The sequence below is a fragment of the Gossypium hirsutum genome, chromosome D03 (genome assembly GCF_007990345.1).
Source record: "Gossypium hirsutum isolate 1008001.06 chromosome D03, Gossypium_hirsutum_v2.1, whole genome shotgun sequence".
NCBI classification, from domain to species: domain Eukaryota; kingdom Viridiplantae; phylum Streptophyta; class Magnoliopsida; order Malvales; family Malvaceae; genus Gossypium; species Gossypium hirsutum.
Window position 1 is genome coordinate 3,056,802 of NC_053439.1, and position 72,089 is coordinate 3,128,890.

Consider the following 72,089-nt stretch of genomic DNA (forward strand, 5'->3'; position numbering starts at 1 on the left):
ATGTATATTTTTTGAAAGTATATATATATGTATATATAATAAAGGCGTATGAAAGCATATTTTTATATGTAAGTATATATATTTATATATGTAAGTATATAATAAAGGCGTATGAAAGCATATTTATGTACATGTATTTTAAAAAATGTATATAGATATATATAGATGTGCAAAAATATGAGTATTTATGTAGATGTTAAATAAGCTATAAAAATATATGTACGTTTGTATATATATAAAAATAAATTATTATAAGATATGGACATACTTAATGTATATATATATATATAGAATAAAAATGAAGAAATAAATATAAAGCTAATTAATATGTTAATATAATAGTAACAAATAAATAAAAGGTAAAAAAGGGAAAATAATAATAATAATAATAATAATAATAATAAGCTAAATAATGAAATTGCTAAAACATGGACTAAATCAAAATAAAAACGAAAGTATTGGGCGAAATCGAAATAAAAAAGCAAAAAAGGATTAAATTGAAACTCGCGCCAAACAGAGAGGGACCAAAACAGAAAATAAACCGAAGCCCCCAAAACACAGCGCAGCAGTGGACTAACTTGAAACAAACATGAAACTTTGTGGCCAAATTAAAAATAAAAGAAAATAGCGAAAAGGGGCCAAATTGCGACACGCTTCAAAGTCAGAGGGACTGCGAGCGGAAATAACCCATTCTAAGAAAACACGCGGATCCTTCTCCGGGTCGAGTCACCGCGCGGGTCAGAGGGCCTAAAACGACGTCGTTTCAATCTGGGTATTTAAACCCCATTTTTCTAAAAAAAAACACTCAGCCCCCATTTTTTCTAAAATTTTTTCAAAAAACTCACTCTTTTCTCTCTAAGGCTCCGGCCTTTTGGAGTTCTCAACTCCCAGTCGCACCGATCATCGCCTTGCCGTGCCGGCGCTGCGCCGGCCACCTTCAAAAGGTAATATTTTTCTTTTTTTTTTACAAATAAACTGCCTTTTTTAATATATATATATATGTATATATGTATGTGAAAAATTAAAAATAAACAAATATGGAAAACAGAAGATGCGAAAACAAAGATAAAAAAAATCTCCTTTTCGATTTTTTTGTTTATATTTCCGGGTAAGTATTACAAAATAGATGAAAAGAGAAAAAGAAAAGAAAAAAAAAAGCCCCCTTTCAAAATACACTTTCTTTGGCTTTTATAGCCGAATCTACTGCTTGTTGTTGTTGCCACTGTTTCTTGCTTGTTTCTCTTTTTGTTTTTGCAGGTGGAGGCGCAAGTGGGGTGGTGATGGACGTTGGCGGCGACGACGTGACCGTGGCGGCGTCAGAAGGTCAAGGGTCAGAAGGCTAGAGGCGGCGTCTAGGTGCGGCGCTAGGGTTTATTTTCTGAAACCCTAGCTTGATTTTTTTAGGGGGAAATTGGGCTGATTGGGTTTTAGTGTATTGGGCTCTGGGGGTGTTTAATTTTGGGTCTGCTGGTATGGGGTTTGATGAATTTGTTGGGTTGTATTTGTAAATGGGTTAATTGGGTTTAGTTTGTTGGGGCTGGGTAGGTTTGGGTGGGCAAAATTGGGTTGTACAGGAAGGATAGTTTAACATGTTTGTTTCCCTTTGTCAAATTTTTTTATTTAAATTTAGTTTTTAAGATTAATATTTTTAATTTTAGATTTTCGAAATATCAAGCCAATTTTTGAACTTCGTTAGACAAATCTATTCACTTGCTATAACCAAGCTTAATATTGTAACTTTGTTTAGACAATAGTAAATTTTGATTGTAAGCAAAGAATATTGGATGAGTGTTTGTAATATTTAGGGTTCATTATTGGGTTGCGATTATCCAATATTATAAGGGTGGATTGGGCTTTAGCCAATAGATAATCTGAATCAATATTTGAATTTTGTTAACAAGACTCGGTAGAGTAAGATTGTTCTTTGAATTTTGTTAACAAATATTGTGCATTGATTTATCTCTTAGCCTTAGTCTCTTTTTGAATTTGTTAGCTACACTCTCTTGTTCTAAGTTGTATTGTAACATTGGTTAGGACAACAAATTGAAATAACTAGTAAACTGGTTCCTTTTCAAATCTTCGATTATAAATAATATCAACTGGATCACAAATGAAGTGACAAAATACTTATATTTAACTCTTGAATTAACATCAATCTTAAGTTTAATCATCGAACAACTCCTATTTAAAACTATCAACAAACATAAATAAAATCATAAAATTTGAGATTTGTGAACAACCTTAAACTACCTAGCATTTAATACCCTAGGTTGTAAAATAATTCAAAATGTACAATCTAATTATAGATTCTGATCATATCTTATTTGCTCTTTTTGACACAATACCTAAAACAACCCATAACCCCTCCACAACTCATAAATTTAGAGGATAATGCACTTTAATGCACTTAAACTCACTCCCATATTGACAACAATACTCATACCAATCGAGTTAAGACTCAATCGACCAAAATGTACTAGATCATAATTTAGAAATCCAATCCACAAAAGCATTCTTCCAAAGCTATTGGGATATTATTAAGATCCCCAAAATAGTAAAAGGTGGTCCACCACAAAAACTTTAAAATTCCCAATTTTTTTTAACAATCCCACCAATTATTTTGACATTTTAATCCTTCATTCTCTATTCTAACACCTCCACCACTCCCCCCAACAAAACAAACCTTCGCTATTTTCGCATCGCCACAATGAACCAGATTTCTTTTTAAATCTCACTAAATGAAGTCTCATTCTTTAATTTTTCATTAACACAATTTCTTTAACATTTTCTTTCTTGGAACCTGACTTTTGCTCCCTGTTTCAGACATTATCGGTTAGGTTTTTCTCCTACTTTCTTTGTCTTTTTTTCTTTCTTTCTTTTTTTGTTGCATATAAATATTTAATTATTAGTATCATCCAAAAACTAACTTTGGGGTGTATATGAATGTGTGTATATATATATATTCTACTGTGTTAATAGAGTCCTTCGCCTGAGAGTTTTGTAATATAAAAAAGAAGGATCCCCATCTGGGTCTCCATTCTCTGCTGGTGATTCTTCAATTTCCTTCATTATTATTATTTTTCTTTTCCAGGTGCCACTTTCTCTCTACATTTCATATTGGGTCTTTTTTTTTGTTCTGTTTTGGTATAATTATAAATTTAGCTTTTAATATTTATATTTTTTTGTCAAATTGGCTTTATTCATTTTTTTAGTTAAATTTCACACTCAACTTAAAAAAAAAAAGTCTAATTTAGTCATCATCCTTTTAAAAAAAGAGTTGAATTGTTTTGTTCAAGGAAATATGTATTAAACCGTTAAATTTTTAAACATAACAGCCTACATGATAATTTACTTGTTTAATACTAATATTTCTTGAACTTTTAATACATTTTTTGATTTTTTTAAAATTTCTTTTAAAATTTTAACTTATTTATTAGTATTACATATAAGATAAATAGTATAATATTAAAATGAAGTTCGACTATAGGTAAGGGTGTAACTAGAAGGGGCAAGCAGTAGCCTTGCCCCTTTAACTAAGTGATATATTATTAATTTTAGTCATTTATATTTATAAAGCATTTATATTAGCTTTTTTTAAACAAATTTTTTTTTACCTTTGGCTCAATGGAGAAATTAGAAATTCTTTAGAGGGGGCCGAAATTAAATTGTAATTTTTACGATAGTAAAAATGTAATTTCAACATTTAAATAGGTTATATCTTTATAATTTTTAAATGATTAAATCAAATTCTTATATTTTTAGGAGAGGGCAAAGTGCAATTTAACATTTACTAATTTAAATGTTTAAAAATTTTAAAAGGTCTAAATAAATTTTTTTCCATTTTAAGGGGGTTGGGGGCCTAGCCAGCTCCCATAGTTTCGCCCCTACTTTTGCCCTCTAACACTAAATTCCTGGCTTTGCCTTTGTTGCCACACCATCACTAAAAAATTAATATTTAAGTAAGCATTTCTATTAAAAACGATTTGATTATTTTTGAAAGGTTAATGGTTAAATTTAACTTAAAAAGAATAATGGCCAAATTGAAAAAAATGTAAATGTTGAGGACTCAATTTGATATTATATCTTTTGTTTTTATTGTTGTTAAAACTTTTTTTTTTTTAAGCAGAGAGTGATGTGCAATGCGTGAAAATGTTAGTGAAGACAGGTGAAAAAACAATGGAGAATTCAAAGGGAGGAAAAGGGAAGAGATTGTGGAAGAAGGTGAAGTATCAACTGGTTGAATACCATTCATTACCTGGTTATTTGAGGGACAATGAGTATATTGTTGGGCATTATAGATCTGAATGGCCAATGAAACTGCTTTTGCTTAGCATCTTCTCCATCCACAATGAGACTCTCAATGTTTGGACGTAAGTTTTCATTTACCCCTTTTAGTTTTTTTGGACAGTTAAAAGATAAAAATATCATGGAGGCCAAAGCATCATGGAGCCCCCTGTATTAGTAGTTAGAATGGATTTTGCTCCATTTACTCAATAAATGGGAAAATTGGTCATTGTATGTTAAATCCAAGAATAAATTGGTCCTTTCAATTAAAGTTTTCATCCGTTTTTACTGTTAAAAACTGGTATGGCTGACGGATAACAAAACAGTTACATGTGGTGTGCCACATGTAACTCATTTCGACATGTACCTCATGCTAATGTGCATGGACTAGTTTTTAATAGTAGAAGTAGATGAAATTTTTAACTAAAGAACTACTTTGCTATTTGATTTAACATATAAAGACTAATTTACTCATTTTTAGCACAGAAGGGACAAAATGCAATCTAATTCCTAGTACAAAGGCCTCTATAATACTTTTCCCTACAATGAAGCATGGCCAAAGCTGGGAATTTTGTGATTAAAGTTTAAAAAAAAATATTGAACATTTTTTGTCACTTTAGTCTTAATATTGGTTATTTGGATTAGTCTGACTCTCAAGTTTCAAATTTTAGTCAAACTATTGCTTTTTGGACAGAAAGTTTGATTAAGTTGTTAAATTTTAATAATAGTAATATGGTAATCAATGTATATTTCATTGTTAATATTAAAACTTTTTTTATGATTTTTTTTGAAAATATTTGAATCTTCTATGGCATACATGTGGATTGTTATATTAATTGCCACATCATTGTTGTTAAAATTTTAATAATCCAATTAATTTTTTCATCCAAAAAAAAAGACTAAATTTGATGGTTGAGATTCAAAATGATTAAAAACATTAGGGTTCAAGAACTAAATATGTTATTATGCAAAATTTTTATTAAAATAATTTAAATTAAATACGTTAACTTTAAAAGGGACTCAAAATGAAATTTTATTTTATTTAACGAAAGGAGAAAATTGAATTATTAAAATATGAGTAGTACTAAAGTTGAATTTCATTTTTTAACCAAGGGACCAAGACCATTATTTGCGCATGACTACACCCATTGTGGCTTATTTGTACTATGATAAATAGAGGAAGAATTGTATGAAATTGTGATGGTATGAAACTGTGAATCCACGTTATCCTTATCACTTTTTAATAGGAGAATAACAAATCAGATTTTTTCTCTTTGAATCATAGTTTCATACAATCCATTCTTGTGATAATTAATGTTAGAATATAGTGCACGACCATTTTGAAGTTTTTTATATAAGTAATACAAAAACAATAAAAAAATTACAAAAATAGCATAGTTACAAATTAATTATCAAACTCACATGTTTTTTACGATGTATTTTCGTAATATTTGTTTCACAATTATTAATTTTGATAGGCATTTGATTGGGTTCTTCCTTTTCCTTGCCCTCACCATATACACTGCAATGAAAGTTCCAAAGGTTGTTGATCTTAACTCTTTGAGTCATATTCATGATATATTGAGAAAAGCTGATCTCCACAAATTACATTCCGAGCTCGTAACATGTTTGCCGTCGTTACCCAACATATCCGATCTACACAAATTTCGAGATGAGTTAAAGACGTCGATCTCCGGTTGGCATGTCCGTGAACTTCTATATAATTGTTTACCTGAGAGTTTCTCCTCTAGGAATCAATCCAATGTATGTGTTTATAGTAATGTTGCATGTTGCGTTTTATTGTTCAATAACATCTCATGCCATGTTTTTGAGTAAAAGTATCATAGAGACTTGAATTGCATTTTGGCTATTATACTCAAAAAAGGATAAATTAGTTTATGTTCATTAGATAAAAGAGCAAATTGGTCTTTTTATTAAAAAAATTCATCAATTTTACTGTTAAAAACTAGTCTCTGTACGTCAATAGGTGGTACACATAACATCTAATGTGTCATTGTTTGGTTATTCTGTCAACCACATTAATTTTTAACAGTACAAAAGGATGGAGTTTTTAAAAGAAAGGATCAAATTGTTTTTTGATCTAACATACAACAATTAATTTTTCCATTTTTTGAGTAGAGAGGTAAAATGCAATCTAATTCCTAATACATGAGTTTCTATGATACTTTTACCAAGTTTTTGGTCATGTTTTGTTGTTAATTTTAGGTTAAGAATGTAGTTACATTTTATTTATTTGTTATTTGCAGAGGAGCATGAAGGAGGATGTGACAAACATAATAGCACCATTGATGGTGAGACCGATAACGCGGTGGCCATTTTTCACCTTCTTGGGCGGTGCGATGTTTTGCCTGCTAGCTAGCAGTGCATGCCACCTCCTATCGTGCCATTCTGAGCGCATATCGTACATCGTACGCCGGCTAGACTATGCTGGCATCGCTGCTCTTATATCCACTTCCTTTTATCCACCGGTGTACTATTCTTTCATATGTGATCCATTCTTTTGTAGGCTCTACTTGGGATTCATAACCATCTTAGGAGTTGCAGCCATCTTGTTTTCATTCTTAGCGGGGTTTCATCGACCCGAATTTCGAACCCTTCGTGTATCCCTTTTCTTCGGCATGGGGATGTCCAGCATAGCACCGATCATTCACAAACTCATCTTGTTTTGGCACCAACCTGAGGCACTTCATACTACCTTTTACGAAGTTTTGATGGGGATTTTATATGGTATTGGGGCATTTGTGTACGCGGCGAGGATACCAGAACGGTGGATGCCAGGAAAATTCGACATTGCGGGACATAGTCACCAACTTTTTCACATCTTGGTTGTTGCTGGGGCATACACACATTATCGTGCCGGATTGGTTTACCTCGAATGGAGGGATCAACATGGATGTTGAAACAAATTCAAATGTCAGGAAAAATAATTTTTGATTAGTGGAAAGGTTATTCAAGTGTATATATCTTTTAGTATAACAAAAATAGGAGTGGACTGACGAAGTTGTGATATGTTCAATTAACCTATTATAGCTTACGTATAATTTCTTCGAAAATCAATCTCGAAGGATCCAGTTTCAACTTCTTGTATTATGAAAATGGAAATAATACAGTAAGTTTTCTTAATAGAGCTTTTCCCCCATGTTTTTGAGGTTCTAAATTTTATTTTCAAGGAGAAAAAGAAAAATAATATGTGCTTTCGTTGAGAGTCGAACTCAAGACCTCCCGCTTACTAAACAGGTGCTCTAACCAACTGAGCTACGAAAGCATGGTGCTTAATGGCAGAAATTTTTGTTTCTCATTAGTTAATATGCAGTTGTCTACGGATAGCAATTACAGTTTAAGAATAATATTACTTCAATTTGGATTCCCACTACAATGTGACTGAATAATATTAACTATCATACAATAAAATATACAAAATAATTCTTTTATATCCACGTGTTTTTTCATTTATTTTACGATTTGAGATTAATTTTATTCTAACTACTTCTTTCTTCTAGATTGACACCTCCATTACTGTTAGTCCAATTGTTAAATCTATTTTAAAAAGCTTCACTCATTAACTATGTTCGTTTTTTTCAAGTTAGTACCTAAACTTGTTTTATCACAAGTGATACATAAATTTATTCTTCTGTTATTTTACACAAAAAATGTTTTACTCGTAAAACAAATTCCAACCAATAATAAATCACCATGTCATATAGCCTTTAAAAATATATTTTTTAATTTTTAATTATTTTTTTACATTATTTCTCTTTATTTTTTTCTTTTTATTATTTCCTTATAATGTTTGGCAATGTTAGTAATGCTCAAAATTTAGCCTCTTGAGGTTGAGATACTAATGATTAATTTTGTGTTTGTATTTCACCCCATGCTTACTCGACTCAGAATTGAAAAAGTTCTTTCATGAATCAAAACTAGTGTTTTTAGAACTAGATCGAGCCAAAAACCAATCGAGGTACTAGTGTCACGAGCCATGGATCAAAGCCCGTGATGAATGCATACAAACTATCCCATGGAGGTCTACTAATTAAATGGGTTTCAGTTGACCTACTTGAACTGGCCCGATTCGTGGAACACATGGAGAAGTCCATCTACTTGAAACTTTGGTGGCCTAGTGGAACACTCTTGTAACACTCGAAATCTCGACCTAATTGTGGAGTCCGAGTTACGAAGTGCCACATTTGTTGCCAAAGTAATTGCGTTCACAAACTATCAGAATAATACAATAAGCAGCTAAATTCAAGCATGACACGTATTTAATAGTTATTGATTCTTATACGATCTTACAGAAGCTTAAAAAATAAAGTAAAAACGAATAAGGATCAAAACGTAAATATTTCAACTTTTAAGGCTGACGTTGTGACGTGAGGTTGTCCCTCGTCGTAGTGTGACAAACTATTTTGGTCTTGTCATGACGTCGGGGTCCCTCGTCACGACGTGACTTGGAATTCGTCTCGTCCCGATGACAACTATCTAACGTTATGACATGGAATCCTCGTCGTGATGTCGTACGAATGACGTTGCGACATCACCTACTGTCAACAGTCAATCCAAAACTTGCAATTTTACTAATCTACCAAGGTATGAATACACACATACTTCTCAATTTGACCAAGAGAATGGTTTTTATGCAAATATAACATGTCTAAAACATACCTATGACACATTCAAACATGTCAATCTAGATCATATTACATTTCAATTTAAACCAATCCAAATGTCACATACAACTCAATCTTTTATCAAGTTTCACGATAAGATTTCCAAACTTTTCCATTTGACTATGCTTAGTATATCATGAAACACTCTAAACTAATCCAACCACAACTACACATACATGCTCATGACTTAAGTCAACTAATACACCAATTTCATACCTATATATTATACATAGAGTCTAACTACCTTATATACCAATCCACCCACCTAGCAAACTTACACATAAGATTACTACCAATAAATACCAAACATAACTTATCAAATATTGCAAACATTAGCTTCCCGTATGTATATGTACATTAAGGTTCACACACCAACAATCAAATTTAACTTCATTGACAATAAAATACCAAAACAACTTTACTAGCTACATGCTAATTTGACCAACAAAGAGAATTTACAAACTTTATAGAGTTTGCGGTCTCGACTAGATGCTGAAGTCGATACTCGAAACTTTACTTTAAGCCTAACCTATACATGAGAAATAAACCGTATGATGAGTATGTTACTCAGCAGTATTCCTATGAAATCGAACAATATAAGGAGGTGGTATACATCACCACACATAGAATCGTTATCTAAACTCTTGTTCCTTATAACTCAAGCATGAAAACATCATTCAATATACATTTCTAATACATAAAATCTCAAATCGGTTTATCCTTCAGACGATAATCCGAGCTCATGAGTTCATGTTCAACTTACTTCAATCTGTCATCCCAGGTTGCTTGACAACGATGACTAGCCACCCCGGATTGCCCGCAAATGATGGTCTAGCATTTTGGATTGCCCGACAACGATGGTTTATTGATATAGTACTGTCATCCTGGATTGCCTGGCCATGACCTGCTACCCTGGATTGCCCGACGACGATGGCTTACCACCCCGGATTACCCGACAACGATGGCCTACCACCAGGTTGTCCGGCAACTATGGTTTATCGATTCAATTTGCCACCCTAGTCTATTAGGGACTTCCTATTTCCCAATTATACAACCAATTTTACATTTTTTATAGTTTAGTCCCTAATGTACGAAACTATCAATTAACTTTATAGTTTAGTCCCTTTTCACCTCTAAGCTTAAATTCTATCAATTTAATACTTAAAACTTCAAGAAAACAACAATGATAACTTTCTAAAACTTTAACAATTTTACAAATTGACACATGGGCTAGCTAGATTAAGCTCCCATGATCTCAAAAACATAAAAATTTCAAAAAAAAAAAGAGACTAAATTAAACTAACCAAATTGAAGCCTAAAGATGATAGAACCCTAGCTGAAACTTCCTCCTCTTCAATTTCAATGTTCGGTGATGGAGAATGAGAAAGATGAAATTCTTTCTCTTTCTCTCCACTTTATGTTTTATTTCCTAATTTAGTTTAGCTTACATTTTATTTAATTTATATTTTTATAACATTTTTGCTATACGCTTTTAATAAGCTACCATCCATTCATTCTTAAGTGGTATAATTATCACTTTAATCCTTGATCCATTTCTAATTATTAAAAATTCATAGTAATTAAACTTTTACTACTTTTATAATTTAGTCCTTATACCTTAACTAATAACTAATTTGACAAAACTACCTATCCAAAATTTAATTCACTTATAATATAACTCCGTAAATATTTAATAAGAATATTTACGGGTTCGGTTGACGAAAACAGGGTCCCGAAATTGAGTTTTTTGCCACCATTGACTTTTAAGTCGTTACAACTCCAGTAAAACTAGAGTTACCATGGTTAATATTTGTAACCCTAATGAATAAGATTGTATAAAGTTTAAATCCTTTAGGATTCTCATCTTGTAGATGAGCTTTAATCTTGTCCGTCGATGTAATTTAAACTATATTGTTGGATCTGGGGGAGCTCAACTATAAATAAAGGCCTTCTCCCTCATTTGTAATCATTCCATTGTACTTCATTATTGAGCTAAATAATATTTTTGAGAGCATTTACTCAAACACTTGGTGTACTATTATTTTCTTATGGCTTTTATGTTTGATTCAAGTCCATTTGTCTATTCGAGTTGCTTCTGCTTTATTTTAGTGCCTTAGAGAATTTCCTTTGTTAATTCTTATTTTCGAGAATAAGGCTGACTTAGGTGGATTTAAAACAAAGGAATCACCTAAGGCCCGTGATACTAGAATGAATATAAGGGTTGAACCCCTTGATTTATGAATTGATACAGATCAAGCTAAAATAATCAATTGCACCAGTTGAGCTGGTTTTTTTTGTATTTTTTTACATATTTTTTTATGAATTTGTTAATAATTTATTTGATTGAATTGAATGAACCGATCAAAACAAAATTGGTGCCTGACCGATTCGACCATTGGTTCGATCTTGAAAACCTTGATCAAAACCATGAAGCTCAAGATGTTCACACCTACTGAAAAAGTCCAAGATAAGAGGAAGAAAAGAGAAAGAAGATATAAAATAATATATAAAGAGAAAATAATATTTTTTTATCTTCTTTTTTTTTGTCACATATCAATTTTTTATTTAAAAAAAAGGTTTACTAACGGTTGGACTAACAAAGCTATCAACTTGGGAGAAAAATGTAGTTTAGGTACCAAAGTAAGAAAAATAGTATAATTTAAGTACCAATTTGTAAGTTAAGCTTTTATTAAAAAGTAGACTTAGGACTAGTTTGGCATTGTTGTAGTAGTTCAGAAGTGCTTTTGAAAAGTTACACTTGAAAAAAGTGTGATGAAAAATTATAGTTTGTTAATTTCAAGTATTTGGCATGATTGTCTAAAATTGTAGTTAAAAGTTAAAATATTCATTTTAAACTTGGTAATGAAAAGTAAAAAAAGAGTGACAAGTTCTATTAGTTTAGTAATAACAATTACTATTAAATTAGCCCCATAACATGCATCTAACAAAGTTAACTATGCATAACTCGTCACATATCCATTCTTAAACATTTTGAAAAATATTAAGCTAGTTAATTTATGAAAAGCAAGACCCATCCTTATCGGCCTTTACTTTTTATAATTTTGTGAATTATAAGAGAAGAGTAAAACTCTAACAACAATGTAACTAACGCGACTCGAATACAAATCACATCTAGAACGGTAACTAAATTAAGCATAAGGTCAACACACGAATTTCTTAGCAATTTTTTTTAAAATAAATACTAAATGACATATTAAATGGGTTAGGGTCCAAATTCAAGGTCCAGCTCATATAATTAGATTCATTTAATGCAAATTTCTTTTTAAAAGATATGGAAAATAAAGGCGTCATCAAATCTCGCGCCTTCAGTCATTGGCGATTTTATTTTTTATTTTTTTATAATCCCCTACAGCTCAATTTTTTTTTAGACAAATAGAATTTTCACAAACTATTTATGAAATGTGACTTTTATAAATATATTCATTCAAATTCAATAAATTTTAAAATAATAAAAAAGTACTTAAAATTCTTTTTTATGAAAAACAACAATTTCATTTTGGATAATTATTTTTTTTGTTAGATAATAACATAATAATATATTACATTAAAGTGAACAAAAAAAACCCCAAAACTTTATCTTGTCCAAAAATGTTAATTAACTCTCTCGGCACATATTCAACTACTTGCATACCCTCCTTCTTAGCAGAAGACATTTTGGCTATAAGATCAGCAACTTTTTAGGCACATGCCTTATCACCCAATAATTTTTACTTTGTAGTGCTTGCTGAATTTGTCGAAACAAAGTTGAATTTGAGGATACAGAGTAACCTTCTTAGATAGCTTTAACCACATTAAAACAATTTGTTTGAATCAAAACCTTATCATATCCTGTTTTTTGTAACAAAAGTAAATCATCTTATATGCCCTTCAACTCAATATAAAAAATTGAACAATCTTCCAAATCATGGTTAAACCCATCAGTCTATTCCTTGGACTGGTCTTACACCACAACACCAGCAGAAGCTAACCATGCATTCACATTCCTCGTCCCATCAATATGCAGATAAAAAAAATTACCTGATAATGATTAATTTTGAGTATCAATATGCCTATAAGGTGGTCTATCCTTATGTGAGAACAAGTGAATTTAAAAATTTGATAAAAATATTTAATTAATATTTTAAAAATAAATATCAAATAAGAAATAAAAATATCAAAATAATAATCTTTTTATTTTGGTCTTTGAATTGCAATAATTAAGAAAAATTAAACAGACAATTTAAACGGAAATAACGGGAAGGTTAACGACCCAAATGAAAAACTCCAACGTAGATTCCATGTTTAGTCCAAAGCTGTCGGCAATAATTACACGTGTCAACCTCTCACGTCTTCTCCAACCGCAGTTCACGCTCCTCTTAACTCTTTAAATCTCCTTTTTTTTTCAAGCCAGCGTATTTTAGCATCCCGGCGCACCGAAAAAAGAGACGCCTATTTCACTTTTAAAACAAAGGTCTAATTCAAGTTCTAGTCCCCCTCCTATGATAAAACTAATAATTTAATCTCCTTATTTTAATTTGATATAATTTGACTCATTTACTTTTAGATTATTACTAGTGAGTCCAAAATGACAAAAATATGTATCTTTGTAGCAAAAGCGATGATGCTAAAATTTTATCATTACTTGAAAACCATCCAATCATATTAAATTGATAATAAATTTACATATTTATTAATAAAATATATATATTTTTTACAAAATCTCTTTGATAGTACCAAATATGGGTCTTACCATTTTTGATATATTAATAAATATTATAAATGTTTAATTACGAATTAGTTTCTTAATATGTTGATTAAATCTCAAATTTTAGTATAATATATAAAAAAAATAAAGAGTAAACTATACACAAGGCCATTAAACTATTAGTAAGTTTAAGTTTTGGTCATTTAACTTCAAAAAATTATAAAATTGTCATTGAATTATTTGAAAGTCTTCATTTAAGTCACTGAGCTATTCAAACATTTTTATTTAAGTTATTGGACTGTTAAGGTTTTTTTTTTCAAAATCTGGATAATAAGCTCTAAGAGACAATTTGATGGTGGATTAATACCCATCAACGAGTAGAAGAATATACCTTAAATTTAAGTAGATCTGATAGTCAATATCTCAAAGATCAGATAAGAAATTTTTTTAAATTTTAGTTCGTAAATTTGTAACATTCAAAGCTATTTAAAAAAAAGTTAAATTGTAGAAGAGAAGGGGAAGGAGAGTTTTTGACTCGTGTTGGTAATGTAAACAGAGAAAGTCTTACAATAACGATTTTAAAAGCTTAATGACTTAAATGAAAACTTTTAAATAATTTAGTGACTATTTTTTAATTTTTTGAATTTCTTACACGGAGTTTACCCAAAAACAGAACAGTGAGAACTGAGCCTAAAGCTAAAAACACTAAAAACGATGTCAGTCCACTCTTTCGTCTTCTTTAATCCCACAATCAAATTTGGACATCCCAAATTTTGTCTTTTTGTTTTTAATTTTCCATGTCTTTCTTCTCTGTTAAACAACCTTAGAAACTCATTTCCTTAATTACCAAACATTAAAAAAAAAACCTTATTTTTAAACAACAAAAGAAAATGGTGTCTCCTGAGTTTTCTCTTTCGCAGTTTTCTCCAATGGCGAAACCTCGAAACCGGTCGTTTTGGTGTCTGTCCGATAGTTTCCTTTACTGCGGCGGTGTCTTTTTAGCTATCTTATTAGTATGTTCATTTTGGTCGTTTTTCACACCGACCCTCAACTTCAGCTCCGCCATTACCGACCCGTCGTCTGCGGTCAGCTGTAAGGAAAGTGGGTTCGGAGTTAACTTAAAATCCGACCCGAAAGGCCTGACCTTTTACGACGACCCAGAGCTGAGTTACTCCATTGAAAAGCCGGTGAAAAACTGGGACGAAAAACGGAAACAATGGCTAAACCATCACCCATCGTTCGCCGCCGGCGCAAGTGAAAGAATCGTCGTCGTAACTGGGTCACAACCGAAACCATGTAAGAACCCCATCGGCGACCATTTACTATTACGTTCCTTTAAAAACAAAGTAGATTACTGTAGAATCCATGGATACGATATTTTTTACAACAACTTGTTATTACACCCGAAAATGGGGTCTTATTGGGCGAAATTACCAGTCGTTAAAGCAGCCATGTTGACTCACCCTGAAGCTGAGTGGATCTGGTGGGTTGACTCGGACGCGTTGTTTACAGACATGGAGTTTAAGTTACCTTTACAAAGGTATAAAAACCATAACTTGGTCGTCCATGGTTGGCCTGAGTTGATTTACGATAAAAAGAGTTGGACCAGTTTGAATGCTGGGGTTTTTTTGATAAGAAACTGTCAATGGTCAATGGATTTGATTGAAACATGGTCTAATATGGGACCAATTAGCAAAGATTACAAAAAATGGGGTGAAATTCAGCGATCAACGTTCAAAGACAAGCTTTTCCCTGAGTCAGATGATCAAACGGCTTTGATTTACTTGTTATATAAACACAAAGAGAAATATTATGATCATATATATCTAGAAGGTGAGTTTTATTTTGAAGGATATTGGGTTGAGATCTTTGGAAGGTACGAAAACACAACGGAGATGTACTTAGCGATCGAGAGAGGGACGGCGGAGTTAAGAAGGCGACATGCAGAGAAAGTTAGTGAACAATACGGCGCGTTTAGAGAAGAGTACTTGAAAAGTGCTGGAAATGGTAAAGGGAGTTGGAGGAGACCATTGATCACACATTTTACAGGGTGTCAACCTTGTAATGGTGATCATAATAAGATGTATGATGGTGAATCATGTTGGAATGGGATGGTTAAAGCTTTGAACTTTGCTGATAATCAGGTTTTGAGGAAGTATGGGTTCATACACCCTGATTTACTAGATTCCTCCATTGTTAGTGAAGTTCCTTTTGATTACCCTGCTGATGAAGGACCATGGTGAAAAAAAGCATAAAAGGTATGGGTTCTTATTGAAATTTAAGAAAGTTTTAACAATGCATGTGATTTAGTGTTTGCTTTTCATTATCTTGCTTTGAAAGTGTTTGAAGTAATGCATGATTGAAGGATTAATTATATTTGTTTTACTTTTATGATGGAGCAATGATGTTGGTGTTTTGGGGTAGGTCGGGGACTTTAGTGGGGGGTTTAGGGGGGATTAAAGGGTGTTTTTGAGTGGTACTTTTTGACTAAATTTATGGGGGCTTTTTTGCAAGCATGCAAGAAACTAACAAAATTCTCTTGTTCCCTTTGGCAAATGAATGGAATCATTTGTCAACTAGTTCTAAGGTTTGGTTTGGTAGGAACCTATTAAGAAATTCTTTTGAATTAGGTAGAATTTTTATGTTACCTATCTGGGGAGTTCATATATTGGTGGGTTTTATTATCGTGGTTAAAATATGATTTAGGTCCTTATACTTTTTTACATATTTCAAATTTAGTCCCTCTATATTCTGTTTGGTTTATATGCAAGTCCAACCGTTGATACAACTAAAATTATTTTGTTAAATTCAAGTTTATTATCTTCTTAAAATGGGAAATTCATGAAATTTTCATATTGATTAATGATTTTAGTTTGATGTTGGAAGTTTTGTGTTTTTGTATGCCCTTTCATACATTTTGCATGGAAGATGCCTTGTTTTTAACTTACTGAACAAGCAACCGTAGTGCCATATGTACTCGAGATGTTAGATACAAGTATGTATATACGTATATTGAAGATTATATTTATACCCGAATATGTGTCGAAATTGATGATATATTTTTTTTTGTTAAACAGTGAATCGTAGCCATGCCTCTGCTTATCTTTTCGAGTTTCTCTTACGAACAACTGCAATCGATTCGGACTCTGATACTTCACGAACTAGTGTTACAACAGTTATAGTTGAATTTGAGACACAACATCCGACATAAGTTAGTCCATTTGGCATCATAACTTTACGACTTTGTTTCATAATTTTGGATTTTGGGTGTAAATGTTGATATGGTGATGGGATTTATAGAAAAGTGGTACGGAAGTTTTAGGAATAATATCATATTTGGTATCTGTACTTTCATAAAATGTTTAATGTGATACATGTACTTTAGAAATGTCTAATGTGGTACCTGAACCATCAATGTGTTTTATTATGGCACTTGTATTTTCATAAAATGTCCAATAGATATGTGTTTTATTATGGTATTTCTCGTTGTTATAAACACCGTTAATGAATTGTTAAACCAACCAATGAAAACTTAACAAGTATGAATTTATTTTTCCAAATCATTAAGTCCACATGGATAATTTAACATAATGTGAAAACTAAATAAAACAGAGAAAAATCAAATTACATTAAAATAAATAAATAACTAAACATATGGTAAATATAAAAGTACATATTAAACTATCTGTACAATAGTATTAGACATTTTATAAAAATACATGTACCACATTAAATATTTTCAAAATATAAATACCACATTAAATATTTGTAAAAATATATGTACAAAATGTAACATTATTCCAAAGATTTATGGTTTTAGGGTGACAATATAAAGACAATGTTGATAGCATATGATGATTTGGCCTGGGTGTCGTTTTCTTGATTTCTTTTTTGTAGCTTGAAAACCTCCATTGATTTTGCCATGGTCACATGCATGAATGGTGTATTCCCTGGTTTTCGAGATTGTAAAATTGGAAATAAAACCCAATAATTGACATGATAACCTTCACAGCACATGGATCAAGTAAAGGGAATCAGAAACGGCCAATTGTACCTGCAAATGATGTACGATATTTGGAAACTCGATTCAATCAATTCGAATATAAATTTAATATTATATGATTTGATCATAAAAAAGTTATTAATTTTCTTAATTCGAAGTTGAATTGCTCAAATACAAAATAAGCTTAATTTTGGTTGACTTGAATTTGGAATAACTCAAATCATTTGAGATGAATCAAACTTGAAATTAGAATTCAAAATATTCAAAATCGTAATAATTTAATTTAAAAATTTAAATCTTAAATTTGAATGATTTGAATTTAAATCAATACGATCTCAAAATGATTTAAGCTTGAAACAACTCAAATCAGAATGTAATGAATTTTGTATTAATTGATTCAATCGAAATTAATCAATTAATCCTAAGGTAAATCATTGATTTAATCAAATTAAATCCAAATTGAATTCTTTAAAGAGTAAGAAATCGAGAAATATACTTAAATTTTGTTATTAGTTTGTAATTATTGATTTAATTCCTACAATTTAATTTGGTCATTTTGAATTTTTGTATTTTTTGAATTGGTCATTTTTATTCTGTATTTTTCAAATTTTAAACTTTAATCCAGACTCAAACGATAGTAATTTCTCAATCTTTATACATTTTAGAATTTTAAAATTTTAATATTGATGCAAATGACAACTGTTAAATATATTAGCTTAGCTTTTATTATTATCAAATAATAATATATAAAATAATAAGTTAATATGTTATTACACATATAATAATATAATTATTACATTAAACTCTGAAAATAGTAAAATTTAATAAATTCAATAATTACTATTTGACCATAACCGAAAATTTATGTTTCAAAAATTACATAAATTAAAAATAACCAAATTACATACATAAATTAACCTACAATTTACGCATAGTATAACTTGAAAACACTTTAAAAGATTATTAGAGTTGTTATAATCTTTTTATTGAAGCTCAATTTGAGCAACCTGATGATTTACCTTACTATTAAAAGAAAATTTTAAATTAATATTAACATTCTATAATTAAATTAATATTAATTATTTAATAATAATATGAATAAAGCAAACACAAATTCACAAAGTAATTGATGAAGGTTAGATTAATATAGAAGTGTTCATGAGCCACGTCGGGACTATGCAAGGTATTTAGATAAAATTTTCAAGTCTGGGTTTGGCCCGAAAAATGAGCTTACTTTTTTGCTCAAGTCTGGTCCAGTTTAAGAAAAGTAAACTTGGACCTAACCTGGCCTGCCCATATTTGATTTTTTAGATTATTTTTATTTAAAATTGATTTTAAAAAAAATACAATACACTAAATGCACTAAAAAAGGCTAAAATAAAAGTTTTCTAACACATTAAAAATATACTAAAAAATATTTATATTAAAAACACTACCATAAATATAATAAATGTTTTATTATATTAAAAAACCAAATAAATATTGTCGAAACCATCTTGCTTGAAAACAAAAATTAGTTGTCGACTTAAAAATGAAAATTGGAGTCGCCACCAATTTTTTATTGAAGTGTGATTGGATCACCTAAAAAACGATTTTGGTCTACGAGTTTTAGAAAAACAGGTTCGGGACTCAGTTACGTACGATGAAGGATTAGCACCCTCTTAACGCCGAAAATTGGTACCAAATTAATTATTTAATGTCTTAAGGTCGAATGAAAAAGATTAAAAAACGATTCTCCTTTTAAAATCTTTATTGAAATTTATTAATTTGAAAACTAAGAAAATTTGGTCGTCTTGCTCCAATGAAGAAATCGAAACCCCGTAAGTTAGGGTACGATCCTTTGAAGTTCCAATGACAACACACGAATTTGCTTTTATTTTATTTTTTAAAAAAAAATCTCATTTCGAGATAATGAAATGTCGGATCTAGTGAGTTAGGATATAACATTTCGAATTCTCGAAAGAGTTTTAGTTTGAAAATTTTTCATTTGTATTGAAAAAGAAATACTCGGTTACCTAAATGCAACGAAGAAAATTGAAGCCCAGTAAGTTTAGACACAATCTTCTTGAAAATTTTTGGATACCGAATAGTGCCTTTAATATTTTTGAATAAAATGATTTTAATATTTTAACTAAACGTGATGTTCCTTTTTTTTAAAAAACGATGGAATAATAATGTAACACAAAATGATAATTTATAAACCAAAATGTACGCTAATAAATGTTGAATAATCAATAAATACAAGCACTACACCAAAAGGGGGCTTCAGCAGCATTTCTTGCGGCGTTTTAAAACGCCGCTATAAATCAGGCATTAGCGGCGCTAACACTAAAACGCCGGTAAAAATTGGGAAATAGCGGCGTTTCCGGAAAAACACCGTAAATAGTCAGACACATAGTGGCGTTTTATACAAAAACGCCGCAAAAGAGCATCATTTGTGGCGTTTTTAAACAAAACGCTGTAATAAATCTGACAAAACGCATCGTTTAATATTTAGGAATATTGGCAGTAGCGGCGCATTATAGAAACGCCATTATAGAACACAATTAGCGGCGTTTGTTTCTAAGCGCCGCAAAAAATGTTAAACAAAACGCAGCGTACAATATTGAGGTATAGTAGAGTTGGTGGCGCTTCTGCAAAAAACGCCGCTGAAGCACATCAATAGCGGCACTAAAGCAAAAGCGCCGCAAAATATGTGGACCAAAACGCAGCGTTTCGTATTGAGGCATAGAGCCAATAGTGGCACTTGAGGAAAACGCCGCTATATCCGCATATTAGCGGCGCTTAACCGAGAAACGCCGGAAATGTGAAACCGAAACGCAACGTTTCGTCATAGGTATAGCGCCCAAATTGTAAACGACGTCGCTTTGATGATGTTTACCTTTAGTAGCGGCGATTTTACATAAACGCCGCAAATATTTCCCTAATACGTCGTCGTTTACTTTTATTATTTGGTTGAAAGTTAGACAAAACGACATCGTTTTTATACTGTTTATTGGTATTAGCGGCGTTTTTTTGTGAAAACGCCGCAAATTGAATAAATTATATTTTAGGGTTTCAGGATTAATATTTAAGTTTTGTCGTGTACGGTTTGGGGTTTTAGGGTTCATTACATAATGTTTGTTATTTTAGGTTTACAGTATTAAGTTCAGGGTTTTTAGTTTAGATTATGGCTTGGGGATTGAGGTTTAAGGTTTAGAGTTTCAGTTTACATGTTAGTGTTAATGTGAGGTCAGTGTTTACGGCTTATAAGATAATGATCAAATTTACTGTTTATGGTTTATGGTTTAGCGTTAATGATTTGAATGTTGCAATGCATGGTTTTTGCGTTTCGGATTCGCATGAAGAATACGAGTTAGGGTTTATAATTTAATTTTAAAATTTACGGGTTATAGGGATTAATAGCTTTGGGTTTTAGGGTTTAATTACTCATCTAAAACAAAAGCCAAAAAAAATGTAAATTCTTTGTGTTTTTTACTTCTTATTATATATGTCATTAGTAGGATTATAATTAAATATTATAATTAAGGTTATAGAAAAAGATATATATGCAACGATATATATTATATATTATGAAACATATATATATTAATATTGTGTTAGTTACATAACAATCATATTAATGTGTCAATTTATAATAATTTCATAACAATTATCAAAATAAAAAATCTATTAAAAATCATTAAACTTATAAATAAAGAGAAATAAAACATTTTTAAAAACTGAATAATTAGCGGCATTTTTTTTGTAACACGCCGCTATAGAGTTGAATTTGCGGCATTTATTGTATAAACGCCGCACAAAATTAAACCAAAACGACTTCGTTTTCATTGGGAGAAATAACTTTAGTGGCGCTTCTTAATAAACGCCGCAACGGTTCGGGGCTTTAGCGGCGGTTTTACATAAACGCCGCAAATGTTTCTGTAATACGACGTCGTTTACGTTTATTTTTTGGTTGTAAGTGTGACAATACGACATCGTTTTTATACTGTTTATTGGTATTAGCAGCGTTTTTAACAAAAACGCCGCAAAGGAAATAAATTATATTTTAGGTTTTTCTGATTAAAATTTAAAATTGGAAAATGCATTTTTTATAATTTCAATTATTTATAAATTTTAATGTTGCTAATATATACATTATTCATACTGTATAAAATTAATAAAATTTAATAAATTTTATCATTTAAAATAATGTATTAAATCAGAAATATATTACAAATTAAAATTATAAATAAAAAGAAATAAAAAATTATAAGAAGTGAATTATTAGTGGCGTTTCTGTGTAAAACGCCGCAAGGATCCAATTAAAATTTAAACAAAACGGCGCCGTTTCGTTGACGAATTTAATTTTTAGTGGCGTTTTTTATTAAGCGCCACAAATTAATTTAGTGAAACGGCGTCGTTTCATTGACCAGATCAGTTTTGGGGTATATCCCCGCTCTCACCCAGCCCCAGCCCCAATTTTTACTTCTGAAATCCCTAAGTGTTTCACCGAAATCCCTAAGTCACCGAAATCCCCAATTCTTCATCTGTTCCGTTTTTCATTGTTAAAAGTGTTTACATTTCTTGCAAAATATTAAAATCTCCGGTTCGTACATTCGGTCAACACACATAGTTGACGGAGAACGTCGCGAAGCATCGTCGGAATCGATCGTTGGGGGAATAAGTATTCAAGGTTCGCTTTCCCCATTATCAATCCGTATTCATTTGGGTTTTCTCTTGTTAATTTTATTCTTGGTTTGTATTTGTTTGTTGATCCTGAAATTAAAAAAATTGTATCCTCTGTTGTAAATTTTATTCGGTCTTCCTCTTCATTTTTTTTGGATCGTCCTGAAGGTAGTGTAATGGTTCGAAAGTGATTGGAATGGTTTCATTGCTTACAAACTGATGTTAATACTGCTTTTTTATAGGGTTTCAGTCCATTCAATTTCATTGCCTTCATTTCTGTTTGCTGCAAGGTTCTGAAGGTACAAATATATATTTACGAAAATTTGATGTGCAAATGTATATGTAGGAAAATTTCTGTTTTTTGCACAAAAATGCTGTCGGTGGAATCATCTGCTACTCTGCTTTTAGCAAAGGATTTGATGTGCAAATTTTTATGTAGGATATTTTGATGTGCAAATGTCTTACTGTTTTGACCTAGTTTGCCTGGAAATGCTGGAGAAAACTTAAGTGTGAAACCAAGCTGCCTTTAGCTTCTATTTTCTAGTCAAAACGCGAATTGCACTTTGACAGTGGCATTAGTATTGTCTTCATCTGTTTAATATTTCTTCATGTGATTCACCTTTTTTTTTAAATATTACAAAATACTCCTTTTTATGATGTATATAAATCTTCACAATTGCTTTACTTAAAACATGAATTCATAAGTTGTTATGCTCGTTTTTCAAAATGTCAAGTCACTTAAAATGTTATATGGAGAAATTCTTTAAACTGTTATTTTAATACTTTAAATAAGTCAAAGTAAAAATGGTGCATCAAATTTAAACATATATTGTTGTCAAATTAGTAACACATATACCTCTCCACGAATAATTCAGTGGAAGATTAGTTTAAAAGCATTCATTTACGTATGTAAGCTATATTTAAATTTTATTAATAATAAATTTATAACTTAAATAAGTATTACTATTTTTTTAATATTATACATATATTCATTTACGTATGTAAGCTATATTTAAATTTTATTAATAATAAATTTATAACTTAAATAAGTATTACTATTTTTTTAATATTATACATATATTCATTTACATAACACATAACTTACATAACCTACTTAATATATAACTTGCATAACTTAAATAAGTTACGTAATAATACATAATACACAACTTACATTCGTAAATAATACAGAGCTTACATAACTTACATACCCTACATAAATTAAATAAGTTACATAATAATACATACCCTACATAAATTAAATAAGTTACATAATAATACATACCCTACATAACTTACATAAGACATAATTTCATAATACACAACTTACGCAACTTACATAAGACATAACTTACATGTGTAAATAATACATATTTTACATAACTTACATAAGACATAACTTACATAAGTTTCATAATACACATCTTACGCAACTTACACAACTTACATAACTTACATAACTTACATAATGTATATCTTGTTGTCAAATCCTAAAACCGTGCAATTTATTGTCAACGTCAGACTTCAAGAATTAAGAAATGGACCGGTCTTGGATGAATTTGTCAAGGGTAAGCGACGGTTATCGAAATGGGGTGCAGAGTTTTCTAAATATTGCGTTTCAATATGCAAGCCAAGAGAACATGATTCTTTGCCCGTGTAAGAAGTGTGTCAACATAAACTGGCATTATCGTGAGGTTGTATACGAGCATCTAATTGTTGATGGGTTTGTTAAAGGTTATAAGCAATGGCTTTTTCATGGAGAATGCCCTAGAAGTACTTCCTCTTCAATGATGGATGTATCTTATCCTGGGACTGCTTACCATCAGTCTGATAGAGGGGATGACATGGAAGGTATGTTGCGGGATGCATTTAATATGCACAATCATGGTGTGCAATCGTTCCCAGGGGATTTTATGGCATATGATGATTGTAACGTCGGTGGAACTGCTTTTACCGAACCGGGAAGTAGTGTACCTCATGAAGAGCCAAATGGAGAAGCGGCAAAGTTCTATGCTCTACTTAATGACATGAACGAAGAACTGTATGAGGGATCAAAATTTTTAAAAATGGCATTCTGTGTTCGTCTTTTGCAGTTAAAATGTTTGGGAGGGTGGACCGGAAACTCGTTGACAATGCTACTAGAGTTTTTGAGAGAAATGTTTTCGTTTGCAAAAATCCCTCAGTCATGCAAAGATATGAAGAAAATGATAAAAGATTTAGGCCTTGGGTACAACAAAATCCATAGTTGCCCAAATGACTGCATGTTGTATTGGGGCGATCGGAAAAACCAACAGTGCTGTCATGTATGCGGCCAATCCCGTTGGATAAATAGAAACACAGAAGATGGGAACGACGGTGAAAATGATGCACAGTCAAGGAAAAAGCCAGTTAAGATTTTGCGGTATTTTCCGTTGATACCAAAGCTTCAAAGGCTTTTCATGTCGTCGAAGACAGCGGAGTCAATGACGTGGCACCATGATGGACGAACCGATAATGGATTACTAAGGCATCTGGCAGATTCTTTAGCTTGGAAAGCATTTGACAATAAATTTCCAATCTTTGCAAGCGATCCTAGGAGTGTGAGGCTTGGGCTAGCATCTGATGGATTTATTCCTTTCAAGATCATGAGCACTGCCTACAGTACTTGACCAGTAGTTCTTGTTCCTTACAATCTGCCTCCGTGGATTTGCATGAAGCAATCTTCCCTTATCTTATCTATGATTATCCCTGGAGAGAAAGGGCCCGGGAATGATATCGACATTTATTTACAGCCACTTATTGAAGAGTTAAAACAATTATAGGCTGGTGTCGAGACATACGATGTGCTGAGAAAGGAGAACTTTAATTTACGTGCAGCTTTGATGTGGACCATTAATGACTTTCCCGCTTATGCCAATTTATCCGGTTGGAGTACTAAGGGTCGTTATGCGTGTCCTTTTTGTACTGCACAAACATGCTCCCAATGGTTGTATAATGCAAGTAAGTTCTAGAAATTTGATAAATATTCATCATTCAAAAATTGTTTATAGTTTAACAAACTGAACATATTTTTAACATAGTGAGTACAAACAAATATTGAGATCTCGTTCGCGCTCTCGAAGAACACAACATCGAGATATCAATAAGTTGTTTACAGAATCTTTTCATGAATGGTTAAGCCAAACGGTATGTAATTAGAGCTTTAAGTTCTAGAAATAATAATATTTACTCAAAACATTTTTAATTACTCAGTTTACTTTCCATTCAATAGGTTTGGAGTGGCAAGAACGTCACCGACGAAGTTAAATGGCTTTCCCAAGGTCCAAATCGGGTGGTTAAAAGATATAGTGCGTTCCTCATAAACGGATTCAGATTTCATACAAAATATCGCGAGAGATTGAGGAGAACGCAAAATTGTGGAATAGTGGTTAATTCCTCAATTACAAGTTATGCTAGTGCTAGGGACAATAATCCCGTGGAGGGAAATGCGGAATATTTTGGACTTCTTACTGACATAATTGAGTTGGATTACTACGGCAAATGGAAAGTTGTCTTATTTCGAGGTGATTGGGCCGATGTTAATACTGCACGTGGAATCAAGCAAGATCAATTTGGTTTCACAATGGTAAACTTCGCTCGATTGATTCACACAGGACAACAATTGATTGATGAGCTGTATGTATTTTCTTCTCAAGTCAAACAAGTTTTTTACTCAAAAGACCCAACTGATGAGGGTTGGTACGTTGTACTCCGTAACATCCCTAGAGACTTTTTTGACATGGGCAGTGGAAGTAAAGATGACATTGACGACAGAACACAAACTTTGCCATTTCCAGAACAGAACTTAAACGAAAACATCCCTACTACTAGTACACAATTTCAATGGGTCCGCCAGGATACAGATGAAGAGATTTACGAATTATAATGTAGTAAGCTTTTACGATTATCTAATTACATCTACGAATGATGATATTTCAACTATTTTATATGTGATATTATTGTTGTAATTGTATACTAAGTTTTCAACTAATTTATTTGTATTGCAGATAAAATGCCTAGAAGAAAAGTGCGATCGCACTGCATTGTTCAAGGTACTCCAAACTCAGCAGAAACAAACAGCACTGAACAACAGACTGCTATTGGATCTTCGAATGTTCCGGTTACAGTTGAGGAACCTATAGAAGTTCAAAGTAATTTAACATTTAATTTACATGTGTGTTGACTTGTTTTTTTTTTTAAATTAGTTAAATATTACAATACTTTTATTTTTCAGATGAAACTGGTGGGACGCGGAGACGTCGCAGACGTACGGTACTGAGTGATTTATACGACCTAGATCCAGTCGAGCGTGTCCAAGTATCCAGTAATAGCTTTGGTCAGCCTGTTGGATCAGAAGCTCGCCTTTTAGCAGGATACATGGGCATTCTAGCACGGAATGCAAATATGTTGCCAATTAACTTCGAGTCATGGCATAAAGTGCCCGAGAGTAACAAGAACCAAGCTCTCGATAACATTAAGGTAACAAAACGTGTATGTCATTTATAATACTTGGGTTTAAGTTTCGTTTACATTTACTTTCTTAAGTTGTGTTTTTTATAGGCGAGATTTGCTCTAGAGGTCTCTGATGCTTATGTAAAGAAGGCATTGGGAAAAAGATGAAGAGACCATAAGAGCACTTTAAAGAAAGACTATTTTAAGACAAAAACAACATTCGACGAGAGATTACAAAATGTCCCGCCGGGAATGCTGAGGTACCAGTGGGAAGAGGTCGTTAGATTTTGGACTTCGAAGAAAGGAGAGGTATGTGTAACTTATAAAATTTTGTAATTATTTTGGTATATAGTATTTCCTAATTAACGTACTAATAATTTCATAATGTAGGATTGTGAAGAAGTTGGAAAAAAAAGTAGGCAGCAACAAAAATTCACTCACACAGCTGGGTCGAAAAGTTTTGCGTGTGTAGCTCATGCAGAGGTATTTTCAATTTTTTAATATTGACAGATATTTATTACTTACTTACATTAATATTTTTACTATTGTATTGTAGGAACTGTCGTCCGGTCAAAAAGTTAGACGCCTTCAACTTTTTGACATTACACATAGGAAGAAAGATGGAAACCCTATGACTCTTGAAGCTGTAGAAATTATGGTACGTTTGCTTAATTAATACAATTTCACTTGTTTTAATAATTTATAGTGTTTATTTTCTAATGATTTATTTCATTTATTGTAATGCAAATATTGTTAAGTTATGTTGCATTAGGTTTTTTAATATATATTGCGTTCCTAACTATTTGATTTATTTTTTAGGAAAAATTAAAGGATAAAAAGGCGGAGTACGAAGCAATTGCTTCCAGTGATAGTTCTGTTCATATTGACGACATTGATAACCGGATTATCACTGAAGTTTTGGGTCCTGAAAGGTATGGTCGGGTTCGATTTCAAGGATCTTTTGTTAACCCATCCCAATATTTTGGATCTAGCTCGCAACAATATATGCCTTCGAGGAGTCGAGCCGAAGCTGAAGTTCAGAGGTTAAGAGACCAGATGGCTCAGATGCAAGCGACAACAATTGAGCAGATGTAGTAGCGAGAGAAGCTGAGGTTCAACGAAAGTATGAAGAACTCCAGCAGCAACTTAAAGCAGATGCGGCAGCAAGAGAAGCAGAGGCGGCAGCGAGAGAAGTACAGGCTGCAGCGAGGGAAGCAGAGGCTAAAGTGAGGGAAGCAGAGGCTGCAGCGAGGGAAGCCGAGCAGCGTCAAAAGTTTGATGAACTCCAGCAGCAGCTTCAGAGTATGATGAAGATGTTTCAGCAGTCGCAACAGCCGCCGTCTTAAACTATCGTGTAAATATACTTCGATTTTGACTTTTAATTATCATTTTAACTTTTAACATTTTTGTAAGAATAATACGAATTTTATTTTATTTATTGATATTTATTATTATATTTGTTTACTATATAGATTTATTACTTTTGGCTGGTTTAGATATGATTTCTTCTGATTTGTTTTTACAGGAGGGCTGAAAATATAAAAAAAAATTATTTTACAAATCTGCCAAATTTTGTGGCGTTTTTTAAAAAAAACGCCACTAAAGGTGTTGGCCTTTAGTGGCGTTTTTGGTCAAAGCGCCGCTAAAGATAAGGGTCTTTAGCGGCGTTTGTAGAAAAAGCGCCACTAAAGATCATGGTCTTTAGCGGCGTTTGTGGGGAAAACGCCGCTAAAGATTAGGTTCTTTAGTGGCGTTTTGTTGTCGAAGCGCCGCTATAGATCAGGGTCTATTGCGGCGTTTGAGGGGAAAGTGCCGCTAAAGATTAGGTTCTTTCGTGGCGTTTGTGATCAAAGTGCCGCTATAGATTAGGGTTTATTGCGGCGTTTGAGAAAAAAACGCCGCTAAAGACCCTGATCTTTAGCGGCGCTTGTCCCAAAAACGCCGCTAAAGGTCTTAGTCTTCAGCGGCGTTTGTGCTAGAAGCGCCGCTAAAGATCAGGGTCTTTAGCGGCGCATTCATTAGCGGCGTCTGTTGCTTAAAAAAGCGCCGCTAAAAGCCTATTTTGGTGCAGTGAAGTAGTCATATAAAACACACAGTGGCAATGGTTTCACATCATATATTATGCAAATATTGATGTTAACATACCAACGAACTAAGAGTTAATCCTAAAGAAGTATCAAGCCAACTAACATACATAAAAAAATAAGTTTTTAAAAAACTAAAGAACAAATGGCTTAAAAGAATGGAAATTGAAGTAATAAATTAAATGCACAACAATTTAAAATAATACATATATATTTGAAAAATAAATGATAATATAAATAAATACGATAATAATCTACAATACTAAGAATAATAGTAATATATAATATAGTGAAAATAATAACAATAGGGTAATAATAATAATAATAATAATAATAATAAAGTTCACAAATAAAAATAAAATAAAATAAAACAAAACAAAAGGAAAGTTAAACATAAAAATCATGATAAAAAATGAAAAAAAAACATGAAACAAATTTTTTTAAAAAAATAGAGACAAAAAAAAGAAGCTAAATTGTCCTTGGAATAAAAATAAGGGGCTAATTTTTTTTTGAATAAGATGAGGGCTGAAATTATAAATAAATAAGTGCAGAAGGACTAAATTGAAGTTTAATAAAATAACGGGGTAATAATTGAAAGTAAAAATAAAAGAGAGGGCCCAATTGAAAGGCGCGAATAATTTAGAGGGACCAAACGGGGAAATACCCCCACCCTCTGAAACGCGCCATCTGTTAGGGCCAAATTGAAAATGAAATAAAATTATAAGTATAAATTAGAAAAAATAAAAAAGACTGGATTAAAACAACTGAAAAATGCAGAAGGGTCTACAACGCAAATATCCCATCGAAGTAAAAACACGCGGATCCTTCCCCTGGGTTGGGTCACTGCGCGGGTCAAAGGAGTGAAACGACATCGTTTTGGGCGTCAGAAGCCAAGCCCAAAACGACATCGTTTTGGGGTGTCTATATAAGTAAAAAAAACCCTAAAAAACATTTGTAGCCTCCTTTAAAAAAAATCCTATTTTCTTTCAACTCTCTCAGCGCCCTCCCACTCCAGCCATGGCGCCGGTCATCGGACCACCAATCAAAAAAAAAAAAAACTACCTTTGAGAATGCCCAATATTTGAACTGATTTTTTCCAATTTCTTTTGATTCATTCGTGTGTGTTAAAATACATAAATTCGGGGCCTTTTTATAGCCCGAAATTTCCTATTTTCCTTACTTTTACACTGTTTGCGCTGCTATTGGACTCTCCTAGTCCTTTTACAGGTGCGAACGTGGTGGCATGAGCGGATAAGGCGGCGCGCGCGGGGGCTACCGTTGGGGTGCAGCGACTGAGGCTTGGTTGCTACCTAGGGTTTTGTTTTTCTTTTGTTTTGGGCTAGGGTTAGCTTTTAGGTTGTTGGGCCTATTTTTGGGTTTGGTAATTTGGGCATGTTTCATTTATTTTGGTTTGTACAAATATAATAAATATTTTATTATATTAAATATAAATTTTAAAATTTTATATTTTGGGTTGGGTTGGGTTCTTTAATAAATTTTTTGTAGGTCATGGGTAACGAATTTAATTGTTATTGAATTAGTGATTTAATATAAATATATATAATTATTGTTTAACATATATAATTAATATTATATTATTTTAAAACATAATATTCGGGACGAGCTTGGGCTAAAATTTTTTTATCCAAAGTCTGACCCATATAGAAAACAGACCTCATTTTTGTTCAAACCCTCCTATTTTTCAGACGGGCCTTCAAGTCTATATAAGTGACCCGACCCATGAGCATTAATAGTATGAAAGTTGCAACTTCATAGACCCACTGCGGGAAATTTATTATATAGCTGCATTTTTTTTAACCTTTAGGCTGTGTTCTTCATTGCGGCTGAGATGAGCTTTTAGCTAAAAAAGTACTTTTCTTTGAAAAGCAATGAAGAACACCCTTCATTTGATAGCAAATTCTCAGCTTCTTAGAAGTACTTTTGGGCAGATGAAAAGTAGATTTTTTTAGCTTTTCAGCCAAAAAATGCTTTTGGGCTGGTTACTTTACCTTTTTAGCCACACGACGCCCAGTAACTGCTGCTACGCTGCTCTCTGCTCTCTGCTGGTTCCCTCTGCTGCTACGCTGGTTCTTTGCCCTCATCTCTGCCCTCTGCTGGTGAGTTTATCTTTTTCTTCTCTTCTTCTCTTCTTCTGTATATTGATTGATTTTCGTTTGGGATTGATTTAAGGTATCATTCCTGAGGATTAGGTTGGATATATTTTTTTGTTGGGGGGTGTGTTCTTATGAGATATGCAGTATGCTGAGGTCAGTTTTGAACTTATGTTCAAGGCATTGCTGGATCTTTAAGAAGATAGCTATAATTGAAAACAAAACCTTGAAATAAATCACAACCAAATACCACACGAACTGCACCTTCTTTCCTGTTCGAACTATCCAAAATCGAATTAAAATCACTCGCTATAAGCCAAGACTCATTAAAAGATTCAACAATTAGGTCCAGAACCTTAGCTTGAGGACTTCGCATAAACTGCTGAACACATGAAACTAGTTGCTCTTTTCTTGCTACAAACTCTTATGTGGATCACTTGAGCATGTAGATAGATGGTTTCCATATATATGTTATCATTCCATAAAAGCCAAATACCTCTAACAAAACCAATAGATTCAATTCGAAATGAATTTTGATATCCCAGTCTACCAATTATATCATCAGCTTTATTTTCACTGATCTGTTTCCACAAGACAAAATAAATCAATATAAAAATCTTGCATTTATTCCCTCACAAAATTATGAAACCTAGGATCACCAGTACGCATGCAATTCCAAAACATAAGTCTTGTGTCCATAAAAAAATATAATGGTAACAAGTCAACAAAAAACAAATCAAATTACCAGTTAATTTCTACTTGCCCGCCCACTGTTTCAGCCAAATCCTCAACCACCATTGCTTCTTCACTAGCTTGTTTTCTCAGCTTGTTGTCATGCATGTTATCAATAATCTCTCTCATGACTGTTCCGAGCTCTACCAAGGACTATTCTGACCCCCTGAACTCTATTTCTGGCGGTCTTGTTTATGCCTACTCAACTTGTTGCCGTGCGTGTTACCTCTGACCGATGCTTTCATTGACCATGCTTGACTCACCGAAGTTGAAGTTTACAGTATCGTCCCCAAGCCCCGAACTAGTCTGCCTTGCTTGAAGAATTCTCACCGAAGTAGACAAATTATTAAAAAGAATATAAAGTTTGAGGTAGAAATATTAACAATGGAAAATAAATACATATAAGAAGAAGAGAAAAAGAAAAAAAAATGGTAGCTTATTGTTTAAGAGAGGCAAGTGAAGGTAGTCGGAGCCTACTTTGGATACTTAGCACAGTAAAAAAATTTTCTAGGGAAAGTGACAGAAAGTTTGATGGAAGTGGGGCTTGTTAATCATAAATATAGAAATTTAACCTACTTTTAGCAGAGTCTATGAGAAGAAAGAAAAACATAGCTTGGGTTAGGCCTGTTTTTAAGGCTTGACAATTAGGGGTGTGCATAATTCGGGTAAAACCAAAAAAATTCGGTTAACCGACCGAATTCGGTTAATCGGTCGGTTAACCGAATTTTTTCAGTCGGGGGTTGGTTAATTTTTTTATGATTTTTCGGTTAATGGTTAATTCGGTTCGAAACCGGTCGGTTAATCGAAAATTTTCAGTTAACCGAAAAAATTAATAAATAAAATTATCCAACCCAACCCAAACTCAATTACCCAACCCAATAAAACTAAAACTAAAGTTTACCCAATTACCCAATCCAATAAAACTAAAACTAAAAGACAACCCAATTTACTAAAGTCTAAAACCCAATTTACTTTAATAATTTATAAATTTTTTAAATTTTAAAAATAAAAAATAAAAAAAATTCGGGTATTTTTTGGTAATTCGGTTAATTCGGTTAATTCGGGTAATTCGGGTAATTCTGGTAATTCGGGTAATTTTTAACCAAAAATAAAAAATACATAATTTTCGGTTAATTCGGTTAACCGACCTTATTAACCGAAAAAATTTCGGTTCGGTTAATTTTTTTTTAAAAAAAATCGGTTCGGTTAACGGTTAAAATTTTTGGAAGGTTGGTTAATTCGGTTATAGTAATTTCGGGTCGGTTAACCGGTCGGTTAACCGAATGAACACCCCTATTGACAGTTGTAATCCTGTTAATGCCAATTACTACACGTCCAAATATACCTTTTTCTCTGAATATTTCTCGCCTGCTTATTTTATTTCAAATACAATATGCGAAAGAATGTGTGTTGTGCTAGTTATAAAGATTGAAAGCAAAGGCTTCAACTTTTACAATAAATCCAATAGTTTAATGTGGAAAAAAATGACCCTTCCCCGAATGGTAGGCAACAAGCTTCATTAATACTGTTATTTGTTCATGTATATAGTTAAAATTTTGATACACATGTAAACATATATATTTATGTGACATTTGATTTTCTTGATTGCTTTACTGGCTAAAACAAATTTGTTCGTATACACAATAGATGAGTACTTCGGCGGTTGAAGTTAGTGATGAAAAAGTGAAAGCAATGTGAGATAAGAGATTGACAGAGATATTTTGTGATATTTTTATTAAAGAGATATTGAAAGGCAATAGGCCTGGTACTTATTTCACAAAAGATGGATGGTTGAAAATAATGACCAACTTTGAGAAAGAAACGGGCAAGGGTTTTTCACAAAGACAACTTAAAAATAGGTGGGATGCCCTAAAAAAAGAATGGAAAGCTTGGAAGAAACTTAAAGGCGAAGATACTGGTTTAGGGTGGAATCCTATAAAAAGAACTGTTGATGCATCGGATGAATAGTGGGAGAGTAGGCTCCAGGTACATTAATAATTCTAAATTTTTTTTCTTATTTATGAGGTTATTGCCAATTACTGTTATTAAACAATCATTTTATATGCAGGTTGTGCCTGAAGCTAAAAAATTTAAATCGGGCATTGATCCTGAATTCGAAGGGAAGTTGGATCAAATGTTCATGGGGATAGTTGCAACAGGTGATAAAGCATAGGCACCTTCTTCTGGTACACTCCGTAGTGATTTTTTTGAGGATGTTAACAACGAAATACCTGAAGAGAGTGAAGAAGAAAATATGAGAAATGATGTTCACATTTTAAATGATGTTCACATTTCAAATGATGTTCAAATTGATGGAAACGGTCAAAAAAGAAAAAACCCTGAGATGTCAAGTTCACACTTTAAAACTAAAAGAAAGAAATCCTCAAAGCAAATTGGAGGGGCTGCAAGATTGTTTGGTCAAATAGAAAAATTATGCAATGCAGCTGACAATATGAGTAAAGCCACATCTAGTTTGACTCATGTTATGGATCCATATGGTATTCCACAAGCAGTCAAAATGCTTGACAGCATGTCGGAAGAAGTTCCAGAAGCTAGTCCGCTATACTTTTTCGCACTTAGATTATTGCTCAATAAGGACAAACGAATTATGTTTTTATCAATTAATCCCAAGATTAGAGCTTTGTGGCTTAAGACGGAAATGAAGGATAGTTGAAAATTTTTTGATCTTCTGGGGTTCAAAGATATCTATTTATGTGTTGTCGAAACCGTTTTTTTGAAAACAAAAATTTAGTTATCGACTTTAAAAATAAAATTGTAGTCGCCACCGATCCTTTATTAAGGTGTGATCGGCTCACCTTAAAAATTATTTTGGTCTACGAACTTTGAGAAAACGAGTTCGGGAGTCAGTTACGTACGAAGAAGGGTTAGCACCCTCGTAACGCCCAAAATCGGTACCAAATTGATTATTTGATGTCTTAGTGTCAAAGGTTAAAAAATTTTAAAATCAACTCAAACGATGGAATTTGAAAAAGGATAATCAATTGTTCAAGTCATGTAAAGAAATCGAGTCCCAATACGTTAGGGTACAATTCCTCATAATCCCCGAACTTTGAATATCACTTTATTTTATGTGAAAATCTTCATTTTGAGAAAGTAACATGCCACACCCAATACGTTAAGACACAACAAGTTAAGTTCCCAAAAATGATTTTTGTACTCATGCACTTTGAATAAAGAATATCCTCGGTTATTTAAGATTAACAAAGAAAATCAGAACCCAATATGTTAGGGCTCAATTTCCCTCGAAAATCTCAAACTTCGAATATTGCCTTTATTCAAAAAAAAAACCTTTGAATCAAGAAAATAACTTTGATGTATGGTTAAAGCCAAAATATATTTTCAAAAAGGGTATGTTAAGGTTAATGTACAATGTGAAACAAAACTTTAATGTAAAACGTATATGAATATGTATTTACAATATATATACAAGTACAATATACAAGCAAATTCGAAAATATGAGTGGGCGCATACTTAACACATAAATATAAGTGTACATATAAAAAGGTAAGTGAAGAAATATATACAACAAACTTATAATAATTTCTAAAAATATGCATGTATATATGTAATGAAAATTGTAAAAATAAAATAAAAGTATGAAAATATGCAAATGTGTACATATTTACAAAGGCAAGATAAATGAAATGTATAAGTATATATACATAGGCCAATCGTGAAAATTCGTATACGTATATATTCAAATACATATATATATGTACAATATGTAAATAAAATAATGGGATACATGAACTAACAAAAAAATATTTATAATAATTAAAAAATGAAAAGTGTGTGTAAAAAAAATCTTTTAAAAAAAATGTATGTATATATATTTATATGTATAAAAAACTATGAAAACAAAGTAATAATACAATGTGCATACAATAGATATATATATTTAAAATATTAAAGTATATACATATTAACATGCATATGCGCATAATAATATATAGTATTATAGTAGTAAATAAAATAAAACAAAATAATAGTATGGCGTAATTGTGATAAAAACTAAAAAATGGGTTAAATTGAATTAAAAATGAAAAATGGGAGGAATTTAAAAGAAATTAAAAAAATAGGACCAACTTGATTGCCCAGGAAACAATGGATGACCAAAAGGGGAATTAATCCCTCCCTCCTACATGCTGCGCAGCACTGGATTAAATCATCACGCGGGTAAAATATTTGGGCCAAATTTTAAGGAGGAAAAAGAACTTGATTAAAACGCGTCACAAAAGGGGGAAGGCTAACTGTGTAATTTCCCCATTTAGGTGGAGACGCGCGGACCCCCCCAAAGCTAAACGGCGCCGTTTCTTGTTTCTTCTTTAGGTTTTAACAAAAAAAATCAGAAGTTAATTTTGTTTCCCCTTCAGCAAAGGAAACAGTTTCCTTAGGATTTCTTCAACCTCCAAATGCCGCCGTTCAGCCTTATGCCAGAGCCCCGATCACGACGAAGCCGACAACAATTGGGTGACTCCAACGGAAGGTCTGTTTTCCTTTTATTTTTCTTTGTTATGTTATACGAAATAAAATGAAAAAAATAAAAGAAAATAAAAACATAAATAAATAAAAAAATGGACATTGCGAAGTGAAACAAAGAAGAAATCACCTATGCAAAAACAAGTTTGATTTCTCTGTTTTCTCTCTATTTCTTTGCATATATTTTCGATTGAATCCCCCCTTTTTTACAGATTTTCAAGGCCTTAAATAGCTGAAAAATGGAAAAAAATCCAAAAAGAATCTATTCTGTTTTTGTTGGCATATTTGCATTCGTTGCTGCAGGTATTGCGTGCGGGGAAGGCGTGAGATTCGCGGCGGCGAGGGGTGCAATGTGCGGGATCGACGGGCACAACGCGCAGGAGCAGTTGCAGCACCAGCTGCTGCGGCATTGAGGCAGGGGCTGTTAGGGTTTCTGAAATTTTGATGTTTTTTAGGCTGGGGTCTGAAAATTAGTTATTGGGCCTGTTAATGGTTTGGGCCCGTTTATTGGTTTGTGCCCAGGCATCATTGGGTTTGTACATGTGTAATCTTCTAGTTATAATGGCTTAAACGAAGTATGTTTTTATCAATAGTTATTTATGTTTGGTTTTTGGATATTGAATTTATGTTCTACTTATTTATGTGTAATTTAGTTTTATTAATAGTTGTTTATGTTTGGTCTTTAGATATTGAATTTATGTTCTACTTATTTTTTACTAAATTAGTTTTATCAATAGTTGTTTATATGTGATTTTGGATATAAAATTTATTCACAGGTGATGAGTATAGTTGAAGATTATAGCGGTGATGAAAGTGATGATGAAAAGGAAAAGAAAGAGATTTTACAACGCATGGAATGTTTTAACCGATTATTTGTTGTTGCATCTTCTTCGGTGCAATTATATTACGAGAAGTATATATTGAGACAACCATGCATGGATTCAAAACAGGCAGGTGAGACATGGATCTGAGAGATCCTTGACGGTCACGAATCACGTTGTATGATTAATTTTAGGATGTCTAAAATGGTATTCACAAGTTTGCTGAGAGTTTTGGAGACAAGATACAACTTACAAACTTCAAGAAACATATCTTCTAGTGAAATGTTGGGAATTTTTTTATACATCTTGGGCACCGGTACAAAAGTTTCCCAATGTCGAGAAAGATTTCAAAGGTCTGGATCAACAATAAGTCGACACTTTGCAGTTGTGCTTGAGAAAGTTTCAAGGATGGCCACTGATCTAATTGCACCCGAAGATCCTTTTTTTAGCTCAATACCCGAACAAATACGTAATGATTCTAGATATATGCCGCATTTTAAGGTTAAAATTTAATTTTATATTATTATATTTTAATATATTTGGTCGACTAAAAATATGCACGAGAGTAATATGATTATTTGTTCAGGATTGCATAGGTGCAATTGATGGTACTCACATTGCGGCTATTCTTCCACCAAATGAACAAATTTCCTATGTTGACACCATTTTTTGGATGAAAAACGGGGTCGACTTGGATTTTGAAAATAAAAACGGGAGTCGCCACCAATCCTTTTTGAGGTGTGATCGGATCACCTTGAAAAGTGGTTGTTTTTAATAAACGATTTTGTTTTTTATTAAAACAACGATTTTGGTCCACGAAATTTAGAAAAACGGGTTCGGGAATCGGTTACGCACGAGGAAGGATTAGCACCCTCGATACGCCCAAAATTGGTACCTAGTTGATTACTTAATGTCTTAATGTCGAAAATTGAGAACTTTGAAGAATTTTAAAAAATACGATCCTTGTATTAAAACGTTGAAAATTTTCAGGAAAATGGGCATATTTCACGTTATTCGAGAAAGAGAATCATATCCAGTAAGTTAGGACACAATGTCTCGAATTTCCGATAAGCGAATGAATGCCAAAATTTTATTTATTTAAAAGATTTTTATTATCTCGGGTTTAGAAAAGGGATCATGCCAAGTAAGTTAGGACACGATCTTTTCTTAATTCCCGAGATCATTTAAAAACTTGAGTTTGAAAAGATTCGTATATTTAGATTTATTGTGAAAATCGAAACCCAGTGAGTTAGGGTACGATCTTCTTGAATCTAAACACGAAGTGCCATTTTTTAAAACAAATTTTGTTATATCGAATGAAATAAAAACACGAAGTCGTAGTAAAAATGTGAAAGCAAATTACATTTTTATGCATGGCAAAAATCATAATGAATACAAAAGTGTAAAAATGATACGAGCAATAGCAACAATATAAAATAAATAAAAGTCAAACCTTCAATCATATAAAATAACAATGTATATAAACAAATAAATTAAAACATTCGTTCAAAATAATAATGAAAATGAAATAAATAAATAGTGAATACAATTAAAATGTAAAGGGATATATATATTGATGTATATAGACATAAATTAAAATATGTGTGTATACATAAATTACAAAATATATATATAGTATATTTTAAAATATAAAGAAAAAAATAAATATGTATATATATAAAAATATGTACATATATATAGGTGTATAAAATTATGGAATATGAAAATAATGAAATACATATATAAAGTAGGTGCATAAAAATATGTATGTACAAATTAAAGTTTAAAAATAATGAAAATATACATATGTATACAAATAAATACGTTAATATATATATGTTTAAAATATATTGAAAATATGTATGTATATGTCTATGCAAATTAAGATATACAAAAATATATAAATACACACATCTAAATATATATACTTATAAAAATAAAAATATGTATATGTATATAGATATATATAAAAAAAGAAATATGAGTATACGTATATATATTAAATAAATTATATGTAAAATATGTATATGTATATATACAAGCACTTATATGATAATAATAAGACATATACATATTTAAAAATACATAAGTAAATATGAATAGAGATATAAAAGTAACAACGATAATACCAATACTACTACTACTACTACTACTACTACTACTACTACTAATAATAATAATAATGATAGATGATAATACATTAAATTAATGACGTATAATAAAAGTGTTAAAAAAGGACTAAATTGAAGTAAAAGCAAAGATACAGGGCGAAATCGAAATAAAAAACAAAAAGGACTAGATCGCATTAAGGTGCAAAAACAGAGGGGCTAAACATGAAATTTGCCCCTCCAAGCAAAAAAACACGCGGATCTGCTACTGGGTCAGGTCGCATGTGCGGGTCAGACGTGAAACGACGTCGTTTTGGCCATTGTTGCCTAAACCCAAAACGACGTCGTTTTTGACCTAATATAAATAGCTAAAATCAGAAAAAAAAAAAAACATTTCACTTTCATTTTTCTCAGAAACAGAGAGGGATCCTATTAGACTCTCTCAACACCTCATCCGGCCTATGGGTTTCTGGCCAAACGCCATCGTCGGCCCCGTCGTGCCGGCCACCGTACGAGGTGGCCGGAAAAATAAAAAAGGTAAAATTTTTTTATTTTTTATACTTTATGCTAATGTATACAGTTTTTTTATATATGTAATATGTATATATATATAAATATGAAAAGAACAGATGTAGAAAAGAGATGTGAAAGAAAACCTTGAAACTTGATTTTTTTTATTTTTTGTTCTTAGTCTTTGCTTTTTGATACAAAATGTGAAAGAGAAAAACCAAAGAAAAAAAGAAGAAGCCCCCTTTACAAAGATAATATTCGGCCTCTTTATAGCTGATTTTGCTTCTATTTTTTTCTCTGTTATTACGTGTTTTCTTTTCTTTTACAGGTGCTGCAGGCGGTGATTGGTGGCGATGGGACGTGCGGCGATGGCAGCAGGTCAAGTGGCTGACCCTAGGTGCAGCGCACCTAGGGTTAGGGTTACTGTTTTTTTCTGATTTGTGTTTTGGGTAATGGGTTTTGCATTTGGGCTCCGAGATTGGGTTAGGCTAGTTGGAACTGGGTAGGTTTAGGTGGGTATTGGTAGTTGGGTTTGGGTCTGTCATTGGATTAAAGTTTGTAAACAGGTTGTCTTGGTTTGGTTTGTTTTTGCTGGTACGGGCCCGGGCAAAAATGGGCTTGTACAGCTGCCCCTCTTTGCTCGTTGTCGTGTAACGAGAACAGAGCAAAGACTAAGAAAGACCAATTTTGCCCGGTGCCTTTGAATCTTGACTTCTCTTGACATTTCTCTTCAAGTAGCTTCACTCTAGTCCACCGTGCCTTGTTGCTTCGATCCATTCCACTGCAACTTCAAAAAGACAAGATTTGTAGCTTTAATTCACTCTGTTGTAACTTCAGAGGATGAGGTTTGTGGTTTAAATTCGATTCCTTGCTATCTTGGAAAGATAAGATTTACCATCTTTGATCTGCTCCACTACTGCATAGGGATACAGATTCTACAATCTTTGACCTAATCCATTACTGCTTAGGGTGATAGGACTAATGGTTAAAATCTGCTTCTCTACTGTATTGGGAAGATAAGATTCACCATATTTGATCTGCTCCACTACTGCTCAGGGTGACAGAATCTGCAATCTTTAACCTATTCCATTACTGCTTAGGGTGATAGGACTAATGGCTTAAATCTGCTTCTCCACTGTATTGGGAAGATAAGATTCACCATCTTTGATCTGCTCCACTACTGCTTAAGGTGACAGAATCTGCAATCTTCAACCTACTCCACTATTGCTTAGGGTGATAGGACTAATGGTGTAAATCTGCTTCTCCACTGTATTGGGAAGATAAGATTCACCATCTTCGATCTGCTCCACTACTGCTTAGGGTGATAGAATCTGCAATCTTCAACCTACTCCACTATTGCTTAGGGTGATAGGACTAATGGAGTAAATCAGCTTCTCCACTGTATTGGGAAGATAAGATTCACCATCTTCGATCTTCTCCACTACTGCTTAGGGTGATAGAATCTGCAATATTCAACCTACTCCACTACTGCTTAGGGTGATATGACTAATGGCTTAAATATGCTTCTCCACTGTATTGGGAAGATAAGATTCACCATCTTCGATCTGCTCCACTACTGCTTAGGGTGACAGAATCTGCAATCTTCAACCTACTCCACTATTGCTTAGGGTGATAGGACTAATGGTTTAAATTTGCTTCTCAACTGTATTGGGAAGATAAGATTCACCATCTTCAATCTCTTCCGCTGCCAAATACAGGAAGACAAGATCTACTATCTTCGATCTCCTCCGCTGCCAAATATAGGAAGATAAGATCTGCTATCTTTGATCTCCTCCGCTGCCAAATACAGAAAGACAAGATCTGCTATCTTCGATCTCCTCTGCTGCCAAATACAGGAAGACAAGATCTACTATCTTTGATCTCCTTGGCTGCCAAATACAGGAAGACAAGATCTGCTATCTTCGATCTCCTCTCCTGCCAAATACAGGAAGACAAGATCTGATATCTTCGATCAATACAGGAAGAGAAGATCTGCTATCTTCGATCTCCTCCGTTGCCAAATACAGGAAGACAAGATTTGCTATCTTCGATCTCATCCACTGCCAAATACAAGAAGATAAGATCTGCTATCTTCATTGATCTGTTCTCTGGAGAACATGACCTGTATGTTCTATTTTATGAACCTAATTGTGCCTAGTGATTAGGATGACATGATCAGAACGAATCAAATGCTCCTAACTAAATGTGTATGAATGACATTTGAATGAATGCAAAATGTCATGAAAATGATTCCTTAATGCTTAGGTTATCATCACGCAAAAGCTTATTAATGTTTTATCACTGACGTACTACAACGCCTTCTTGCTCGTCTGACATATCCAAAGAAACACTTAATCTGATTTCCCCCCACTGTGGACGTCAAAGTTCAATCCATTGGGACGTCATTCTCCCACTGTAACCCAAGGGTAGAAAGATATGTCTTTTCTCAATCTTCTCCTATGCAATTCAAGGATACAGAATGTGAAGCTTTTTGGTTCTTTTACCCTATTCCCCAGGTGTCATACCAAATGCTCATGCACAATTGTAAAATTTTCTTCTCCGAGAAAACCTTTTCTTATCACTCGGTGATCATTGCTTGTTTGTTTATTGAAGCTTTTTCACCAACACGACATCTTGTCATTTTGTTCAGTCAATGTTTGGACAACAAAATCCGAAGGGATAGCCTTAACTTAGACTCTTCCTTCTTAGATATTTCACCCTTTAAACTTGGTGTTTTCTAAACAATAGTCCTGTTTCAGGTTCCTATATTATTTAGAAACTTCTAGAGTAATATGCAAAACTTCTATTATTAGTCCATTAATCATTATTCCAATGCAACATGCTTGCAAAAAGAATATAACGATGGATGAAATAAAATTGATTTGAGAGCAAACTCAAAATGAATGAATTATCAAGGGTAGCAAGAATAAAAGAGGAATTGATTGGAACACGTATCTTGAAAAAGAATGAAGTATTCCAAGAACAACAACAAATTCAATATATAAATAGTATGAAGGTTAGGTGCCCCAGATATCGCAGCTTGAACTTCTCTGTACAAACTTTCTAAAGACTTTCCTGAGTTTGACATATGTTTAGGAGATCTACAGGACTCTGTCGATGCCCCAAGATGTCGCCTTACCCTTTCAGGTATAGCAAGATCACCACATGCCCCAATCTGATCACTTCATGCCCCATTCTGATCAATATTTGAGCCGCCCTTCGGGTTTTCAACTCAAATCCCCTTTGGCCTAAGGTGCCCTTTGCGGGTTTTCCCCTTAGCCTCTCCATTTTTACTTTTCCATTTTTTCTTTTTTTTTTATTTTCATCTTTTTTTTACTCAAAGTGCCCTTTGCAGGTTTTCACCTTGGTCCTTCCTTCTTCTTTAAACGAAGTGTTTCTTAACTGGATCCGAGTTGATAGGATTGGCAATCTCACTCAGGATCAGTGCTCCTCTGAAAATGGTCTTCTTTACAACATAGGGACATTCCTGGTTTGGCATTCATTTCCCTTTAGAATTCTTTCGTTAAGGACGAATCTTTTTCAACATCCAGCCCTCTCGTGGAATTCTCTGATACGAGCATGTTTATTATGGGCTCATTTTATTTATTTATAGTACATCCGACCCTGATGAATAGCTTTTAACCCTTTTCCTAGGGCCAACTGATCACATCGCGATTGGATCCCTCCAATAAGCAATGAGGGGATTTTAATAGGTAAAACTACCTCAATCCTTTAAACCAAAAAGAGAGGTGTTGCCCAAGCAATGAGGGCAAATGGTAATTTTTCATGCCAGTCCTTGTTCACCTTTAGGTAATGCGGTGACAAAACGTGGTGTCTGCTTCTGAATTGATTTCAGACCTCAGTTATCGTGCTATCATTTAAGTTCAATGCATTTTCCAATACCATCCTCTCTGAAATTCTGTATCGGTATAGGATGACCTCGATCCATGAAGTAGCCTCTCAAAAAGAAGCAATGCACATTAGAAGTCTTCGATAATGGTGATGTCCATGCCCCATTTTGCTCAAAATTTGAGTCTCCCTTTTTAGGGTCTTCAACTGTAATAACCCGAAAATTTCTACAATAAGGAAAGTAATATAATATCTCTGATATAGTAAAATAAGGAAATAAAGTGCTAAAAAGGGGTAATTTTGAGTTATGGCAATATTGGGAAGTAAATTATAACATATTAATTCAAGAAAGGATTAAATCGCAAAACTGAGAAAAGTTTTGTTACCCAAGAGTAAATACTTAAAAGTTGAGGGGTTAAAGTGTAAATATGAAAAAGTTGGCGGACCAATGGTGTAAATATTTTAAGGGTGGAATAATCTAGAAACTAAGAAAAATGGATGGATTAGGACCAAATTAAAAAAAGGTGAAGAAGTTTGAGGGACTAGATCACAATTTTACCAAATTAAGTGATGACTCACGGATGGATTTTTAAAAGATCATAAAGGGCAAAATGGTCAATTAGAAGAGAGAGAAATCTAGAAGATAATGACGATGTTGGAGATATTTTAGATTAATAAATAAATAAATATTAGTTTATTAATATTTTAATTTGATTTTTTTAAAAATGATATTGTTTTATTATTAATTTATTTAGTATATATATATGTGGAAAGAAGGATGAAAAGTAGCAATCCCCACCATTTTTGCATGCATTAACGTGAGAAGAAGAGGGGAAGAAAGAAAGCTTTGCTTTCTTTACAATTTGGTCCTTTCACCAAAAATCCACCATTTTTACTTAGAAATCAAAGAAATTTCCATTGCCACCAAGAGAGAAAATTGACAAAGAGACTATGGGGAGCTAGAATATCAAGTTAGATTCAAGAAATAGAGGCTGGAGGAGAGAGAAAATCAAGTTAAAGATTGAAGTCAATTGAGCAAGGTAAGAACATCATGATTTCAATATATTTTTGAGTTTGATATTATTGAAAAAGTGTGAGATTGATGTTAATGTAGGGTTTTATTATATAAAGTTATAAGTTCTTGATATATTAGTGAAGAAAAAAATAAGAGAAAGTGTTGAGAAATAGTGTAAAAAAAGAAAATAAGAGTGTTATAGACTTAGTAATCAATATTCTGCACTAAAGCAGTTTTGGACAGCAGCAGTAGGTTAACTTTGAAAAATCACCATAAATTGTGGAAATCAAATTATAGGATGAATAAAATATGAAATTAAAGCTTATTGAGTCTAGGTTCACATAGAAGAAACATTGTAAGCAATGAAATTATAAATTATGAGATATAATAGGTTATGTGAGATAAGGTCAGAATGATTTCGAGTTCCCTTGTTTTGACTTTGGAAAATCATTAAAAATTGTAAAAATATAATTATGGGATAAAATTTATATTATTAGAATATTTGATGAGTCTATTTTCAAATAAAACAAACGGAAACATCATCCAAATTCTGTACAATTAGATAATTCATTTTTAGTGAAGAGTGGTCGGAACTGTCAGACAGTGAAACAGGGGAAACTTTAAAGAATAAACTGTACCATTTGGCTAAACCAAAAATTCTGAAAATTTTATGGCAAGAATATATGTGAGTCTAGTTTCAGGGAAAATTAACGGATCTTAATTTGGATTTCTTTAGATCAAGATAAAAATATTTTAGTGACTATGACTCAAATGGACAGCTTTGATTAAATTTACAAGAAAATAGTAAAAATTATAGACAATATTACTTATAAGCATGTTATATAAATTAAGGATGTGGAATGGAAAGGAGGAGGAGGAAAATAAATGTATGAATATTATGGATTTGCATTACAAATGGTTAATTTACATGATTTGGGTTCGAGGACTAAATTGAATAAAAGTAAAACTTTAGGGGCAATTTTGGAAAAATGTAAAAAATGACCAAATTTCATGAAATGAGTTGTTTTATTAAAATGAAAAATTAATTTAGATCAAGATCGAGTAGAAAATCGAGAAAATGGAAAATTACCAAAATGCTCTTGTATTTTAGTATTTTTACAATTTAGCCCGGTAAGTTCGTGTAACTTGAATTATGTTCTTAAATGCTTGAAATGTTTGTTATTGATGTGAAAATGAGTTGGATGTTTATTGTATGATAACTGATGAAGTATTGATATTCTTGATGAAAAGAGAAAATAAATCCCGGTTGAATGAAAGGAAAATTCGATGGATCTCTGAAAAGGAATTGACGGTAAAAAGGATCTAGCCCGGATGGGTGATCCTATCCTGATATAGCCCTCCCGAAGAATATGTGTGAAAAAGATCTAGCCCGGACAGGTGATCTTGATATAGCCCTCCCGAAGAATATGTGGAAAATAGATTTAGCCCGGACGGGTAATCCGAATTAGGGTCTGAATTTAGCCTGGACTGGTAATTCAGATCCAAGCTCATTAGAGTAATTGTCATTGCAGGGGATTTAGCCTGGACTGGTAATCCCGACAATACTCTATGAGTTTATATTGCAGGGGATTTAGCCTGGACTGGTAATCCCGCTGTAAGGATGAGGTTCGCGGGAGTGTGCTATCTTGCAGGGGATTTAGCCTGGACTGGTAATCCTGCTGTAAGGATGAGGTTCGCGGGAGTGTGCTCTCTGAAATGGAAATGTGTGCACATGAATATGAATTGACGGACCCGGAATTGTACACTAAAAGTGTACCTCTAAAAATCTATCGAATTTCTGATAAATTCAACGGGATAAATATGGAAAATAATAAGGGTATTAGAAAATATGGAATTAAATTATTATTGGTATTGATCTGAAATAAATGTAACCATTGATATTTAAATGATATAACGGGTAAAGTTTTGAAGTGAGATAACATGAATTTGAAATGAACTATTACTGGTATGTACAAAATTCATGAAAATGATGGTACATGAAATATCGAAATAATGAAATGGAAATGAAGTATTAAATTGCATGAGTATGTATTGGGTTTCGTAAGCCCTAATTATTATGATCATAATATTTTGAAGGTATATTATGAAAAATTATAAAAGCATGTTAATAATTTTGAAAATTTTAATTCAGATGAAATTTATAACTCGGTTAAATACGTTTACAAGCGTATGGGTTCTGGTAATGCCTCGTACCCTATTTCGATGTTGACTACAGGTAAGGGGTGTTACATCAACTCAGATTCACATTTGGTCAAAGCGCCCTTTGTGGGTTTTCCCCTTGACCTCTCCTTTTTCTTTTTCTTCTTTTTTTTTCTCTTTTTCTTCTTTCTTTTTCTCCTATTTTTGACTTTGATTTTTTGATTTTTTGATTTATTTTTTATTTGAATTTTTTTTTGAGTCTAAACTCATGAGATCAGACAAGTCCTGGTCATGCCTTTCGACCAGAATCAATGTTATTCTAAAGTCTTCCACATAAGATCTTTCACTTTCATCTTGTATGTGAAAAACTTTCCTTGGTACCATATTTCTTTCATAGAGCCCTTTTGGGACGCAACTACGACAGAGAACTTTGGATATTCCTCTTTAATCAGGATAAAATCCAACAACATCTTGAAAGGATGGAAACTCGACTTCAAATGGGCAAAGCTATGCTGACTCAACGAGAGAGGCATTGCCCCGGTAAATAATTGCATCGTTCGTACTGTAAATTTCTGACATCGTGCTATTGTGCAAGTTTTATTATAAGAATCGAGGCATACCCTGGTACGATCATACGAAGACATCTTTGAACTCTAGAGGTAACTCAACGAGGTTTTGCTTCGTCTCTGTGGTTAGGTCAATTATAGTCTTCACCAAGCTCACAATTTCTAATGATTCCTTGAGAGGTAGGATCTGTTTATCCTCTTGTTCTACCATCTTCAACAAGTCCGGAGATAGGCTATAATCTATGTCATCTTCAAAGTCGTGAGATCCCTTTAAACACATGTCTTGCTCAAAAGGAGATTCTAAGTCTGTAGCAGTGTCATTCATGTTGTTGATATTCAGGGACCTATTGTAGGTGCAAGAGAATATACAAAGAATGTATGAATTTAAGAATAATTATCTGCACAGTATGATTATGAATGAATGAAAGAATGATTTGGATGAAAGAATAAAAGAACAAAAATAATCATTTAAGTAATGAAAGAATATTGGTTCAAAAGATCGCAAAGATGCATTCTATTAAAATAATGACGTTTAGACATGAGCCTATTTCACAAAAGAGTTCTTATTGCCTCTAGGCTAAAAGCAACAAGTGTATTCTGAATATTACTCTAAGTAGGCTCTAAATACTACAGGGATTTCTTCTACAGTCCTATTGTTTAAAAAACTCTCAGCAGATATCTATCAAGGTCCCTTATTCAAATAACAGATGTGAACATTCCCCAACTTCTTCATGCATTGTAGTCACTCCATTATCAATCATGATTGGGTAGCGGATCCCCTGCTATGTTTGTTCTTGACGGGTCGCCAAATTTTACGATCCCCATCTTAATAAATCTCTCAACTAACTTCTTGAACGTAGTACAATTTTCAATCGAGTGCACCGTAATTCCCGCATGATACTCGCATTGGGCATTAGTGTCGTACCATTTAGGATATGGAGGTTGCATGGGTTTTAGATAAGAGGGAGATACCATATGTGCGTCATATAAGTTCTAGTATAGCGCTCTATATGTCATTGGGATTGGTGTAAATTGGGGCCTTTCTTCATTTGACCTTGGATTGGATTCCTGCCTTAAAGAACCTTGATGGTTAGTGGTTACTGCTCTTGCTTGCCCCACCATGGTTGGTTTAGAATAGCCCTTGTTAAACACGATGGCATTGTTTATCTCGTGCTCTTTCTTCCTTGGAACCGACCTCTGGGCGCTTTCCCCCGCTTCTATCTTGCCGCATCTTATGGCGTTCTCTATCATTCACCAGACATCACTATGTCTGAAAAGCTTTTAGTGGCACTGCCCAACATGTGATTGAGAAATGGAGCTTTCAAAGTATTGATAAAAAGCATGGTTATCTTTTCCATGTTTTGCAAGGTGATTCTATCAGGTGCTATATCCATCACATGGCTGTACTGCTTTATAAAGGCCTGGGCCAAATCTTTCCAGGAGTGGATTTCAGTTCGACTCAATTGATTGTACCATCTAGCCGCTGACTTGATCAAACTGTCCTGAAAGCAGTGAATCAACAGTTGATCATTGTTGATGTACCCGGTCATCCTTCGGCAAAACATAGTAATATGAGCTTCGGGACAACTGGTCCCACTATATTTCTCAAATTCAGGCATCTTAAACTTGTGAGGGAGTACTAAGTCTGGAACCAAGCTCAGATCTTTCGCATCAATTCCATGGTGACTATTGGCGCTTTCCAGGGTTTTGAATTTTTCCTCCAACCATTTACACCTATCTTCAAGTTTTGAATTCTCGGATTTGTGTGGTTATTTGCTGTTTTAGTCCCTCGGTGTTGAATCAATTGACAATTTAGTTCGAATTTGTTTTTTTTCTTTTAATTTTGGTTACAATTTTAGTTTAGTTTTTTTAGTACATAATTTCAAATATAATTAGATTTATTTTGACATAATTATTTCTAAAAAATATAATATTATTTTAATATTTAAATTTGATATTGTTTTAAAATTTATTATTAGTGTAATTTTAAAATATAATGTGCTATTATTTTAATTTGTTAATTAATATTATTTAAAATTATTACACATTGATGTTTTAAATCCATCAGGTATTTTGTTTTAAATATAATATATTATTATTTATTTCATTATTAAGTATTTTATGTATTTTATTGGAGTTTATTGTAAGTTGAACAAATTTTTGATATTTTATTTTATATTGTTTTTTTTATTTTCTCTTTTTATATATATTACTATAGGGTACATCTTTACATAATAATATTTGTTATAATACTATTATTCATATAAGTATGTAGCTTATTAAATTATTTTTAGTACGTATTAATGTTTTGATTTTATATGATAATTAATTTTAAGTGTTTTTTAATATATTTGCATATGTCTTTCAAATCAATTTTATTTATATGTAATTAATTCCTTTTAAAATTTTGTAATATATTTTACTTACTTTTTTATATATTAGTATGTATGTATCATTATTATTTTATATGTATTATCATGTTTAATTAATAAATATTGCTTACTTTAAACCTATTCCTAATTTGTTCCAAATATGAACAATTTAATATATTTTTGAGTTTATTTTGAAGTCATGTATGTAATTTATCCTTGAATTTTTGTATAATGGATATATTGATTACAATTTTTTTTCCTTTTCATTGTTTTGAGGTATGTTTTTAGGAGATTGATTATCGATTTATTTGATGCTTAATTATTAATATTAGTGTTTGTATAATATTAAAATTATTATTGCTATTTGTATTCACCTATCTTGCAGGGTTGCTATTTATCTTTTATATTATGTATTGCTATTTAATCATGCTTCTTTTGTAAAAAAATGTATTTTATTAAAGCACTACAATCCTTTTATTTCATCATTTCCAAAAAAAGTTTGGTGTTCATAGTTATTGAAAGAATTGTGTCCTAACTTACTGAGCTTCAATTCTTCTCGATGAATTTGAATAGCCAAGTGTTTATTTTGGTAAAACCATACAATTTTAAAACAAAGCTTTTGAGACTTCAAAATGTTGGATCCTAACTTACTGGATATGGCATTTTGTTATCTCGATTTTAAAATAAAGGCAATGTTTGATGTTTAGGAATTTCGAGAAATTGAACCCTAACTTACTGGATTCTAATTTCTCGTTTGACTTAAATGACCAAATAACCTTTTCAAAATACATGAATTTTACAATTTACAAATTAAAAAGACATACTTAATTTTGACGATTGAATTGTTGCACCCAAACTCACTGAGTGTGGCAATTTATTTTTTCGAGATGAGTGCGTCTTATTATTCAATTTGGTTTATTCAAATTTAAACTTCAAATGATCGTATTTTAAAATCTTTTCAAAATTTCGACCCTAAGACATTAAACAATCAATTTGGTATCAATTTTGGGCGTTACAAGGGTGCTAACCCTTCCTCGTGCGTAACCGACTCCCGAACTTGTTTTCTCAAATTTCGCAGACCAAAATCATTTTTAATGGTGAACCGATCACTCCTCAATAAAAGATCGGTGGCGACTCCCATTTTCATTTTCAAAGTCGATCCCCATTTTTTTTTAAATTTAAAAATGGTATCAACAAGTTAGATATTCAAATACATTTTAAAATAAAATAATACAAATGTGTTAAAAGCATTAATTAAAAATAAAAAAATAATTTTTATAATAATACAATTGTGTCAATATCTAATTACAAATATTTAATTATTATATTTAAATATTTAAATATAGTTTATATATTCTAATTAAATTTAATAAATAATTAATATTAATTACTTAGAAATATTTAAAATTAATATTATATATTAAAATATTAACAATAAGTTATAATAAATTATTTTTTATATTTTTGCTAAAATATCATAATATTAACTAATTTAAACATTATTTAAATACATATTTGTTACTTTATAATATCATGTCTAAAATAGACATTTTATTTTTCAAAAGCACTTTTTGACAGCAATACCAAATACTCAAAATTTTCAAAAGCACTTCTCAAAAGTACTTTTCCACAGCACTTTTTCACAACCCTTTTCAAAAGCAATTTTCAAAAGCAATGAAGAACTGGTCCTTAGTCGCTTTAAATGTCGCAAAAACAGCTAGCGGCACAAAACAAAAATACACATTTACAAAGATTTAAAATAAAGAAAAAGGATATTTATTTTCAAATACCAAATATAATATATTAAACCAACAATTAAGACAGTACGAAATTGAAGTGAAACAAAAAGATAAATATATTTTAACAATTAATTCGTAATATAGAAAAATTAATGTATGTGAACAACAAAATGTAATTAAAAGTTAACATATGATGGTGGAGGTGAGCTAGTTGTTGCTGCTGCATAAAAGATGATTGAAGTAGCACATTTTGTGATTGTTTTTCGTCGAATTTTCTATTATCTTCTCATTCAGCTTGCATATTTGTCATTGCTGTTTTGATTTCATCGACAGCCAAATTCAACAAATTGTGATGGAGTTGGACCTATTCCAAAAATTCGCACTCATGTATTCCTCTCTGATCCCAACGCTCAAATAATAACACAATAAAAATATTTTTTTCACTTTAAATTATTATAAAATAAACACATATATCAAATTTTGAAATACATTTCGCGTATGCAATTTTAGATTTTGTGGAATATATTTTGTGGTATTTAGTAGGAAAGCGTCACAGATTATTCAAACAATTAGAGGTATCTTTTAATAAAACGTTGCTAATTAGTAACCCGTTGGCATTTATTTTTAAAACGTCACAAAGAATTGCCTCGAATAGTCATTTTTGTTGTAGCGACTAAGTTTTAGTTCGATTAATATTATTATTGTTACAGAACGCGAAATCAAATATACTTATATACATAAGGTAAAAAGATTCTTTTTTGTCCCTCTTAATTTCAATTTTAAGCAAATTGGTCCCTCTAAAAAAATCAAAGCAATTTAATCATTATCAATTTTGAAGGTGAACAACTAAGGACAATTAATCACAATGTTGATATTTTTTTTGTCAATTGTACATATTTTTATTTGTATAATAACAAATTTAGTCTTAAAGTTTACACATTCTATTAATCTAGTCTTATTTTAACAAATTCATCCTACAACATTTACACATTTTGTCAACTTGGTCCTGGTTTAACAAATTTAACCTGCAAAATTTAAACAGTTTCTCAACATTTACACGTTTGTTATTATACTAATTAAAATTAGGTAAAATTGACAAATAACATTAATACACTGATTAATTGTCTTTGTTTACTCACTTTCGAAATTAGTAATGATTAAATTACTATAATTTTTTTTGAGAAAGATCAATTTATTTAATTTCAAAATTGAGAGCAATTGAAAACATGTTTTTACCTATACATAATATCCTTCTAAGTTATGAATAATTTAAGAGTTTATATCTATAAAAAAAAGAAGGGGGGAAAATAATATAGATGTTATCCAAGCAATGCGTAAGGGTTGCAATGTCAACGTGCTACTTTCCAAGCTATTTAATGTGATTTAGTTATTTTAACAAAAAAGAAATGGAATTTCCGGAAATTGAATTCAATTGATTGATGTAAAAGGATTTCAATAGATTGAGACGTGAAAATTCAATTCGTTTACCCTACATTTTCTTGGAATTCGATTCCAAAGATTAGTAGGGTAGAGAGGCCTTCAATGTGGTCTACCCATTTTCCAGGACATTTTGACTTTGAAGCTGCCCACACCGACTATTTATTGGCTTCAATTGCTGAATATAACCTGATTTCTCCCAACTGCATCCCACAGGCATTCAATCCTGCTTGTTATCAGATACCATAAATAAATAATTTCCAGGTTTTGATATTCTGATTATTCTATTATTAAGACGGTATTTAAATCTGACATTTTTTTCTTTATTACGATATTTATGTTATGTTTTTGTCCAATTAATTTAATATTTGTATTTGACAAAAGTTATATATTTTGGTAACGGAAAATAACAACGTTAACCTTTCAGTGTTTAATTCGAGTTTTAGAATTGATTTGATGAAAACGCATAATTAACTAATAATATTAATAATTAACTTTGATCAAATCAACTATAAAACTTGAATTAGATCATATTCATTGGACTTTATTTGACAAAGTAAATACAAAATTAAAGCAATTCACAATTAATACTAAATTTATTCCATTAACAAAATTCTGAAAAATTCAAACCTAACAATATCAGCACTTTCATTTACTCAACACTTCAACTCGAATTAAACATTAAATAATTAATATTATCTTTTAGGTACTAAAATATATAAATTTTGTCAAATATAAATATTAAATAAGATAAAAAAAAACTAACACAAATACCATATTTTAAAAAAATGTCAAACTTAAATTTCAAATCATATATTAAACCTATTATCTATATTTATAATATAATTGTCTTTAGGAAAAAGAATAAGTGGTGAATGGTTGATGGTTGGTTGTACTTGAATTTTTATGTAGTTTTCACACTACTTTTAAGTCTCAATTGCTTAAACGCATATCCCTAAATCTATAGCTTTTGAGGTGTAATCCATGAAATATTAACATCCAATCTACAAATCAAAACTAAAAGGGGTTTCAGCCACTATGTAATCAGCAAAATGGCCAACTTGGAAATGGGTCTCATCTCGTTATCTCTTCATTATTAAAGTAAATTATTCAAATAAAGAAATCGAGCAGAATTTAGCAACAGTTGTTGAATAAAGATTTTGTTTTTCTTTAATTTAGTTAGTTTTTTACATTAAAAAAAAGTAAATTATTCAAATAAAATTCGTATTTCACTACACCAAAACAGGTTTTTAGCGGCGTTTTTTTAGGCCTTTAGCGGCGCTTTTTAACGCCACTAAAGATATTTGCGGCGCTTCTTCAAGCGCCGGAAAAAATGCCGCTAACGAAAACGTCGCAAATGTTTGCAGCGTTTACAAACAAAAACGCCGTTAAAGACCATGTTCTTTAGCGGCGCTTAGAAAAAAACGCCGCTAAAGATCATGTTCTTTAGCGGCGCTTAGAAATGTTCTTTAGCGGCGCTTAGAAAAAAACGCCGCTAAAGAACATGTTCTTTAGCGGCGTTTGTAAAAAAATGCCACTAAAGACCATGTTCTTTAGCAGCGCTTAGGAAAAAACGCCGCTAAAGAACATGTTCTTTAGCGGCGCTTAAGGGAAAACGCCGCTAAAGAACATATTCTTTAGCGGCGCTTAAGGGAAAACGCCCCTAAAGATCATGTTCTTTAGCGGCGTTTTTTTTCTAATCGCCGCTAAAGAACATGTTCTTTAGTGGCATTTTTTACAAACGCCGCAAAAGAACATGTTCTTTAGTGGCGCTTTTATACAAAAACGCCACTATTTTGGGGATTTTTTTTTATTAAATTTTTCATTTTTTCTGCCCTCCTGTAGCAAAAATTCAAAAGCAACATTTCAAAAGCAACCAATAGCAATAAATTTATATAATATTTCAACATAAGGGAATAAAATAATATTAATATCAATAAATAAAAGTGAATTCATATTGTTTTTGCAAAAAATGTTAAATGTTAAATGTTAAAATGATAAAAATATTTATGTCATACACTATGAAGGTGGAAGTTGCGACTTAAACATCTTCATCATAATCTGAAGCTGCTGCTGAAGTTCGTCGTACTTTTTGCTCTGCTCTGCTTCTCTTGCTGCAGCCTCCGCTTCCCTCGCTGCAGTCGCTGCTTCCCTCGCTTCCGCCTCTGCTTTAAGTTGTAGCTGGAGTTCTTCATATTTCCTTTGAACCTCAATTGTAGTCGCTTGCATCTGAGCCATTTGGTCTTTTAACCTCTGAACTTCAGCTTGAGCCTGACTCCCCGAAGCCATGTATTGGTGGGAGCTGGATCCAAAATATTGGGTTGGGCTAACAAAAGATCCTTGAAATCGAACCCGACCATACCTTTCAGGACCCAAAACTTCAGTAATAATCCGATTATCAATATCTTCAAGATGAACCGAACTATCACTAGAAGCAATTGCTTCGTACTCCGCCTTTTTATCATTTAGTTTTTCCTAATAAATATATCACATAGTTAGGAACACAATATTATATATTGAAAAACATATGCAACATAACAATAGTCGCATTAACTGCAATGAATTAAACCATTAGAAAATAAACACTATAAATAACTAAAATAAGTCAAATCGTATTAAGTAAACGTACCATTATTTCAGCAGCTTCAGGAGTCATGGGAGATCCATCTTTCTTCCTATGTGTAATTTCAAAAAGTTGAAGGCGTCCAACTTTTTGACCGGACGACCGTTCCTACAATATAGTAGTATAAATATTATTTAATAGAAAGTTATACATATTCGACAATATTAAAAAATTTAAAAATACCTCCGCCTCAGCTACACATGCGAAACTTCTCGACCCGGCTGTGTGGGTGAATTTTTGTTTCTGCCTGCTGCTTATTCCAACTTGTTCACGATCCTACATTATGAAATTTTTTAGTACGTAAATAGAAAATACTATAAACCAAAATAATTACAATAGTGTAGAAGGACGTCAGACCTCGCCTTTATTCGAATGCCAAAATCTAACCGCATCTTCCCATTGGTACCTCAACATACCCGGCGGGACATTTTGCAATTTCTCATCGAGGGTTGTTTTTGTCTTATAATAATTTTTCTTCAAAGTACTTTTGTTGTCTCTCCATCTTTTTCCCAATGCCTTCTTTACATAAGCATCCGAGACCTCTAAAGCAAACCTCGCCTGCAAAAAACAAAAACACAAGTTAATAAATAAATATAAATGAAACTATTTCCCAAGCATTATAGATGACATTAACATTTTGTTACCTTAATATTATCGAGGGCTTGGTTTTTGTTGCTATCGGGCATTTGATGCCATGACTCGTAGTTTATAGGTAACATATTCGGATTTCGTGCTAAAATGCCCATGTATCCAGCTAAAAGTCGAGCTTCTGATCCAACAGGCTGACCAAAACTGTTTCGTCCAACTTTGACACGCTCGACTGAATCTAACTCGTACAACTCTCTAAGTAGCGTACGTCCTCGACCTCTGCGCGTCCCACCATTTTCAGCTACAAATGGTATATTATAATATAAGAATTTGAAAAATAAATCAACTATAACAGAAACACGCATGTAAATTAAATGAAAAATTACTTTGAACTTCTGTAGGATCCTCAGCTGTAATCGGAACATTTGAAGATCCAACTGCTGTCTGTTGTTCAGTACTATTAGTTTCTGTCGAGTTTGGATTATTTTGAACAATGCTTCCCCTTAGAATTTTTCTTCTAGGCATTTTATCTACAATACACATAAAATAGTTAATAACTTAATAGCTAATTACAACAATAACAGCACATATAAAACAGTTGAAACATATAATAAGACGAAGATTTAAATTATGATATTATATACAATTAAACAATCGTAAAATCTTACTACATCATTATTCGTAAATATCTTCATCGGTATCCTGACGAACCCATCCAAATTGTGCACTAGTACTAGGGATATTATCGTTTAAGTTTAGTTCTGGAAAGGGTAAAGTTACTGATCTATCTTCGATGTTATCTCTACTTCCACTGCCCATATCAAACAAGTCTCTAGGGATGTTACGGAGTACAACGTACCATGTAACACCCCTTACCCGAGACCGTCTCCGGAATCAAGTACGAGATGTCATCCAATTTAACTTACCGATTCGGAGCATAAAAATTTGCTTTTAAAATTAAATTCACTGTTCATAACAACACTGTCCACCTGCGCAACTGTCACTAATTTAAATATAACTTGAGTTACGAAACTCAAAATTAAAATCCGTAAATTTTCCGTGAAACTAGACTCATATTCCTACTTACCATAAAAGTTTCAGAATTTTTAACTTAGCACATTAGTACAGTTTATTCATTAAAGTATCCCCTGTTTCACAGCTCGACAGATCTGACCACTTGGCGCTAAAATCAAATATCTAATTGTACAGAATTCATATAAGGTTACCATTAATTTATTTTGAAAATAGACTCACTAAGGAATCTAAACATATAAATTATGACCTATAATTATTTCTGTACAATTTATAATGATTTTCTAAAGATAGAACAGGGGACTTCAAAAACCATTCTGACCTTGTCTCACTAAAATTTAAATATCTCAAAATATAAAATTCCTTTGCCTACACCGTTTCTTTCATGTAAAAATAGACTTGATAAGCTTTAATTATATATATCATTCACCCTCTAATTCCATTTCTACTATTTATGGTGATTTTTCACATTCACGTCACTGCTGCTGTCAAAGAAACTGCTTCTTTGAATTAGTTACCATTTAAACATACATAACTCCAAAACATATTCTTTAATAACTACTTCAATAGCTAACATTAGCCATATCATTTGGACATGCTCAAAATGATTAAGACTCTATACATGCCATAGTTTAAACATTTTGAAAAGCACATAATACCGAGATGGTTATGATAGTGTGATACGAGCTCCGACGGTCCACTATTCGATCAAGTTCAAATCACTATAAAACAAAGGAAAGAAAGAGATGTGTAAGCTATAAATAGCTTAGTAAGTTACATGTAAACAATAATTACTCAATTAATAATTAACACTTTTAACATATAACTAATCAAAATATTTCTTAGCAATTTCAATCACTTACACATACACAATCTTACCAATTCACTTGCATATACATTTTCACACTTAACATTTCATATTCACTTTAATTCATTATTAATCCCGTTGAACACTTGGAATATACACGGATACGTAGAGATTTAGCACATAAGTGCCACACTGATATGTAGCCGAAGCTACCACTGATATGTAGCCGAAGCTACCACTGAAATGTAGCCGAAGCTACCACTGATCAATAACACTGGAAATGTCCACGGGTCTGCTCACATAAGCTGTCAGGTGTCTGCAACACATGCTAGATCACCCAGCACCCGGGACTCACTGTAACACTGTAACACTGGTCTCTAGTGACATGTCACTTGTATCCAATTCTATTCCTAAGTTCAACCGGGAATTTACACTTAACACTTTATTTTCAACACTTTATCACTTGAATAATTCATGAACAACTTTCCTTCCACATTCAATATTAATCCACATATCAAATATAATTCACAATTTATACAAATATAACTATTATTTACATATAACTTACCTCGGATGCAAAACGACTATTTTGTAATTTAGTCGATAACTTTCTCTTTTCCCCGATCACTTGCACTATTTCTTCTTTCTTGATCTATATTAACACAATTTAATACATTTTATCAATATTCCATTCAAATACAATTCATACACAACATTTTGACACATTTACATTTTTCCCCATAACTTTTCAAAAATTCCACTTTTGTCCCTAAGCTCGTAAAAATAAAATTCTCTAAATTCTTAAATTTCAAACTTCACTAAATCATATTTCATGCTCATAACGGGCCTCAATTTCACAAAATCACAACTTTATGCACACTTTACCATCTTTCACAATTTAGCCCTTTTTCAACATTTTTCATTGAAATTCATCTAGTAAAACTTGTAATTAACACTTCAAACATTCATTATCTAACATCACTAATCAATTTACAATTATATCATGAATGGGTCAATTTTTAAACTTTAATTTCATTTAAATTAAATGGTAGAAACATGAAATTCAAGCTTCAATAAGCATAAAATACGAAAATAATTAAAACGGGGCAAGAAATCACTTACAATTGAGCTTAGGAAAATCAAAACCCTTAACTATGGTAACCTGAAACTTTCGGCAGCAAGCTTCTGATTTTTTTGAAGAAGATGGACACTTATTTTCTCTTTATTTTGTCTTTTACCCAATTTGGACAAAATGCCCTTGACCCATTACTTAGATATTTTTCTAGAAATACCCTTTTGTGTCCATAACACTAATTTATGGTCTAATTTCCACATAAACACTTCCAATTTCATGCAATAATTCAATTAAGTGATTTAATCACTAATTAGACACACTTTGCATTTTTTCTCAATTTAGTCCGAAAAATTCAATTAAGCACTAAAGTATTAAAATTTCCTATCCATATTTTCACACAATATTTCAATCAATCAGTAACTAATAAAAATTTATAAAATTAAACTATTTCACTTCGGATTTGTGGTTACGAAACCACTATTCCGATTAGGCCCTATTTCGGGCTATCACATACCAACCCTCATCAGTTGGATCTTTTGAGTAAAAAACTTGTTTGACTTGAGATGAGAATACATACGGCTCATCTATTAGTTGTTGTCCTGTGTGAATCAATCGGTCAAAGTTCACCATTGTAAAACCAAATTGATCTTGCTTAATTCCACGAGCTGTATTAACATCGGCCCAATCACCACGAAATAAGACAACTTTCCATTTGCCGTAGTAATCCAACTCAATTATGTCAGTAAGTTGTCCGAAATATTCCACATTTCCCTCGACAGGATTATTGTCCCTAGCACTAGCATAACTCGTAATTGCAGAATTGACAACAATTCCACAATTTTGCGTTCTCCTCAACCTCTCGCGATATTTTGTATGAAATCTGAATCCGTTGATGAGGAACGCACTATATCTTTTAACCACTCGATTTGGACCTTGGGAGAGCCATTTAACATCGTCGTTTACGTTCTTCCCGCTCCAAACCTATTGAATGGAAAGTAAACTGAGTAATTCATTTGTTATGAGAAAACATTATTATTTGTAAGCGGAAGCTCGAACTGCATACCGTTTGGCTTAACCATTCATAAAATGATTCTGTAAACAACTTATTGATATCTCGATGTTGTGTTCTTCGGGAGCGCAAACGAGATCTCAATATTTGTTTGTACTCACTGTGTTAAAAAAATGTGATCTTTGTTAGAAGATAAACAATTATTAGTTTGATAAATATTTATCAAATTTGTAGAACTTACTTCCGTAAAGGTTCCAATAAATCGTGGTGAAACAGAACATATCGATGTGCTTGTACCCACGATAAATGATCTAATTCTGTAATTTCAACTTTTCCGATTGGTTCTCCAAAACTTTGGAACAAATAAGTATCGGCTAAGTTATGGTCCGTGAGTCCAGCATTCCTATTTGGTCTGTTTAACCTTATTTCAACATCTTCCAAATATCTTGAGCAGAAGGTCATACATTCTTCTGCCAAGTAGCCTTCAGCAATCGATCCTTCTGGATATCGCTTGTTGCGGCAGTAAGACTTTAATTTGGATAGAAACCTAAACATAATATACAACATTTCTTAATTATTGAAACTAAAGGCATAAAGGTGAATGAAGGAAAACTTTAAAAATTTTAATTAACACCTTTCTATGGGATACATCCATCGATAGAAAACGGGTCCGCCAAGAATTACTTCGTGCGGGAGATGGATTATCAAGTGAACCATAATGGTGAAGAAGGAAGGTGGGAAGATTTTCTCCATGTTGCATAAAATTAAAGCGGTTCGATCCTGTACCTTCTGAAGTTCTTGAACGTCCAAAACTTTGCCACAAATGGCTTTCATTATGTTGGATAGTTCAATTATACAAGACGTCACCTTCTTGGACATACAACATCGTAGAGCCACTGACAGTAAATCTTGCATCAAGATGTGATAGTCATGTGATTTTAGCGAATATAATCTTCTATCTTTAACACTAACACATCGAGATATATTTGATGCATACGCATCTGGAACCTTTATATCCTTCAACACCGTGCAGAACAATTCTTTTTCCGTCTTTGACATTGAAAAAATAGAAGGCGGCAACCGATATTTCCCATTCGGAAGTGGACTGGGATGAAGATCAGGTCGGATTCCCATTTGGACTAAATCAAGTCGACTCTGAAGATTGTCTTTTGATTTTCCGTCGACATTCAAAACTGTACCCACAATGTTCTCGCAGACATTTTTCTCAATGTGCATAACATCAAGATTGTGTCGTAGAAGGTGATGCTCCCAATAAGGTAACTGAAAAAAAATACTTCTTTTTTCCACAACTCCGCCTCATTAGGATCGTCCTCTTCATCAGAGTCATCATCAGCTTCATCATTGGATCTTCTATTTCTTTGCGTGTTTGGCGGTTGGTTCATCTTCCCATAAATAAAATTCATATCTTCCAACATGAACAAGATTTCAGAGCCACTGGTCTGCGAAGGAGCTTCTCTGAACTCTTCAGTACCGTCAAATACAGAACTCTGAAATCTAAATCTATGATTTTCCGGTAACCACCGACGATGCCCCATGTAAGAGAACTTCTTCCCATTGTATAACCATTGCGAACATGTTTGTGCAGCACAACAAGGACACGCATAACGACCCTTGGTACTCCAACCGGATAAATTGGCATAAGCGGGAAAGTCATTAATTGTCCACATTAAAGCTGCACGTAAATTAAAGTTCTCCTTTCTCAGCACATCGTATGTCTCAACACCAACCCACAATTGTTTTAACTCTTCAATAAGTGGCTGCAAATAAATGTCGATATCATTCCCGGGCCCTTTCTCTCCAGGGATAATCATAGATAAGATTAGGGAAGATTGCTTCATGCAAATCCATGGAGGCAGATTGTAAGGAACAAGCACTACTGGCCAAGTACTGTAGGCAGTGCTCATGATCTTGAAAGGATTAAATCCATCAGATGCTAGCCCAAGCCTCACACTCCTAGGATCGCTTGCGAAGCTTGTAAATTTATTGTCAAATGATTTCCAAGCTAAAGAATCTGTCAGATGCCTTAGTAATCCATCAACGGTTCGTCCATCATGGTGCCATGTCATTGACTCTGCTGTCTTCGACGATAAAAAAAGCCTTTGAAGCCTTGGTATCAACGAAAAATACCGTAAAATCTTGGCTGGCTTCTTCCGTGACTGTGCATCATTTTCATCGTCGTTCCCATCTTCTGTGTTTCTACTTGTCCAACGAGAGTGGCCGCATACATGACAGCACTGTTGGTTTCTCCGATCGCCCCAATACAACATGCAGTCATTTGGGCAACTATGGATTTTGTTATACCCAAGGCCTAAATCTTTTATCATCTTCTTCATATCTTTGCAGGACCGAGGGGTTTTTGCAAACGGGAACATTTCTCTCAAAAACTCTAACAGCATCGTCAACGAGTTTCCCGTCCACCCTCCCAAACACTTTAATTGAAAAAGACGAACACAGAAGGACATCTTTGAAAATTTTGATCCCTCATACAGTTCTTCGTTCATGTCATTAAGTAGCGCGTAGAACTTCGCCGCTTCTCCATTCGGCTCTTCATGACGTACACTACTTCCCGGTTCGGTAAAAGTATTTCCACCAATATTACAATCATCAGAGGCCATAAAGTCCGATGGGAATGATTCGACACCATGATTGTGCATATTAAATGCATCCCGCAACATACCTTCCATGTCATCCCCTCTACCAGACTGATGGTAAGCAGTATCAGGATAAGTTACATCCATACTTGAAGAGGAAGTACTAGGCGGGCATTCTCCATGAAATAACCATTGTTTATAACCCCGAACAAACCCATCAACAATTAGATGCTCGTATACAACTTCACGATAATGCCAGTTTATGTTGACACACTTCTTACACGGGCAAAGAATCATGTTCTCTTGGCTTGCATATTGAAATGCAAAATTTAGAAAAGTCTGTACTCCATTTCGATAACCGTCGCTTACCCTTAACAAATTCATCCAAGACCGGTCCATTTCTTAGATCTTGAAGTCTGATTTTCACCAGAAATTGCAATGGTAAGTTATGTAAGTTATGTAAGTTAAATGTATTATGTAAGTTAAATGTAAGTTGTAAGTTATTATGTATTATGTAAGTTGTAAGTTAAATGTATTGTGTAAGTTGTAAGTTAAATGTATTATGTAAGTTGTAAGTTATTATGTATTATGTAAGTTGTAAGTTATTATGTATTGTGTAAGTTGTAAGTTATTATGTATTGTGTAAGTTGTAAGTTAAATGTATTATGTAAGTTAAATGTATTATGTAAGTTGTAAGTTAAATGTATTATGTAAGTTGTAAGTTAAATGTATTATGTAAGTTGTAAGTTATTATGTATTATGTAAGTTGTAAGTTATTATGTATTGTGTAAGTTGTAAGTTATTATGTATTGTGTAAGTTGTAAGTTATTATGTATTGTGTAAGTTGTAAGTTAAATGTATTATGTCAGTTAAATGTATTATGTAAGTTGTAAGTTAAATGTATTATGTAAGTTGTAAGTTATTATGTATTATGTAAGTAATGTAAGTTAAATGTATTATGTAAGTTGTAAGTTATTATGTATTATTTAATAAAATAATATATAATTTAATAACATTACTAATATAATTATTAATAATATTTAATAAAATAACATTTTATTTTAATAGTCAATTTTAATATTCCACATATTTTTTATAATTATTAATAATATTTAATAAAATAACATTTTATTTTAATAGTCAATTTTAATATTCCACATATTTTTTTATATTTTATTTTATCTTTTATGATAACATGATAACAAAATTTAATTATAAGGTATACTCTTTAATAAATGGTTTATTTATAGCAATCTTTTGGTTACGTAAGATATGTATGATGTAAGTATAGCACTTTTATGCATCTTATTTATAATTATTTAAGTAATAAATTTAAGTAACATATTTAAGTAATAAATTTAAGTAACATATTTAAGTAATAAATTTAAACAAATTTTAGTAAGTAATGTATTTTAGTAATAAATTTAAACAAATTTTAGTAAGTAATGTATTTAAGTAATTAATAAATTTAAACAAATTTTAGTAAGTAATGTATTTTAGTAAGTAATGTATTTTAGTAATAAATTTAAACAAATTTTAGTAAGTAATGTATTTTAGAAATAAATTTAAACAAATTTATGTAAGTAATGTATTTTAGTAAGTAATGTATTTTAGTAATAAATTTAAACAAATTTTAGTAAGTAATTTATTTTAGTAAGTAATGTATTTTAGTAATAAATTTAACATTCAATCGCATAAATGAGAACTAACGTCGATAATTTATTAATTGACAAGATCCTTGAAAATCGATAATTTGTTCACTTTAAAACGAATCCACTATTTGCCCATAATTTATTCACTTACTCAAATATATAAACTGATTTAAGAATTTTAATCATTTGCATAATTATTTTTGTTTGGGTAAAAAATACGTACAAGAATTACAATCATAGTTTATACCTTGCAGTTATGGAAAAATTTGGCAAAGTAACATGCAAATTGAGCCAGCAACATATAAATAAAAAATGATAAATAAACCAATACCCACAGCGTAAAAATTTTTTTTTTTAATTAAAACTCCCTTTTAAAACTCAAAAATAATAATTAAAGTAACAAAATCCAAAATTTAAACATTTGGAGGTGTTTTTTTAAGAAAACCGAGGTGGGAAACATAGGAATAAATACCTCAATTTCCTGGACTTCGAAGCAAACTACTGCAAAAAATAAAAATAAAAGGAAAACATAAGTAAGTTAGTTCCAAATAAACAGGAAAGAATTAGTATAAAACTTAAATATAACAAAATCCAAAATCCATCATGTACAACGCTATTAAACTTTAAGTTATTTTATGAGTTTTCTTCCAAAAAAAAATCTAAACAAAATAATCACAATATGTCATGCGTTGATAAATTATAATGTAGAATTAAACCAATCATGATTGGACATATGTCATGTGTTGATAAAAATAATTAATGTTATCTTCAATACTCAATTTTGAATCATATATGAAGTTTTAAAATTAACTATAAAGATTCATAAAACAATTATATGGGGCGGGTGACAGTTTATGAACAATCTTTCAAGTGAGATTATTCAGCCGTCCATCAATGAACTTAGTCACTCCCTTTATCCAACTTTTAACCAAAGGAACATGTACATGTTAAACTTCTTTAATTGTAGGCTTCTTTTAGTTATAATCGACATCAGATTCAGTCGTTTTGAGGCTCTTACAAGTTGGTTCATTCCTAGGCTTTTAACAAAATCTAACTTTTTGAAACCCCATATTGTACATGATTCATCATTTTCTTCATCCCTTGCCAACATTGTTTCCAAAAGAAAACAAACCAGAAAAAGCAAAATCTGCTAAAGAACAGAACAATATCAGGTTGTTTAATGTATTAAAGGCAAACTAGATTCCCCAATTTGGTAAGAAAGGCATATATTCTCGATAACACAATAACCAAGACTACATATATACTGACATATAAAACAGTTTTGCTTATTGTCCTAGTTGCCACATATGTTTAAAAGGAACCCAGATTAAACTCTAGAATCCACAGCCATAAAGATGATAATACATTAGTTACCCATTAGTTACCCACTAGTTACCCATAGTTTGAGATATTCAAATTTAGTTACCCATTAGTTACCCAAATACTACCATTAGTTACCCTTTTATGTTTCTCCAAAAATCGCTGTAATGGAGAAACAGCAGGCTAAGTTGTGCAAAACATAACTCAAACCAACTAAAGGAGCATTTGTCATTGGCGAAAGCACTTTTTATAGCTTCAACAAATCATATCCGACTTTCCCAAAATCGGAAGGTCTGTCCCTGTCTTCAATCTTAACAATTTCATTTTCATGGCCACGCCATTGATGCTCCTAGTTTTATTATTGGCTGTGTTTTGTATTCGGGCAACCCCTAAATAGACAAAATTTTACCCCGAACAAACCCTTCTATTTAAATTGCTAAATAAACAATTCACAAGTTCCCCAAATTCCCAAACAAGAATGGTGTTTTAACCTAAACCGCAAACCCTAAAATTTAATTTTTTTTCTAAGCCCCAAATTCGAAAAACACAATGCACCCAAAACCCCAAATCAAGACGATGTTCTTCAGAAGGATTAAACGCATACCTTTTAACCAGATATTCTGCAACTACTGTCAAGAATGGCGCAATCGTTGCTTCCTCTTTGATGATTTCTGATTTCTCCTCCCCTTTCTTCCTTAGAATATTTTCTTAGGTTTTTTCCCCTTCCCAATCGGCGTTTTCACTTGCAGAATATTTTCTTTCTGTCTTTGTCGACGAGTGAGTAAAAAATATGCTAAGTTAAAAGCCATCTGCAGAAACGGCATCGTTGAGAAAAAATTTTAAAACACCTTTGCGGCGTTTATAGACCAAACGCCACAAAAAATTAAACCTTTTAACAGAAACGGCGCCGTTTTCTTAGTCTGAAATTGCATTTTTTGTGGCGTTTAATAAAAACCGCCACGTATACTTAAGCCAAACGTTGACGTTTTCAATAAATTATTCTAAATTTTTCCAAGTTAAAAATCTGTTTCGGAAACGACGTCGTTTAGCGATTATATTAACACCGTTTTGTGGCGTTTTTGGTAAAAACGCCACTAAATATTACAGCTGTGAACAGAAACAACACCGTTTTCGTGGTCTGGAATTGCATTTTTTGTGGCGTTTTTAGAAAAACGCCACTAAATATTACAGCTGTGAACAGAAACGACACCGTTTTCGTGGTCTGGAATTGCATTATTTGTGGCATTTTCTTAAAAACGCCACTAAAAGTTTAACTATTCATTCGAAAACGGCGCCGTTTTGAATTTTTTTATTTTTTTATTTCATTTCTTATGTTTTTGGTCCTATATATATATATTTCCAAAATAAATAATTATACCTAAATATATAACCATCCATATAATATATATCAATATATTTTTTAACTTATTTATGAATTCTATTTAAAATAATTTTTAAATATATCAATTGGTACTTTAGATTGATTTTTTAAAATATTATTTAAATAAATTAATCTAAACTAACCTAAAATCCTTATTTGACCCCTAAACCCTAAATCTTTAACCCCTAGATTGCAACTTGTAACCCCTAAACCCCTAGCTAACTCTTACATCCCAAACCCTAAATTTGTACCCCCTAATCCTTAAAATAGCACGACCTCTTTTACGACCTCTTTTACAATTATATATATAAGAACATATTTAAAATATAATTTGTCAATACTAATTAATCTAAACCCTAGCTAAACCCTAAATCCTTAATCAACTCCTAATAATCCCTAAGTGCTAACCCCAACCCTAACCCCTAAACATTATATCTCAGCCCTTACACCATATCCCTAAATCCAATATTATATATATACTCTTGATCAATTATAATAATAACCTTAAAATAGTAACCCCTAAACCGACTTAAAATCTTAAATTAATAATATCATATATATACCCTTAAAACCTAAAACCCTATATTAACTATAGTGATACGCTTAATTAAATATTTTAAATTTAAATTAATACTTACTATCTCTTTTAATTACGATAATAATTTCAAATTTTTAATATATAAATTAAAACTTTAAATAATACTTTAAAATTTAAATTATTTTAAATAATACTATTTTAATTTTTCCATGTGTTTTATTTCAAATTATTTATACCTGTTATTTTTTATTGAAGATTTTAAATATTCTATTAGAAATATGTTTAATTTGATTCAAATAATATAAATAATAGTTCAATTAAGATAATTTTTTTTGCGGCGCATAAACAAAAACGCCTCTGAAACACCTAGATTAGCGGCGCTTTACAAAAAACGCCACTAATGCCCCCCCAAAGGACACAAAACGGCACCGTCTGGGAGTATTATTTGCGGCATTTTTTTATAAGCGCTGCTAATGTTCACTCTTTAGCGGCGCTTTACAATAAACGCCACTAAGTCCCCCCCAAAGGCCATAAAACGGCACCGTCTGGGTGTATTATTTGCGGCGTTATTTATAAACGCCACTAATGCTCACTCTTTAGCGGCGCTTTACAATAAACGCCACTAAGTCCCCCCAAAGGCCACAAAACGGCACCGTCTGGGTGTATTATTTGCGGCGTTATCTATAAACGCCACTAATGCTCACTCTTTAGCGGCGCTTTGCAATAAACGCCACTAAGTCCCCCCAAAGGCCACAAAACGGCACCGTCTGGGTGTATTATTTGCGGCGTTATTTATAAACGCCGCTAATGCTCACTCTTTAGCGGCGCTTTACAATAAATGCCACTAAGTCCCCCCCAAAGGCCACAAAACGGCACCGTCTGGGTGTATTGTTTGCGGCGTTATCTATAAACGCCACTAATGCTCACTCTTTAGCGGCGCTTTACAATAAACGCCACTAAGTCCCCCCCAAAGGCCACAAAACGGCACCGTCTGGGTGTATTATTTGCGGCGTTATCTATAAACGCCACTAATGCTCACTCTTTAGCGGCGCTTTTCCTTAAACGCCACTAATGCTCACTCTTTAGCGGCGCTTTTAATTAAACGCCGCTATTGCTCACTCTTTACCGGCGCTTTTGCTCCAAACGCCGCTAAAAGTGCCGCTAAAAGCTTGTTTTGGTGTAGTGTTTGATTTAAATCGTTGTTCAATTGAGTTCAAATTAATTTGATCTGTAAGCATAGTTAGAATTAAATTGTATATTTTATATGAGAGTTAAAATGTAATTTTATCATTTTAATAATTTATATATTTTTAATTTTTTAAATATTAAATCAAAATTTTATTAGTTTTGAGAGTAAAAATATAATTTTAAAGCAATGTAAAACTCGATTTGAAGATATCAAAGTTCTCAAATCCTCGATTTTACTATTAAAACAAGACCTCGTTTGCAATACCAAGCACAATTTAGCATCAAATATTACAAACATATACATTCAATTAAAACTAAAAAACCAACATGCAAATTTCTTAGAAGAAAACAGTTTTTTTCTTCGTAACAGCATAGCTCCTAGTCCTTGGCAACACACCTTGTTCATCACCATCACCAAACTCACAAGGCTTGTCTTCATTGATCCTCCCAATCACAACGCTGTGACTTCTAGGCATACGGTTAGCTCCGGTCCTCGCTGGTTGTCTCCGATGAAGGTCCAACCGAGCCTTGTCTCGTGAACTCCTGATGGAAGCAGCTCTTATAAGTTCCCTCAAGTCTTCATCAGCGTTGATGGATTTCGTTGAGCCAACACTATAACTCCTCGGTAAAGCATTAACTTGGCCGGTAGGGCAACCCATGGTGGTGCCGAAGCCGATCCTTTCGGAATATTCAGACATACTTTTGATGTATACATCCCTGGCCTTGATTAGGAACCTGATGGGTGCTTTTAAGTATCTGCTTAGCTTGCTTTCTTTGGTCACCTTGTTGCTCATGTTGCAGTTTCCACCCACAAATACAGAAAACAAGAGAAAAATTTAAGGAACAATGGGGTTTAAGATTCTTATATGAATATTATGTGTGTCTGTATATATATATGTATATATATTATATGAAGGAAAAACAGGGTTGGTTAAGGAGGGGACTGAGCACTATAATCAGAAGAGGGGCCAATCTTTACAATTGCCAGGAAAGCGATATGTTGAGAATGGTCTAATATATATTTGGTAATTATGATTCTTTTTAATTTGGTATATATATATATATGTATATATATTAATATGATATTTGTATTTAATAAAAAATATTTTTTGGTACTTGAAAATAATAATTTCTACTTTTTAATGATTCATTCAGGTTTTAGTGTTGATTTGGAATTAAACAAATTTATAATTAATACTAAATTTATTCTATTAATAAAATCATGAAAATTCAACAATTGACATTCATAAAAAATAAATCTTAAAACATGAATTAAATTCTAAAATTTTAACACCGTTATATTTGTGGTACCAAAATATATAACTTTTGTAAAAAAATAATGTATCACATTAGAAAAAAAGAAGTGTCAAACTGAGTTAAATCCTTGAGAATTGTAAATGATATGAGAACGGTAAATTGAGTAAGTCTAATTAGTTTTGGATTGGATCAATCCGAATTGGATAATGTTCAAGTTCGAAATTTTGGATTTTGTCCATTTAGATTTGCGGATCAAGTTTTACAAGTTAAGTCATCTCAAGTTTAGATTAATTTAAATTATTTTGAATTACATGTCAGATGAATTCATCAGGTTAAATCAAATTCGGATTCAAATTAATTAAATTTTTTCCATAAATTTAAATATTTAAATTCAATGCATTGGGTAGGAGCATATGTTTAATAAGTCAAGGAGATGTAGAAACTATATGTTTTATGATTCAAATGAAATAGGAAGAATAGATGAGAGAAAGTCCAAATGGGTTATACTAATTATTTTAATTGGGATAGTAAATCTGAAAAGATTGTCTTATTCGAAGTTAAACAAAACCCATAAAACAAGGAGTGGAATCAATAATTTCATTACAACGTTGAATGATGAATCACACCCTCCTTTACTTGTACTCAAATTTTGTCAATTATAATTAAACTGAGTCACATTTCAAAGCTGGGAGATTTCTAATTTCTAACCAAACCTACACGTTAAGAATAAACAAAATGTGACGTAAAACTAAATATTTTAATTTATAAGTTATTGAGTTTTAGTTTGATTGGTATCGATGTTGTCGTCAGTGTAGCGGGACATGGATTCAAGTGTGTTGAAGCGTATTATCCTCCTATTTAAGGGTTGGAAAGAGGCTATGAACAGTTCTAGACATTATGTTAAAAAAATATTTTAATATATTATTCGTGTTGTTTATTTTCTGTTGGCAATTTTTTATTTGATATATTTTTAAAAAGATGTTATTAATTATCTTTGATGAGTTTAGATAAATTAAATTGGTTGTCAAAGAATTTATTCTTTGGGTAAAACCTTTCGTATCTCCTCTATTGCTTCTACTTATCTTTATTGTTCTTAACTATATCATTCAACTGTCTTGTTACAGCATCAGTTGTAACATTGCATGAATACAACTACAACTAAACACTTGCATTTTCAATTGATATAAGAACCTAACACTAAATATATTTGATGGGATGTGGTTATTATTCATAAGTTGATGCTTGAGTTAAACGTAAAATTGCTATTCATGTTGATCACGATTAAGATATTTCAATCATCATAAATACTACATCAAAAGATTCATATTGTTTCATGAGTTATGACTCTTATTTATAAAATCATTCATAATGTAAACCTTGCTTCAGCTCTTTAAATAAACTTGATGCGAACTGTCAGAAGGAGGAGCACGAGAATAGACTAATAGTGATGCTACTTTTGTTTGCTCTCTTTTGCTGGAATATTATTTTATCTGTGCTTATACTTTGATTTATGGGGGATTAATTTCATGTATTGGTTTGAAGTGAGGCAACATCTTTTTATAATTAAAGTATCTAACAACCTTAAAATAAGAGAATAATGCGCTTCAACTCACTTGAACCCGATGTTTTTTATACTAGCAACAATATCGATATTAACTAAATTAAAACCCAATCGATTATTTTCTTAAAATTCAACATATTTTTAAAACAATCAATTTATAAACCACTTAACCATGCACCAATCAACTCATTTTTCATCCAATAATGAGATACTGTTATGCTTAACTAACGAGAAAAACATAACCTTTAAAAGATTCTGAAAGTGATGAGTTCTAGGAATTAATACTTAACAGTTAATTCTTTTTATTTAATAAAATACTAAATAATTTTTTGATATTAATCAATTCTTATTGCTTGGTTGAAGCAGGAAGCTTTATAATAAATTTAAAAATAAGATCCATGCAAATTTATTACGAAAAAATTGATTGATTAATCCAATTGCTGAATGTGATTATGATAGTTGATACAGTGTTCATCCTAATTTAATACCAAATAATTTGTGCTTTATTTTCATCAAATTTTGGGTGTATTTATTAAAAATTTAGGTTGCTTCCAAATATTGGTCGATAAAAGAAAAATTCCAGCTCCGGCCTTTAAAGACTTGAAAGATTAATTGATTTAATTTA

General features: G+C 32.1%; 3 protein-coding genes, 2 long non-coding RNA genes and 1 other non-coding gene across 9 annotated transcripts; 4 read left to right on the plus strand and 2 right to left on the minus strand.

The window, feature by feature from the left end:
* Positions 1 to 652: 652 nt before the first annotated feature.
* On the plus strand, positions 653 to 1,643 carry LOC107932541 (uncharacterized). Its single transcript, XR_001693427.2, has 2 exons — positions 653 to 944; positions 1,258 to 1,643. It is a non-coding gene; the product is annotated as an uncharacterized lncRNA (long non-coding RNA).
* Positions 1,644 to 2,652: 1,009 nt separating this feature from the next.
* LOC107932559 (heptahelical transmembrane protein 4) lies at positions 2,653 to 7,314 on the plus strand. 4 transcript variants are annotated; one of them, XM_041089606.1, is made up of 5 exons: positions 2,654 to 2,832; positions 2,980 to 3,091; positions 4,157 to 4,370; positions 5,763 to 6,048; positions 6,552 to 7,314. In XM_041089606.1, the coding sequence occupies exons 3-5, from the start codon at positions 4,177 to 4,179 to the stop codon at positions 7,203 to 7,205; spliced, it is 1,134 nt and encodes a 377-aa protein (XP_040945540.1). In that variant the 5' UTR covers positions 2,654 to 2,832; positions 2,980 to 3,091; positions 4,157 to 4,176; the 3' UTR covers positions 7,206 to 7,314. The 4 variants fall into 4 exon arrangements, with proteins under 4 accessions (XP_016720091.1, XP_040945540.1, XP_040945539.1 ...); XM_041089605.1 differs by having other exon boundaries at positions 2,980 to 3,047; positions 4,127 to 4,370; XM_041089604.1 differs by having other exon boundaries at positions 2,655 to 2,832; positions 4,127 to 4,370.
* A 182-nt stretch (positions 7,315 to 7,496) lies between these two features.
* TRNAT-AGU (transfer RNA threonine (anticodon AGU)) lies at positions 7,497 to 7,570 on the minus strand. Its single transcript has one exon. It is a non-coding gene; the product is annotated as a tRNA-Thr (tRNA).
* Positions 7,571 to 14,396: 6,826 nt separating this feature from the next.
* Positions 14,397 to 17,153, plus strand: LOC107932534 (putative glycosyltransferase 7). Its single transcript, XM_016864575.2, has 2 exons — positions 14,397 to 15,932; positions 16,752 to 17,153. Exon 1 carries the CDS (start codon positions 14,565 to 14,567, stop codon positions 15,915 to 15,917), a length of 1,353 nt encoding a protein of 450 aa, XP_016720064.1. The 5' UTR covers positions 14,397 to 14,564; the 3' UTR covers positions 15,918 to 15,932; positions 16,752 to 17,153.
* Positions 17,154 to 30,651: 13,498 nt separating this feature from the next.
* LOC107932535 (uncharacterized) lies at positions 30,652 to 34,427 on the plus strand. Its single transcript, XR_001693424.2, has 3 exons — positions 30,652 to 31,016; positions 33,390 to 33,728; positions 33,811 to 34,427. It is a non-coding gene; the product is annotated as an uncharacterized lncRNA (long non-coding RNA).
* A 34,419-nt stretch (positions 34,428 to 68,846) lies between these two features.
* On the minus strand, positions 68,847 to 69,613 carry LOC121215297 (uncharacterized). The gene has a single exon (XM_041089607.1). The coding sequence runs from the start codon at positions 69,438 to 69,440 to the stop codon at positions 68,985 to 68,987; it is 456 nt and encodes a 151-aa protein (XP_040945541.1). The 5' UTR covers positions 69,441 to 69,613; the 3' UTR covers positions 68,847 to 68,984.
* Between the last annotated feature and the right edge of the window lie 2,476 nt (positions 69,614 to 72,089).

Excerpts from the sequence above, each read along its gene's own strand:
- LOC107932559 (XM_016864602.2), top strand. The coding sequence starts at position 4,150 with ATGTTAGTGAAGACAGGTGAAAAAACAATGGAGAATTCAAAGGGAGGA. Across the intron at positions 4,371-5,762 it reads GAGACTCTCAATGTTTGGAC|GCATTTGATTGGGTTCTTCC; the intron begins GTAAGTTTTCAT and ends TAATTTTGATAG. Across the intron at positions 6,049-6,551 it reads CCTCTAGGAATCAATCCAAT|AGGAGCATGAAGGAGGATGT; the intron begins GTATGTGTTTAT and ends TGTTATTTGCAG.
- LOC107932534 (XM_016864575.2), top strand. The coding sequence starts at position 14,565 with ATGGTGTCTCCTGAGTTTTCTCTTTCGCAGTTTTCTCCAATGGCGAAA.
- LOC121215297 (XM_041089607.1), bottom strand. The coding sequence starts at position 69,440 with ATGAGCAACAAGGTGACCAAAGAAAGCAAGCTAAGCAGATACTTAAAA.